General features: G+C 50.8%; 1 protein-coding gene across 4 annotated transcripts; it reads right to left on the reverse strand.

Moving 5' to 3' along the window:
• Positions 1-6,831: 6,831 nt before the first annotated feature.
• On the reverse strand, positions 6,832-56,280 carry STEAP3 (STEAP3 metalloreductase). 4 transcript variants are annotated; one of them, XM_087435061.1, is made up of 5 exons: positions 56,174-56,255; positions 26,453-26,952; positions 24,139-24,666; positions 17,281-17,445; positions 6,832-9,618 (listed from the first exon to the last, which is right to left on the reverse strand). In XM_087435061.1, exons 1-5 carry the CDS (start codon positions 56,202-56,204, stop codon positions 9,337-9,339), a joined length of 1,506 nt encoding a protein of 501 aa, XP_087291187.1. In that variant the 5' UTR covers positions 56,205-56,255; the 3' UTR covers positions 6,832-9,336. The 4 variants fall into 4 exon arrangements, with proteins under 4 accessions (XP_087291187.1, XP_087291186.1, XP_087291184.1 ...); XM_087435060.1 differs by lacking the exon at positions 56,174-56,255 and adding an exon at positions 51,055-51,203; XM_087435058.1 differs by lacking the exon at positions 56,174-56,255 and adding an exon at positions 27,660-27,730.
• Positions 56,281-70,944: the final 14,664 nt, after the last annotated feature.

Below are 70,944 nucleotides of genomic sequence, written 5' to 3' on the forward strand. Positions count from 1 at the left end.
TGGAGGATGGTGGCAGCAGCCTGAAGTCCCTTTGGCTTGCCTCTTCTGGCATGGAACCACCACCTCATGGGCTGGGGCAGGGGTGATTGGGGCCCCAGTATTCTTAGCATGCTGTACCCAAGGTAGAGCCTCTATTCTACCAGAGGGGGCTGAGCAGAAGGGAGTCCCCCTTCTCAACAACACTTGCTTGGGATTAGCCTCAGCAATAGGCAGCTGGAGGCAAGATGAGAAATGCTGCAATTCTGCTTCTCCGGGAAGAAAGCCCTGCAGCTGGTACCGTGGGGAGAGGGAGCCCTGTGTTCTTGGCAGCAGCAGTGGAGTCTTCACCTCACTGAGCTGGGAAGGGGAGGGAGGGAGTGGTCTTGGTTCAAATACCACACACTCTTGCTTCTCGTACCAATTTTGGGGGTAGATTTTCTTAAATATATGTTTCTTCATTTGCTATTTGCCTTTAGGACCATTTCCAGAGGCTTGAAATGTTTGTTTTAGAAATAATTCTCACCAGTTTCACTGGGGAGTAGGTCAGTGGACCTCCTCACACTGTCATGCCAGAAACTGATCTCCCTCTCCTTCATGTTTCAAGGATAGTTTTGTTGGATATAGAATTCTTGGTTAACTGCCTTTATCTTTTAGCCCTTTAAATATATCATCTTTCTGCTTTCTAGCCTGCATGGTTGTCTTAATCAGCTCAGGCTTCCATAACAAATACCATAGACTGGGTGGCAGAAACAACAGAAATTTATTTTTGTATAATTCTAGAGGCTGGACCTTTGGCTTTGTCCATCCTCTCTACTGATCTCTGTTTTCTTTTATTTCTTTCTTTTTTTTCTTTTCCTGAGGAAGATTCGCCCTGAGCTCACATCTACTGCCAATCTTCCTCTTTCTGTATGTGAGCCGCCACCACAGTGTGGCTACCAACAGATGGATGGTGTAGGTCCGCACCTGGGAACTGAACCTGGGCCACCGAAGCGGAGCACACCAAACTTAAGCACTAGGCCACTGGGGCTGGCCCCTGATCTTTGTTTTCTATTTCACCAGTTTCTGCTCTTACATTTAGTATATCTTTCTTCTTACTTTTTCTGGGTTAGATTCTTAATGAATTAATTCATTTTTTTTTTTTTAACGAGAGAAAAGAATACAAATTTTATTATCATGTGCAGTGTGTACACATGGGAGAACTCAGTGATAAGTAATTCTTAGTGAATTAATTCCTATTGAGACTACTGACTTCCTTCTAAGTAATATTTTTGCTGCATCCTCAAATTTTTAGATATGGAGATATTTACCATTCAGTTCTAAATTTCTGAAAAATTTCCATTATAATATCCTCTTTGATTAATGATTTATTTAGAAATATATATTTTAAATTTCAAAATGTATGAGCATTTAAAATATAGCCTTTTGTTCTTGATTTCTCACTTTTTTTTTAATTTTTTTTTAAATTTTATTTACTTTTTAAAATTTTATTTATTTATTTTTTCCCCCAAAGCCCCAGCAGATAGTTGTAGGTCATAGCTGCACATCCTTCTAGTTGCTGTATGTGGGACACGGCCTCAGCATGGCCGGAGAAGCAGTGTGTCGGTGCGCGCCCGGGATCAAACCCCAGGCCACCAGTGGCGGAGCGCACACACTTAACCGCTAAGCTACAGGGCTGGCCCTTGATTTCTAACTTTTTTGCACCAAGTTTAGAGAATGTAGTCTATGTGATATTCATTCTTTGAAATTTGTTGAGATTTGCTCAGGTCTAGTATGTTTTCAATTTGTTTTCTCGAGAAGAATATAATTTCCCTATTTGTTATGATATCAAGCTTGTTGTGTTATCACACACACACACATGTAATTTTTTGTTTGTTGCACTCTCCCAGTACAATGATGATGTCCACATTTCTTTTTTTCTTGCTTTATGTATTTTGAAGCTATATTGTTAAATGCATACAATTTTAGAATATTTAAATCTTCCTTTTATCATTATATAGTGACTCTCTGTATCCCTAATAATGTCCTTTGTGATAAACTATACTTTATAGATAATAATTTAGCCACCTCAACTTTCATTTGGTTAGTTTTTGCCTAACACATCTTTTACTATACCTTTATTTTTCATCTTCAGGTATGCCACTTATAAATAGCATATGACTATATTGAAAAATCCAGTCTGGCAATCTCTATCTTTTAACTCAAGAGTTTAATCCATTTGTATTTATTGTAATTACTGATAAATGTGGATTTGTTTCTGACATCTGCTGTTTTTTTTTCAATGTGTCCTACATTTTCAATGCTATTTTTCTCTTTCCTTGCTTTTCAAGAATTGAAATTTTTGGTTGTTTTCTTATTTCCTTTTTCCCCTCCTAAGGATTTGGATGTTATATATTTGGCTTTTAAGTGGTTACTCTTGACATTTTCCAGGCTTACTTAACAAAATCTAATTTAGTCCATAATTTGTCCCTACCCCCAAATATAAGGGTCTCAGAACAATTTAACTCAATCTCTTACCCAATCAAGTTACATGCCATTTTTGTCTGGTCTTTTAGTGTGTCATTTTTTTTTTAAAAACCCACATAAATAGGTATTATTATTATTATTTTATATAGACAAGGTTTGTTTAGATTTACCGACATGGTCATCATTTCTTTGCTCACTATTCCTTCTTGTTTTTTGGATCCCCCTCTGGGATAATTTTCCTTTCATCTGAAGTGTCCTTTATAGAAGTTCTTTGGATAAGAACTATTGGTAAACTCTCCAAATTTTTGTATATTTGCAATATCCTTATTTTACTTTCTTTATTGCAAATTGGTTTTGCCGGATTTACAGTTCTAAGTTAACAATTATTTCTGCTGTGCACTTTCAAGATATTAAATCACTGTTTTCTGATTTCCATTGATATTGTTAAGTCTGTTATAATTTCACAAATGTAGGTGATATGTCATTTTTCTCCGGCTGCTTTTAGGAGCTTCTTAGTGTGTCTAAGTGTGGTTTTATTTTTAAAATTTGGTTTCCCGCTTTATGATATGCCTCGCACTTTCTGCTTTTTTGCATTTGTCTTTCATTACTTTTGGAAAATCCTCAGCCTTTATCTCTTTAAAATTTGCCTCTCTACCATTTTTCCTTTTTGGAACTTCAGTTATTTGTATGTAGAATTTTTCATTTTAATCTTTATCTCTTTTAACCTCTCTTTTATATTTTCTATCCAATTTTCTCTTTTTTTGCATTCTGGGTAATTTCTTCAGCTCCATTTTAGAATTCACTAATTTTCTCCAATCTGCTGTTAAATTCATCAAATTAGATTTGTTTCCAACAATTTTTCGTTTCTGAAGGCTTTATTTTTTATCTTGCCTGATCTTTTCATAGTGTCTTATTGCTTACTTATTTTTGTGACTCTATTCTGTAATTCTTTAGATGTAGTATATCATTCTATATTTGATAATTCTATTCTTTGAAGTCCTCAGGAGTTGTGTTTCTGCTGATTCTCACCTATGGTTTGTTGATCTTAGATACTGGGCTCCTATTTGGTTGATCTGAACTGAGGTTGCTTTTCTCCAGAAAGAACTTGAATTTGCTTCTGCTAGGAACCAAGGAGAGCATTGTTTTGCTTGTTTGTTTTTGTGTGCATATGTGCTCCCACTTATTTTCTGCCCTGGTGATTTCCCTTATCTCTTGAGAGTTCAGCAGTGCATTAAAAAGTATGTCTTTCGTCCAGGAGCTAGTTGCTTTGTAGCACGAAGACTCTTCAGGAAGTGAAACTCCTAATGAATTACCTAGTTAGGGAAAAGTTTTAACTGCTAGGTAAAATTAGATTTTCAAGAGTAGGCTTTGCATATGATGTAAATTATAGAAATAAGCTAGGTTTCTGTTCCAATAAATGAAATCTACACTCAATAAACAAGGGGTTGATTATTCACTTTATGGGAGGATTGGCAGTGGACGCTTTTTGGTTGCTAAGTGCATCAAAGGTTCAATTTGTGACTGTTCATTTCTGAACAGAGAAAACAAAAATGAAGCCAAAGCATTCTGAGTAACTATTAGAGTTCAAACTGAACTAAGATAAACTATCTGGAATTATCACAGAAATTGGTGGGGGAAAACAGAATTTAACTGAACAAAAACTCCACTTTGTACATGTCCCAGGAAACACAATTAGTATATTTCACCCTGGACAAAAAATGTTATAAACAAGTTTTTGTTGTTGTTGTTAACCCCACCATGTTTCTCTGGTCAGTTCCCTTTTGACTTTCTCCAACAATTATTTTTAACCTTTTCCTCCCTTTTCCACCCTCAGAGCCAAACTTTCTCCCTTCTCTGTCACTCTCAGCAGATGGCATTGACTTTTTTTTTTTTTTTTGAGGAAGATTGGCCCTGAGCTCACATCTGTTGCCCATCCTCCTCTTTTTGTTTGTGGAAGATTGTGCCTGAACTAACATCTGTGCCAATCTTCCTCCACTTTACACGCGGGGCGCCATCACAGCATGGCTTGATGAGCAATGTGTAGGTCCGCACTCGGGATCTCAACCCACAAACCCTGGGCCGCCAAAGCAGAGTGTGCGAACCTAACCACTATGCCACCAGGCCAGCCCTGACGTTGACTATTTTTTTTACAAAGGATGTAGACATCATCAGAAGAGAACTTCCACACCTCACATCACCAAAGCTAAACCCTCCCTTCATTGGCGTCTATCCTTTGCTCCTAATTTTAAAAGACAAGCTGCCCCTCCTCCTCACTAAAGCCACCTGTGCTGTGGACCTCATCCCTTCCCACATCCTCTAGGGCTTTAATTCCCATTCTCTTTATCTCTCTCTCTCTCTCCCCCTCTCCCTCTCTCTCTCTGTCTCTTTCATCTTCAACCACTCCTGTTCATCTTGTTCTTTTCCAGAAACATCTAATGCATGTTTAGGGCAGAACCATGGAAAAAAATAACCAATCCTCCTCCTATCCCCTTATAGCTCTCTAATTACCAACCCTCTCTCTCCCCCACTTCACAGCCAGATCTCAAGAGTTGTCCAGAATTAGTCTCCATTTCCTTACTTCTCACTCATTCCCAATCTTGATTTTACTCCCAACACTCCATTGAAATTCTCACCATAAAGTTTCCAATATTTCCAAATCCAGTGGACATTTATCAGTCTCCACCCTACTTGACTTCTCCACAGTATTCACCGTTTCAAACACTCACGGTGTGCAGATGTGGGCACTCACACGTGTGTGTGCACAGACACACACACTTCTTTAGCCCTTATTTTAAAATATAAGTTATAGAGGGTCAATGTCTAGTTGAATATCATTGCATTTCTCTTAAAACCAACTCATTTATTGTAAGATTATTATTTTTAATAATCACTATTCATTTTTAGTATTATACATATGCTTTAGTGTAAATATCTTTCTTTCTACTTTATATTTCAATTAAGACCTTAAATTGATTTAAAAAACTATGTGCATAGGTAGGTTATATTATTTCTGAATTTCATTTCAGGTTAGTAAAAAGGGATTTTTGACATATTTGTTAGAAAAAGTTGGTGCTGGTCTGGTGGGACTGAGAGTGTCTGCTCTAATGGTGCCAACTTTCTTTGTAAGGAGACCAGGAAGTGACCCAGTGCAAGGAGCCTCTGCCCTTCCAAGGGCCCACTTCATTGCTTTCAGAAGAGAGTCAGCTTGCAAATAGCTGAATGATAATTCTTCTCTTTAACTAATATGATTTTGGTTGCTCCTCAGTTCTTATGTGAGCTGCCTGAATAGTGGGTATTTTTCATCTGTTTTACCATTTCTTTTTAAACTTAACTCTCCCAGTGTTGTGTGTGGGAGGACACAGTAGAAAAGCAAACCTCCAAGCACAAGACTTGTTTCTGTTGAGAATTATTTGTAGTGAAGTTGTTTTCTGGCCATGGTTCTTTCTTTGGAAAATCCTTACCACAGATTCAAAATGGCAAGGCCATCTTTTGGTTATTGTTCCCAAGAAATGGTTTCTAGCCACTAGCCTGCTTTCTGCACATGGGTTTCTTTTTTTCTTCCCTATACAGTTAGACAATTCTGGTTGCTTCAGTGGAAGAGCTTGACTGCATGACAGGTGGGTGTTCTCTGAATAGAGTTCCTGTTTCCTGATGGACTCAGGTCCTGATGTATGGGACCACCCAGGGGGCATCCTGTACGGAGCACACAGAGTGCAAGGCTGTGGCTCTGGTGGAGTGTTTCCTCCCTCTGCCTTTAAGAGAACAAGGGGGATGCAGCAGCATTGGCAGTATGCAGGGGCATACCTCCCCAGGGCAGCCAGGGACCAGGGGCCTGGGGAAGGTTAATGGGGCAGAGAGATCTGTGTGTGTTGGTTTGGGGGCTGTAGACTACAGCATAGCAGAGACAAAGGATGCCATCTAAGGATGTCTGAGGATCAGCAACTTCCATGTCACCTGGGACCTTAGTAGAAATGCACAGTCTCTGGCCTCACGTGGACCCGTGAATCGGAACCTGTGTTTGAACAAGATCTCTACGTGACTCCCTTGCACATTACAGTTTGAGAAGCCCTGCCGCTCTAGCTACACTCAGGGCCGCAGCCTTCAGACCACAGCGCCGACACCGCTCCCTTCACGAAGCCTTCTCCACCCCTCTGTGGGTCTTGGGTGCTCCTTTCACATCCCCCTGCACTTTGTCACCTGGATCTCGCCTGTGTCCTTACTGGCCTGTCGCTGGAGGTCTGCATGTCTGCCCTTCCTTAGAGGTGTGCTCTACCCCAGATCATTCTATTGCCTGACTCAGAGCAAGCTCCAATCAGAAGGCTCATGGAGGCAATGAACGAAAAAGTGGGCAGGTGATCGACAGGACACAAATAAAAGCCTAAAACTCACTGAAGGTTAGGTGTTTATTTTCGCTGCTTCTTAGACAAGCTCTACAAGGTAAAAACAAAATACACAGACTCTTTCAATAGCATAGACTTTAAACGTCAACCTCAGACCGTGGCATTTAGGATTTCCAGAGCATGTTGGTTCAGGCACTTTTGTACCCAGAGGCACAGAGAATTTACCAGGCTCTGAGGGAATTTACTTGCTCTCTGGGGGATTCTGTTGCCGGCTGCCTGGTGAGGTAGGGAAGGGCAGCAGCAGACATAAGATCAAGGTCAGGCACACAGCCCACCCTGACTTTCATGAGCTGATTGTCCAGTTGGTGGGTGGCCAGGTCCTCTACTGCACCTGTTCCGTCCTGTCACCCACCTTGGAATCCCTTCCCTCTTGAGGAGCACCCGCAGCAGGAGGTGGGTGGGAAGCGGAGGGAGCATACTGGACTTTGCTCTGTGTCGGCATCTTTGGTGTGAGGAACCATCTCCAGGCCCAGGGGGGGCCAGAGAAGGAAGGCAGCCAATACCATCTAGGGTTGGCGATCCTTGGGGGGGTACCAGTTGCCCATGTTCTCCCTGCTTCCTATCAGCAGGAAATCGATGGGCCCCCCTTTTGCCTAGCAAATGCTGAAACCTGCTTCACCTGCCTCCTTTTCAGCGAGCCTCTCTGAGGGCCAGGCTGCTGCTCCATCAGGGCCAATTTAGGAGACAAGCCTCTGCTGCTCAGCCTTGGAGCAGCAGATGGAAAACATCTGCAGGAAGCAGACAGCTTTGCCTGCGCTGCCTCCCCTCCATCCGTCACTGGCTTAATGAGATATTCTTGCACTTGGTTTTTTTTTTCCTTTTCACTAAAGGACCCTAATGCGCTCCACAGACATGAGCTCACGAAGCCTCCCTTGGGGAGCAGGGGCATCCTCTCCTTGTAGCACTATCTGGTCAGCCTTTGCTGGCTGACTCTTTGTTCCACCCTAAGATGCCCTCTGGCCCAGGAGAACTAAGAAATATAAGCATGACCAGCAGCCCCCATTCACAGTAGAGTCAGTGTGCGTCTGACTGATGTCTTCCATCAGGACCTCCACTGCTTTGTGGTCAAAGGGGCTTTTTTGGTGGAGATGGCAGATCACCCTGGTTCTGCCAGGGGTTGGGGGCTCAGCCGAGAACAGCTGTTTCTCCGCAGGGGAAGTAAAAACAGTTTCAGGATGAATCAGTGAAGGATGGCATATGATTCAAGGACACACGTCCTGTGGCCCTGGCTGTCGTCCAGCCTCTTGTGCTTTGGGGCAGCAGCGTTTTGAGTCTGTAGCTTTGGCGGAAAAGACTCTCCTGACTATTTTGAAACGTAGCCCTCCGTTAGGAGGAACTTGGAGCCAGTGTGGTTTTCTGGGTGCTTGGGAGGCAGGTTCTCTGCCCAGAGAGGTAGCAGAGGACATTTGAAGAGGTCTCCAGTGTTTTTCCACAGGACCAATTTAATGAAGGCAATCAGTCCTTCAGCCCCCCCGGGGATGGTCCTGATAAAGGCTCAGCTGTGACACTGAGCATGCTCTGCATTCCCCTCCCCCTTGAACTGACTTTTAGAGGGTCTGCTCTAGGCCTTCCTGGAAGACAGTCAAACTAATGATCTAAAAGGTGAGAAGGCACAGTGGTCGAAAGAACGGTCATCACCAACTTAAAGGAGGGAAAGAAATTACACTTGTTCTCAAGACGGGGTTCATTAGCGGCTCTGGCAAGGAGGTAACTTCACACTCCTGCAGGAGGATCAATTTGCAGCTGCCGTGGTGACTTCTGACTTTCAGGAAAAAATCTCCCCAGCTCAGGGAGGATTAGGGGGAGCAGCTTCAACCCCAACCCCTCCCACTCCCCGCCTGGCAAAGAACAGACCTTCAGTTGGCTCTCAGGGCACAGATACCAGGCTCAGCCCCTAGTGCCCTCGCTCCCTGGCCTGGCATCCTGCTGCCACTGAAGATGGACGAGGGAGGAGCCACAGCCCCTGCTCACTGGTGACTCTTCAGCCCTGTACACCCAAATCGGGCCCCAGAGCTCCTGTCTGCCCTGGCACCTGAGAGCCCCAGCCCTGCAAAAGCCTTGGGAAAGTAGCAAAGAGGGATTGGGGGGCACAAATGGATCGACTCCACCAAGGAACAAGCCTCTCACTGCCTCTTCTGTGCAAAAAGCGTGTGAATATCTCTGCAAACGTCACAACAGCGTGAGCTGCTGTTCTCCAAACATCTGGCACTTGCTTTTAAATCTACAAGTTGAAATCTCAGGGACTCAACTTTTTAGCTAAGTAAATATAATTGCAAATCCTGTTATACATATGAAATATATATGAACATATATATCACACACACGTGTGTGTCACTCTGAATATTACTACATACATTTGCGTTCCAGGAATTCAGACCTCAAACCACCAATTTGTGCACAATCTCATCATACTGCACGGTCAAGAAAAGAAGCCCTGACAGGCTCAGGGCACCATCCTGCCTGTGTCTGGTTTCTGGAGCCGGGTGCAGACGCCTCACACGTGGCTCGTCTTCTGGGCCAGGGCGTGGTCCATTGGCAGCGTGAACTTGACGGCACCGTCCTTCTCCCAGCCCCTCCGGATCTTGGAGAGTCTGTGGCTCAAGCAGGGCAGGAGGAACAGGCCTTTGGCCAGGATGATGACGCAGGGTACCAGCAGCGTGAGTGTGAAGGTGGGAGGCAGGTAGAACTTGTAGCGGCTCTCCTCGAAGGCGCGGGTCCAGCCGTAGGTGAGTGTGTGCAGCGTGCTCAGCACCAGGGCCACAAAGCCCAGAGTGGACTGCAGAAGAAAAGAAGGCTGGAATGAGGGCCAGGGTGACGAGAGACACAGTGATTCCACAATGGCTCCTCCGCTTGCCTGGCAGAGGGGAAGGAAGGAGGGCGGCTTCAGTAGTCAGGGCTCTGGGTTCAAACCCCAGCCCTGTGCCTCACTCTCTGTGTGATCTTACTACCTAAACTCTCTGAGCCTCAGTTGCTCCAACAGAAAATGGGACTAATGCTTCTACCCTGAAGGTGTATAAGGATTGATTGATTCATGAGGATTCAATAAAATAACAATGCTTTTCCCCAAACTGTGTTATTCATGCCTCTGGTGGCTGTCAGAGGACTTTAGATGGAATTGAGTTCAAAGAAGTTTAAAAACATTTTAATAGTTTTGTGTATATTTTAATGTAGATTAGAGTAACAAGTATCTGCCAGCATACCAAAATCATAATTTCCCAGATAATATTTAGTCTAAGATAAGGCCAGATAAAAAAGTGAATTGATTTTAAGTTGATGTAAAGATAAACACAAAGTAAAAAATTTACTTGGCACACGGATTTGGCACCAACAGTGAAGGTGGCTCATGGGGTCTGCTGGCTGGGTGACCTGACACTGAATATAAAGCCCACAGCACCACATAGATGCTGTCTGTGGGTGCTGGTCCATCCCTCCTGCCCACCTATGAAAACCCCAGGTGGAAACCATGCCAGGATTACTCTCCTGCCTCGAAGGAGATTAGTGACTGTGGGGAGATCAAGCCCATCACAAATGCAAAGGAAATGGTCCAGGCCATCTTACAGTGGAGCATCCCACGCCTTGAGCCACGCATGGGCTTTTGTGGGTCACTTCTAGCCAAGGGCAGCTCCTCATCACCCCACGTGCTATACCCCACGTGATGTGAGAATAGCTGGAAGTGCTGATCTGAACCTCCAGCCTCCGGGAATCCTTTGCATGTAAGGTTTCTGGTGGACTACAAATGAGGTATTCCAGATTCGACTGTGGGTGCTAGGCTCGACTGACACTGTGACCCTGGGCAAGTCAATCAGTCTCAATAAGAAGGAAGTGATTCCAGGAGCTAAAGTCAGGTGCGGGGGACGTGCTGTGTGGTGCAGCATTCTCCAGCCCAAGACGAGGCAGCCACGGTGGGGAGCAGAGGGCACCAAGGGTTAGGGCTTTATAGGGGTGGGGAGGAGAGGCATGGGGTGGTTCTGATTGAATTCCCTAAGCACCAAGGAGCCACTGAGAGATGAGGGGAGACCTGTGTTTAGTGCATAAGGAATGAAAATTTCTTTCATTCAAGCAATGAATTTCTCCAAGGAGACAATGCAAGGGTTTAATTGAAATGTGGCAGCACGATGGTACCTCAGGGTGCTCTTTATAGGTTGGTTTTGACTTTCCACAGAGAAGCTGCAACTCGGCCTCCTGGATTTCCTTCCAGCCCAGCCCGTCAGCATTGATCCAGGAGCTCAGCTGAGAGATGCCATCCTGTCTGTACTCCCCTCAGACACGGTTATAAGTGGGTCTGATTCCACCACTGGGCCTCATTCTCACGCCCCACCTAGTGTGGGGACGCTCTGCTTGTACCCACTCCAGGACAAACACCACGATGGTGAACCTCAGGCAGGGGAAGACATGGTTCAGAAGTAATGCTTTTACTCAAAATAATAACAAACATTTTCTAATGTCTATACACTATAAGTTCATAGACAGGTTCCCAAGTACAACATTTTTGACCCCAATGAAATACTAGCTGCCAAAAGATCCTCAGTCTCTATCCTCTCTAGATCCTCTCCATCTAGCCATCTCTGGTTCTTCTTGGCTTTGGGAGCGCTTCCAGGATCTTTTTATCTCATCCTTAACAACTTCCTGGCTCAACACAGCCCATTGGGAAAGGTCATGGTTGGCTCTGTGCTACCACCCACAGTTACTTCATACGCCATATTAAAATGGCCAGCCCCCAAATGGAAGCCTCCTTGACTGTGAGTCATATGTAACCAAATCCTTGTCACTTCCAGATGTGTCTGTCAAGAATTCCAGTTCTCCTAGCAACGTTTGAACTACATCAACCTTTTCCAAGTTCTGATCTATTGATATTGAAGACGGGTTAAAAGGGTCCCCAGCACTGAGAAAATACTTGGGATTAACATTCAGAATATATAGAGAACTCCTAAACTCTAACAACAAAAAACCAAACAACCTAATTTAAAGATAGGCAAAAGACTTTTAAATAGAAATTTCTCCAAAGAAGATATATGATTGGCGAATAAGCACATGAAGAGATGCTCAACATCACTAACCATTAGGGAAATGCAAATCAAAACCACAATGAGATACCACTTCACACCCGTTAGGATGGCTACTATCAAAAAAAACCAGAAAGCAAGTGTTGGTGAGGATGTGGAGAAACTGGAACCCTTGTGCACTGTTGGTGGGAATGTAAAAGGGTGCAGCTGCTGTGGAAAACAGTATGGCAGTTCCTCAGTAAATTAAAAATACCATTACCATGTGCTCCAGCAATTCCACTTCTGGTATATACCCAAAAGAACTGAAAGCAGGATCTTGAAGAGATATTTGCACACCCATGTTCAAAGAAGCATTATTCACAATAGCCAAATGTGGAAGCAATCCAAGTGTTCATTGACAGATGAATGGATAAGCAAAATGTGGTATTTCTATACAATGGAATATTATTCAGCCTTAAAAAGGAAGGAAATCCTAACATATGCTATGACATGGACCAACTTTGAGGACGTCATGCTGAGTGAAATAAGCCAGTCACACAAAGACAAATACTGTATGATTCCACTTACATGAGGCGCCTGTATGAGGTAGTAAAAATCATAGATACAGAAAGTAGAATGGTTGTTGCCAGGGGCTGGAGGGAGTGTAGAATGGGGAGTTGTTGTTTACTGGGTACAGAGTTTCAGTTTTCAAGATGAAAAGAGCTCTGGAGATGGATGGTGGTGATGGCTGCACAACAATGTGAATGTACTTAATACCACTGAAGTGTACACTTAAAAATGGTTAAGATGCGGGGCCGGCCTGGTGGCGCAAGCGGTTAAGTGCGTGTGCTCCACGGTGGTGGCCCGGGGTTCACCTGTTCGGATCCTGGATGTGCACTGACACACTGCTTGTCAAACCATGCTGTGGCGGCGTCCCATATAAAGCAGAGGAAGATGGGCACGGATGTTAGCCCAGGGCCAATCTTCCTCGGCAAAAGGAGGAGGATTGGCATCAGATGTTAGCTCAGTGCTGATCTTTCTCACCAAAAAAAATAAATAAATAAGGTTAAGACGGTCAATTTTGTGTTATGTATATTTTACCACAATAAAAAAAATTGAAGTGGGAGGAAAGGTGCCCAGCACTGACCATCAGGAATAAACCTTGAACAAGCCTGACAACCACCGTGACATTCCCCAACCAAGTGCCCAGCCCCGAAGTGTTGCTCCTCTTGCTCGTGTGGATTTACTGCGCTTTGCTGAGATGGCTGGGAAGAGCCTTTCATCCCTGAAAGTTTATCCATCTGAAACTGTGCTTTTCAAATCTGGTTACATGGTAAAATCACCTGGAGAGCTTGGGAAAAATATCAACACCCAAGCCCCAGTCCCACAAATGCAGATTAAATTGGTCTGGGTTGGGGCTCAGGCATCAGTAGCTTTTAGAAGTTCAGCAATGATGCTGATGTGCAGCCAGGACTAAGAACCACTCATTTAGGGGACTCTCATCACCTAAGCCCTTCTAGCTTCAGGCTGAGAAGTCCTCACAGGCTCCTCTGCCCAGGCCATTTGACTGGGGTGGACCTGGTCCTATCTGTTCCTTCAACAAGGACCCACTGAGACCTTGATGGGCCTACACTCTGCATTGTGGGGCTTTCCCAGATGTTGCAGCAATGAGAATCCACCCATGCCTAGGAACCTAGCCCTGGCGACCCCAGTGGGGCCTTAGCCTCTCCCTTGGTGACATGCCCTGGAGCTCCAGTGTTGGACCCATGTGGGCCACCGTCCCCAGCCCCTAATTTGGAGGGTGATGGATTGTGCTGGATATGTGGGACATGCACTGGGAGAGTATGGAGATGCTGCTCCCTTTGATACATTCTCATTCTTTTGCCATCCGAAATCCCATGGTGACAGATGGCAGGAATCCCCAGCATCAGTCTAATGGTTCAGAGAGGGCTGACAGCCAAAGACCAGCCAATAACAAGGGCCCTTTGAGTTTCCAATCCCTAGAATCATCTAGCAAGGTCCCTAAAATTCTCTCCTTGAAAGAACAATTTAAAAATCCCAGAACAGCCAAAGGAAGCCAAAAGAAAAGGAGGCATCGTTGTGGGGCAATTAATAACCGCCCCCCCCAACCCAAGCTAAGGCCATTTTTATTACATGTAAGCTTGTTAGCAAAAAAGAAACAGCCAGGCTGTCGGTGGCTCCTGCTGGTGCTCAATTACTGTGGCATGAAGGGGCTTTGGACGATTTCTCAGGAGGCTGGGGTGAGAGCTGGTCTGTCATTATTTCAGGCAGGCGGCTGGAGTGGGCAAGGTCACAGGAAGTTCTTCTTCTTTTGGGGCAGAACTGAGGTGCTAAGAGCTGAACCAAATTTCTCCGTCCAGGCGAGCTGCACCAACCTGGGTATTCTGCAATCTAACAATGTTTAACTGGCTTAATTAGGAGCAGTTAGCACAGCCCAAACCAAACCAATAACAACAAAAACACCCAGACAAACAAAAATCAAAGTTAAAAACTTTGAAAACAGCCTCAGGAACAAAAGGAGAAACGTAAGCACAAATGACCTTTGTGGAATCACACTGTTTTGACGGCTTTTAGCTAATAATTCATTGTGACCCAGGGATCAAGCCAGGCCCACTGAGAACCACATCTCTGCAGCAGGTTTCTACGCCCTGGTGACCTGCTGCGGGCGTGCCTGGCAGGGGGAGGAGATGGGGTCTGGGAAGCTCCTCACTGGCAGTGCTAACCTTACAGGAGAAGGTTGCAGCTTACCTCAAAAATCACACAGCCACTCCTGGATGCATGTATTGTGCATTGTACATGTCCTCAAATCAAATCCTCCCGATGACCGCAGGAGGTGGACACAGATGTAAGTGAGGACACAGATGCTCTGAGAGGCTAGGAAACTGTCTAATGGTGCAGGGCTGGTAAGTGGTGGTCTTGAGACTGAGACCCAGGTCTGCTGGCTCCACAACCTTGTGTCCCCCACTCCAGAGGTTGCCACACACTGCACCATGTGTGCCTAAGTCAGCCAAGGATCTTGCAAAAACAGACTTCCAGAGCCATCTGTGGGCATCTGAGTCCATAGGTCAGGGGTGGGCCTGTGTATCTGTATTTCTCCAAGAGAGCTCTGTGACTTCAAACTTTTTGATGGTGGCTCACCCTAAGAATCAGATTTTTCATTACTGCCCAGTACACAACCAGGTATACCACATATGTATATATAACTGCTTGAATCAATACAACTCAAAAAATATCTATGCTTAGAACATGTAGAGCACTCTGACTTTTTTTTGACATTCTATTCTATTTCATTTTTTAAAAGCTGGTGGGGACCCACTAAATTGATGTCATGACCCACCAATGAGTGTCAACTGCAGTTTGCAGACATTGCCCTGGACCATTCTGCTGCTCAGGGCTGGAGTCTCTTGGTGTCTCTCTCTCTGCCTCCCAATGAACTCAGAAGAGGGTGGTTGGTAGCTTTGTCAGAGACAATGGAGATATGGCCACATACCCTAAGAATCATAGCAATATGCTTTTTATTTTTCTTTCACACATAATCATCTCTCACAGTGGCTCACACACCTCTGTGGGGCATTAACTCCATGTTACAGGAGTGTAAAGTGAAGCTCGGGGAGTGGATATGATCTTCCCGTGATTACAGAGCTGGGACGGGGGCAGGGAGAGCTGGAACCCAGGCTCCGGGCGCTGACAGTCCCTTCTCCTTTGTATCAGCACTGTCAGGAGACAGCATTTGTTTTTGTGGACAGAATGTGGGCATTTGAGTTTCACAAGTAAAACCCTGCCTTTCCACCGCCCTCTCAGCCTTCCACCCCCCTGCTCCGCAGCGGCAGAAGACTTTCATATTTGTTTTTTGACTCTTCAGTATGTAAAGCAGAGCGCGGTTGCTGAGGTCCCAGTCAGCCTTTGCTCACAGAATCAAATCCTCCGGCTTTCCCCGCCGCCAGAGCCGGGGCTGGTAATCTACAGCTGCTTAAGGGAGCTACTTTGTGGTGAGGGGGGCAACCTGCAGTCTGTTTTAATTGTGGATAAACCAGGCATCCTGGGATACACCAGGCAGGGACAGGAAAATCCTAGATTTGGGTGTGCAACACATGAAGATTAGTGGCAAATAAATAAAATTCTTTTCTCCCCCTCTTGTGCCAGCGTGTGTCAGCTATGAACACTCCTCCAGAGACCTTTCGAGATGAGCAGAGCCAGTGAGATTCAGCAAGAGACACACTTTAAAAAAAAACCCGCCACAGCTCTGTTTTGTTCTAGGGTACGTAGGTATCCCCAGTCAGCAACAATTAATTTGGATTACATAAGAGCACTGCACTGTCGGTGTCTCTCTTTGAATCCTGTGCTGTGCCCTCGCTGCACAGAGAAGATGTGTGACAGATTTTGTTAACAATGGGGGTGGATATGATAGCTGTTCTCTGCCCTGATACAATATGGATGGCGGAATCCAGGATTAGTCAGCACCCATCCCCGGGAGGGGACGAGTTAATCCGCCAACACTTGGGAGCTGACCACGTACTCTGCATGGGGAACAGTGGGAGATGCTGAAGAAATGTAACAAATGTCCCTGTCTCAGTTGTCCTTATAATCAAAATGTGGCTGTGCCTGTCTTGTTCCCTATCACATCCCAGGCCTAGCACGATGCCTGGCATGCAGTAGGTGCTCAATAAACATTTATTGAATGAATAAATGCACAAAGAAACTTTGCCACCAATAGCATTTCCCAAAGTGTGTTCTGTGGAGTGTAGAGAGCTGTTACCTGAGAAACAAAGTAGAGGGAGGGCGCTAATGCTCAATAAGTCTGGGTAACAAGGTTTGTTTGTTGTAGACATTATTAGAATCTTTGATGTGCCAAAGTGCACTGTGAGTCTCTTTCTCAAGTTCATTTGACTACAGGCCTCCTTTTCTCTGGATTTTTCATAGAAATGGTGTCCTTTGGGAAATGCTGTGTTTTATCCCCCATAAACTGGTGATCCTAATGCTCACCTCCCATCCACCCTGCACGAATCAAGGGGTTAAAGGGAAGGATAGGGCCGGGCTGAGATGAGGGTGCTGGGGGGTTGGCTAGGCTCCCTCACTGGCTCCCTGACTCCCAGCTAGATCAATGAGATGCCCATGACTGCACGTCACGGAATTTTGTTTGTGAAGCTCAAGAATTGTAGAAACTGAGACTGTTTAGCCCAGGGTTCAGCGTTCTATTGTCTAAGTTTTTCACATTCCTATGTCTGGCTTCCCCAGATGTCATGAGAACGAGCTTGTCCCAGGCGGCCCCTTTATCTGGATCAGCCCTCAAGGCTCGGGAAGGCCCCAGTGTCTGACTGCGCAGCCCCGTTGTGCCCATTAGGAAAGCCGAGGTGGTTTGCAGAGGGGAAGCTGCGTGCACACGAGGCAGGGCCAGGGCCGAGCGGAGGCTCGCTGGCAGGGGCAGACCGAGTTACCTGCACGAAGCTGAACTCCCTCCAGTTGAGCGAGTTTGCAATGGACGGCAGTGAGGTGACGGCTAGCAAGGACAGCGTGCCGAGGGCCAGCACTCCCAGGGAGACGTATATCTCCATCCGCCAGACCTCCTCCTCGACCCAGAGGTGACTCTTGTTGGCCAAGACCTGGTGTGGATGGAAGGAGAACCATGACCACTGTGGCAAAGGTCGGTGCCCTGGAATGGGGGTGGGTGAGGACCTTAGGACGGGAGAGACACAGTGACCACTGACACCTCCACCACATGGAACCTGTGCCAGGCTCTGTTCTAAGCCTGCTTGCCAGGTATCAGCTTGTCTAATTCTCACAACAACCCCATGAGGCAGAGATCACTATTATCCCCATTTAACAGACGAGGGAAATGAGGCACAAGGATCAAGTCACTTTCCCATGGTCACAGATGCTAGCCAATGGCAGAGCTGGGATTAGGACCCGGGCAGTCTGGCTCCCAAGACATGGGCTCCCTCCCCGTGGCTTTCACAAATCCCCCCGGGGCCAGTCAACCAGAACAGTCACATGAGCCGAGAGTAAGGAGTCAGAGAAGTCAACAACAGTAGAGACTCTTCAAACATGACCACCTCACATGGTTTACTGGTCCCCGAATCCCAGAAAGGAGGGAGGAGCTCTCCTAGCTTGGAATCTCTTCAGCAGATGGGCTCAGGCCTCTGCGGCCTGCCTCCCCTTCCAGCCTGTCTCATCCTGGACCCTTTGCCTTCCTGGTCCCCCAAGCTGCCCCTGTCACTGGCTCACATTCAGAACACACAGACATGAAACCCCTCAACATTTCCTGACTCAGAGCCCCCAGCTCCCATATTCCCTCCAAGCTCCTGACGTCTATTTGAGGCATGCAGCTTTGGATCAACCCTTGTCGGCAACAGAGACTGACATCCATTCCCCAAGCGGACCAGTGAGCATTTATGAAGCACCTACTGTGTGCTGGGCCTTGGGCTGCAGAGAGCAAGGATACCTGCCCTCACAGAGCTCTGGGGTCCCCCATCAAGCCCCACGGATGCACGAATCGGGGAGCCCCTGCAGGGCCAGAGATTTCTACCCCTCCCTCCCCACCTGGAGTGCCCTTGCAGCTGAGCCCCGCCTCACCCGGCCAACACTCACTTGTCCAGCACATACTGAGGAAGACTTTTATCAAGGTCCTTCCATTAGAACCACCGTTTCCCAACTAGACCAGGTAGCAGAGTTCCTGGAAGTCAAGGCGTTGTCTGAGAAACACCACGAAATGCTGGTACTTTAATTCTACCAGCAAAACAAGGAGCAGGATTTCCATTAGAAAATGCCACTATGCTTTAGTAGGCAGGTCTCTGCTTTGCAAAACAGAATGACTCATACAGGTTTTTGATAAACTATTTCAGCAGGAAAAAAATAACCCAAGCCCAGTTACCAGATACAATATTAAAAATGAATCTAGTGGGCTGAGCAAAAATGGCTGAAAAGCTTAAGAAAGTTTAAAGAAACTGAGGAAATGCCATCCATTGGGTACTTTTCCTGCAATTTGAGAAAGATGATTGCCTCTGTTCTATTTTAGGATGGGCTGGCTCACTTGGGTGTCTTCAAGCTACAAAAGGACCAGGAGTCTGGGGTCCCAGGGCTCATCCTGACCACTAGTTGTGGGTGGCTCTGGGCAACTTTGGCTCTGGGCCTCCATTTCTCCACTGAGAGGTGGATGAAGTCATGTCTCAAATCCTACGATTTTGCTTGTGTACCCTGCAAGTCAGGATTAGCTAGAAAGGTGCGGCAGATATTACGCTGCAGAGGGCAGAGAGGTCTCCTGTGTAACTGAGCCCAGCAAAGTCTTAGTCACACCTTCGCAGTGTTAACAACTGCCACTACATAAGTCATCTCCTTGTGGCAAGTTGTTTGTTTTTCAAATATACTTCATTAGTCATTCCTTTCTACGTTTGGTAAGATCAGGCAGTTAATGTCACAAGTCAGAGTTTGGATGATTACACACGCATACCACATTTGCTTGCAAAATCTCTTGTTTTTTTCCTCTAATATTTCCTCTCTACAGTGACGCTGGGAAGGGGTGGGGTGAGGTGGGCAAGGGAGCCATGGATGGCGAGGAACCTGCGTGAGGATCTGGATCCTGGCCACCTTCAACAGCCAACCCACCGAACCACAGTGCTATACGTAGGGCTCCGCAGTGACCAGTGTCACGCACGGCTACCTGGAACGTAGACTTAACAATCTCCGTTCCCCTAGCAACCCTCCCCTGTCCACAGCTAATCAAGTTGGCCACCTTGAGCACCACAAGGGAAGTGTTTGTTAACAGGGGATGGAGCAGTGGCGTTCACATGTGGGCTCTCCTTTCCTCTAGGTTGCAGGTTAGACGCTGAAGGACCCAGAGGCAGGAGGACCAGCGAGGCTGCAGCATTGGCCCCCCTCTAGGCCCCAAGGGTGGGCGGGGGGTGGGAAGAGGGTGGTGCTGACCACCAGCCAAACCCAGAGAAGGAGGAGGCAGGATGTGGAAGGGGCCGCCTGTTGGGGTGGGGAGAATGGCCTCACAGTCCCCAGGCCTGGATTCTGATGCCGACACTGCCACGGTGGGGCAGTTAACGAGACCCTGGGCAGCCCCTTCCCTGGCTAATGGCACCACTGTCTCTTGTGTTATTGCAAGGACTAAAAAGATGAGGTTTGTGAAATGAGTAGCAGGTGACTGGCACACAGTAGGTGATTAATAAATGGCTGGTGCTGTTGTTCTTAAGGGCAGCTGGGCAGTTAGACTAGTTATTGCCCCAAGTTCTAGGTGTACTCCTCTTATGAGACGCCTAGTACTGGCTCTGTGGTGGCCAATTTAACAGTCACTCAATGAACGTGCATTGGGAATCTGTGTTAGTAACCATGGACCTCAAGGGCTGTAAGACCCAGTCATTGGGGGGCTCTGAGTCAGCCAGAAGGCAGACATGCAAATGAGTGATTACAAGTGGGCAGGAGAAAAGTCACACAAGTGTGGACAAAATACACCCGATTACAGAGGGGGTAGGGGAAAGGGGGAGATAGGCTGGGGGAGCTTAACAGAGGGAGGGTTTTGAAGGAGGAATAGGAGTTTGTCAGATTGTCAAGGTGTCCCAGGGTGGGGGAGTATCTGAGAGGAACGAGCTCTGCCCATTCAGAGGACAGTATGGGACCCGAGTGTGACATGTCATAGGAGCAGTGGGGAGATGAGGCGGGGGAGAGAGTACAGCAGGGTCTATCAACCCGAGGACAGTGGGGCGTCCCTGAGTGCTTTTCAGCAGTGACACGGTCAGATGCAAGTTTAGACGGTTCTCTCTGACAGCCTACACTAGATTTGGGGCGAGGGGGAGAAGAAAACAGTATGTGAGTTAAACATTGTCTTTGATCTTGATCTTTGATTTTGATCTTGAAATGCATTTCTAGGGGACCACACAAGTAAATTAGAAAGCACTATACAAATATTAGTTATTGTCGGTAATAATACTGTCACTAAACGTGGTCTCAGGGGTCTTCTCTACAGCTGGGGTACAGCTCTGCCTCCAAATCTACAGACCCAGGGGCGTGGAGGGAACCGTGGAGAGTGTCCTGTGCCCAGGCTAACATGGTCCTTTCCTCAAAACCTCCGTAGGGCAGCCAGGGTGGTGAGCGCCTGCCACCTGAAGCCCTGAGGTGAGGGGCCCAAGGGCAGGCTGGGAAAGGCACACATCAGGCATGAGGGGCCCCCAGGCCCTGCTGTTAGGGGCTGAACGCAGACCAGCCTCAGATGCCCAGTGGCAGACCCAAGGGCGTGGCTGACCCGCAGACTATCCAGCATCTGCTCCAACACCTCCAGGTTCTGGCAACTCACCTCTTCGTGGCTGCTCTACTCTGTGTTAACCCCTGCCTCCCTCTAACCATCCCCCTCCCTGACGTACCCACGTCAGCCCTGGCTCTGCCCGCCAGAACTCTGCAGAACAAGTTAAGCCCCTTTGCTTGAGGCCTTGGCTGTCTCCCAGTGATCCCGTCCTGCGGGAGTGATGGTTGCCTGGCAGCCTCCACGGGGGCCTGCAGCCCTGAAGGGCCTTGGAACTCCGGGAAAATTACCTTGCTGCACCCCTCCATGCCCTGGTATTTGCATCATGGCAAAACTGGGTTAACATAATATCAAGGAGAGCCTCGGCAGGGCAGGATTTAGCGAATGGCAGCTGGAGCACTTGAGGGACGAGGGGCTGCTACCTTCTTCCCCACCTGAAACACCTGCCACCCGGATCTGCCACCCCCTGGGCAGCAGACATTGCGCCAATCCCCGAGGAGCCACGCAGAGGCTCCTGCCGAGTAGGCTGGCTCTTTTTAGAAGTAAGAAAATATCATCAAAGAGCATCAAAAACATTAGCACCAGGAGAGAGCTTGATCTACACATCAGGGCCCTGAAGACAAAAGAGGGGCTGTGACTTGCTCAAGGTCATGGGCTTTGCTCCACTCAGTGTCGCTGGAGGATGAGAGTCAAAGGCTTTGGCGAGGCCTTCTGGGCTCCAAGCCACCCCACACCAGCTAAGGCAAGGGACAAGACTGTCTGCATCTTCCATTCTGTGGCCCCAGGGACTGGCAGAGTAGGGGCTCAGTGAATGAATGAGTGAATGACCTGAGTTCTGGGACCATTTACTCAACTGTTCATTTGCACTTGCTTTCCCTGTAGAAAGCAGTATGGATATGAGCATGTATGTGGAGTAGAATGGCTGGATCTGAATCCCAGCTCTGCCACTTACTGGCTGTGTGACTTTGGTCAAGTTACTTAACCTCTCTGTGCCTCAGTTTTCTCATCTGTAAAATAAGGATAGTATAGCACCTGCCTTATGGGATGAGGTAAGGGTTAAATGAATTCACACTGAGTATGCAAAGCCCTTAGAATGGTACTTGGAACACAGCAAGCTCTTTTTAAGGGTTTGTGACTATTATTTGTTCCCTTCCTCTCATTTCCAGCAAGCATCTTGCTTATTTGCCTGAAGTCTGGGGTTCTTCCTTTCTCTCACGAAAGCCTAAACCCACAGATGCAATAATGCCAGGTGTCTGTGGGTGGGGAAGGACGAGGGCATTTGAGAAGCTGCCAGCAGGGAAGCAGGGACCGCAAGAGTGAGCAGGGGCTGAGGTTTGTGGTTCCTAGGAAGCGGCCTCGCCTCCCGGTCCTGCCCTGGGAGGTGGCCTGGCCTCCAAGGGGATGGCTGTGCAGTGGGTGTGCTGGGGAGGGCCCATCTTCACCAGGATCCCTGCATCTCAGGCAGGAACAGAAACTGTGGGGGCCACCTGGGCTGGAGGGCAGGGTGGATGAGCAGTGTCTCACTGGTGCCTGGGCCAAACTCTGCTGGGTGTCTAGTGTCCTGCAGAGAGCAGGACCCTTGCACTAGTCCAGGATGGGGACTGGAGGTGAAATTAAGCAGGTTGGAGAAAATAAGGAAAGGCAGTGTTGCTTGCAGACCTGAGCTTGGGACTCGATCAGGCCCTATGATCTTGTAAACCAGTGGGTAGCATCAGGGGCCTGTTTCCGTGGGTACAAGTGCCAGCTGATGCTGCCTGTGTTGCTACCTGGCTTGGGTGAAGGCCCTCCATTGCCCAGAAATCCTGCTGGCAAAAGAGGATGATGTGGGTTTCCTAAATGAATGAATAATTACTCCTCTCCCACCCCCGGAATTTGCTCCTGTTCCCTTCCCCACCCCATCTGATGTCAACTCCATCCCTCCAGGTGCTCAGGCCAAAAACCCAGTCATCCTTGACCACCTGCATACCCCATGTCCATCAGCAATTCTACTACAGAATTCTGCCTTCCATACCTCTCCGCCCTCCACTGCTCCCGCCCCCTCCGCGGCCCCGCCCCTCCACTGACCCCACGCCCTCTGCTGCCCCGCCCCGTCCGTTGCCCCCGCCCCCTGCTACCTCCACCCTTCCCCTGCCCTGCCCCTCCACTGCCCGCCCCTCCGCTGCCCTGCCCCCACTGCCCCGCCCTCCGCTGCCCCGCCCCCACTGCCCCGCCCCTCCGCTGCCCCCGCCCCCACTGCCCCGCCCCTCCGCTGCCCTGCCCCCCACTGCCCCGCCCCTCCGCTGCCCCCGCCCCCACTGCCCCGCCCCCTCCGCTGCCCCGCCCCCACTGCCCCGCCCCCTCCGCTGCCCCCGCCCCTCCGCTGCTCCCTCCCCAGTCCCAGCCTCCACCGCCTCTCGTCTGAGTTCCTGCCAACTGGTCTCCGGCTCTGCCTTTGACCTCCTACTGTCTGTTCTCCAGCCGGCAGCCAGAGTGAGCCAGTTAAAACGTCAGGAGGGTCATCAGTCCTCTACTGAAAACCCTTCACTGGCTCCCTATTTCACTCAGTCTAGGGCCAAAACCCTTGGCCTTGAAGGCCTCCCCGGTATGGCTTCAACCTCACAGGCCTCGCCCCCCGCCCCCCCCACCTCGCTGGGCTCCAGCCACAGGGCCTCCCCGCTGCTCCTCAGACGCGCCCGGCACGCCCACCCGAGGGCCTCCTCTCTGGCCGCTCCCTCGGCTGCCACTGGCTCTCTCACCCCCTTCCCGCCTTGGCTCGCACATCGCCCTCTCAGTAAGGCCTCCCTGACCACCCTTTAAACTGGCCCCCACGGCTCTCCCCTGCTTGATTTTTCTCCTTAACACTCACGACCTTCGAAATACCCTCTGGAACTTACGGCTTTATTTTGTCTAAGTCTCCTCCAGCTGGGCTGGGGATTTTCATGTTTTGTTCACGGATACTCAAAATCTTGGACAGCAGAACACGGGCACTGCCCAGTCCGAGCAGAATCCGCAGAGGACAAGTGGCGGATGCACCCAGGGCAGGCCGTGAGGCAGGGTGAGCAGCGGGTGCGGGCCGTACCTGCTTGACGGCGAGGTTGACCAGGTCGTAGCGGTGGGAGCGGCGCAGCGGCAGGCAGAAGCTGTAGACGGCGTGCAGGGCGGCGCAGAAGAAGCTGAGCAGGCCGATCTGCTTGCGGTGCTGCAGCCAGTGGTCCAGCCAGTCGGGGAAGCGGCGGTACTTGGTGCCGCGCCGCAGCTGCAGGGCGGCCGCCAGCACGCCGGGCAGGTAGACCAGTGACAGCAGCACGTAGGCCACGCACGGCAGCGTCGTGTTGACCACGGAGACGGGGAGCTTGTAGAACTTGTTCTTGCCCTCCTGCAGGTAGGGGTGCAGCACGTCCCGGATGAAGTTGTAGGCATAGAAGAAGACGAGGAGCCCCAGGGCCAGGAGGGCGGGCACCTTCCAGCCCGGGAGGAGGCGCAGGGGCATGGCCTCCACCTCCCGGGCTGAGACCAGGGACCCCATGTCCACAGGTGTGAAGCCCATGGCATGCACCATCTCCGAGACAGTGCGCTTAGCTTCCGGCTGGTCACTGCAGATGGGCACCTGTGGGGACAGAGGGCAGGGGGTAGGAGGAATCAGATGGGGTCACAGGCCACAGGGGTGGGCAGGCCTCAGAGAGCATCTGGGCCAAACTCCTCACTGAGCAGCTGAGGAAACTGAGGCCCAGCGAGCTGCCAGTTAACGTTACAGCTGGGAGCAGAAGGTGGCTCTGACTTCCAGGCCAGAGGTCTTCCCTCGGCCCCCTGTGGCTGCCAAACCTCTGGCCCAGCATGCCCAGCAATGCCCATTACTCAAGAAGAGCACACGGGGCTCACCTACCAGTGAGCGTTTCACCCACTCCATTACCATCACTCTCCACAAACAAAACACCCATCTAAGTAGCCCCCATGGGCCCTTGGAATAGCTGCTTCGAGGACTGTGGCCTGCCCTGGGGGTCGCTCAGCAACTGGGTTTTGCGTATGGCCAGAATGTGCAGCTGTGTCTACGGCTCCATCCCTCAGTCCAGAAGTGTCTCCTTCAACGATGTCCCTTGGCCCCTATGACCTTAGCCAACACACAAGGCCTTCTGCACGCCAGCCCCAGCCTCGTAGCCCACTGCTCCCCACATGAGCTCCCAGGCAGGCACCCTGGTGTCCTCAGATCCCCAAACACTCCACGGGACTTGCTGAGTCTACTGTGGTCAGTCCGGTCTACCGACACTGACTCAGCGCCTACTATGTGCTGGGCTTTACATCTTCCATCCCTCAGCCTCACCACAGCCTCCAGGTAGGCTTTCTCAGGTGAGGAAACAGGTCTGGGAGCATCATTTCTCCCCTCTCTGCCTTTGCAGGGTGTCCCCTCAGCCTGGAATGCCCTGGTGCTCTCTGTGCCTGACAACATGAGGTGGGGCCAGGCCAAGGCTAACCTCAAGTCTTCCCTAGCCAGCTGCTAGCTAGCTCTGTTCCCTCCAGGCCCCGCCACACAACACCTGTCCATTGTTGCCGGCCTGTCCACACACAGGAGTCTCATGATGCAGGCTGAACATAAGGCCCTGCAGACAGGGGTGGCCAGGCACCTGGGGGCTCTCCCACAGCCTGGCATGGAGCTGGGCAGAGGAGGCATCTGGGCTGGACTCATTGGTGGAAGTTCTCACACACATGAGGACCTGGCTCCTTCCTCCAGGAAAATGCTTGGCCTCTTGGCATTAAAAATCACCTTGGCAATAATGTACACCTGAAATTTACACAATGTTATATGCCAAAATGACTTCAATAAAATAATTTTTAAAAAATCACCTTGGTAAGACCTCCTCCTGCCAAGAACTGGATGCAGCCCTGGCTGCTCTCTGGAGCCATTTTCCACCCCCAGAAAAACCTGCTGTTGACTATTCTGAGAAATCCACTCAGTTCTCTGAAGCCCTTGGAATAAATGAGATAAAGTTTGGGACATGCATGCTTCCTCAGGGCCTAGTACATATGTGTTACTTTCTCCTTTCTGAGTCCAATTCCAAAAGCAAAGTCTCTTCCCTTCTTGACTCCAAATAGTAGAAAGAAAGCCATCACCCTTTTCCTCCTTGCCCCCTCTAATCAAGTTACCATAGAAGAAAGAATATGGATTTCAGATTCTTATGAACTGTGTTCAAATCCCAGCTTACCAGCTGTGGGACTTGGCATAAGTAAGTTCATTAACATCTCTGAGCCTCAGTTTCCTCCTCCATAAAATGGAACTTTGCGGTGATGTGAGATGAGCTGAGACAATGAACAGAAAAAGCGTGGCACCCCGAGGCCCTCCATGAAAGTTAGCCATTTATATTTATTTTTATCATGGTTGTTACTTCCCAGGCACCTACCTGCCTGTTCCCATCCCTGGGGCCAGCCTGCAGGGTCCAGGCGGAGATGACATTGAAGGCCTTGACCACCGAGCAGGTGGGGAAGAGAGAGGCCAGGTACTCAGCATTGGACTCACGGTGCTGAAGGTGTTCCTGCTCTGTGGGGTTGCTCACATCTACCAGGATCTTGCCGGCTAGCTGGTCGCTGAGACTACACAGTGAGGAGTAGTGCTCCCGGAACATGGCCACAAAGATGACCTCAGGAGAGCCCAGTGCCTCCTCCTGGAAAGTCACTTGTGCTGCTGAGGGAAATAGCCCAGCCGTGCGTTTGGGGTTGCGGCTCCCCACCACCACGCTGAAGCCGGAGCCCACCAGGCGTGTGGCCAGGGAGCGGGCAAAGTCCCCACTGCCCATGATGCCCACTTTGGGGGCCTCACTGGGTACCTCAGCCAGGCTGCCATCACTGTCCACCGGACGGTGGCTGATCAGCGGCTTGTCCATCTCTTCTGACATTTTGGTGTCTGGAAGAGAAAACAGGAACCCGGTCAGTGGAGGGCTCCCAGGCTGCCCCTCCTATCACCTTCTTCTCTTGTCCAGTGTAACTACATGGCCGTCAAACGTTCACCCCACAGGCCTTCATGAGTGCTAACGTGCCAGCACCTGGGGACAAGCTGAGCAAGACCCGGCCCTTCCCGGGGAGGGCACAGATGCAGGAAGAGGTGGGGGAAGGACCTCTGCCTCCACCCTTTGTCCTTCCTGCTGAGTTATTTCCTTGGGACAAATCTGCAAGAGTGACAGTGCTGGGAAAGATAGGTGTGGAATTTTCATGATCAATGCCATGCAGTGCCACACTTATTTCCCGAAGGCTTATGCGATGGACAGTGTTACTATCCAGTAATGACGGTTTAACTCCAAGCTCATCATCACTGGGTGTTATCTTTGATTACCAGGAAGGGTGGACATGTTCCTCTGCTTGTTTACGTTTTGCAATTTCACATTGTTTACATTTTGCGATTTCTGATGCTCTTCCTTACACAGATGTTGAGCAGCTTGAAGGCAGGGACCTCATCTTATTTGACTTTGGATCTTGCCATTTGTCACGGGGCCTAGCAAAGAGCTGGTACTCAGTGTTTGCTGAATGAATGAATGAACACTGAAACCCTACTCTCTGAGGGTAGGACTGGGGTGGGACATGACATTGAATGGGACCCTGAGATTGGGTGGGTACCTGGGATCTCCTTCATTGAGCCTGAGGTAGGAGTGGATGTGGAGGAAACTGTGGACTGGGGCCAGGAGGTTACGGTAAACCTGGATGGTAGAAATTATATTTTTAATTGTCACCAAGTTCTAATGGAAATGTGCTCTTTCCTTCATGTATGAAATGTGAGCAACAGACCACAGTTGTATTAGCAGTGCCTGTGAGTTTGTCACCAATACTGACCAATGTCACATCACAAGTTTACATTAAGAAACAAGATCTCAAACAACCTAACTTTACACCTCAAGGAACTAGAAAAAGAACAACAAACTAAGTATAAAGCTAACAGAAGAAAGGAAATAACAAAGCTCAGAGTGGAAATAAATGAAATAGAGGCTAGAAAAACAACAGAAAAAAAATCAACAAAACTAAGACTTGGTTTCTTGAAAAGATTAACAAAATTGACAAACCTTTAGTTAGGCTAAGAAAAAAAAAGAGAAAAGACTCAAAATAAAAAATGAAAGAGGAGAAATTACAACTGATATCACAGAAATACAAAAAATCATAAGACACTATCATGAACAATTATCTGCCAACATATTGGATAATGCAGAAGAAATGGATAAGTTCCTAAAAACATACAGCCTACCAAGACTAGATCATGAAGAAATAGAAAATCTGAACAGGCCAATAATAAGTAAGGAGATTGAATCAGTAATTAAAAAATCTCCCAACAAAGAAAAAGCCTACGATCAGATGGCTTCACTGGTGAATTCTACCAAACATTTAAAGAAGAATTAATGCCCATCCTTCTCCAACTCTTCCAAAAAATTGAAGAGGAGGGAATACTCCAAGCTCATTTTATGAGGTGAGCATTACCTTGATACCAAAGCCAAAAAAGGACACTACAAAAAAAGAAAATTACAGGGCAATACCCCTGATGAACATAGATCCCAAAATCCTCAACAAAATACTAGCAACTGAATTCAACATTCCCGTTAAAAGGATCATACACTATGATCAAGTGGGATTTATTCCAGGGATGCAAAGATGGTTCATTATATGGAAACCAATAAATGTGATACGCCACATTAACAAAATGAGGGATAAAAATCATATTACTATCTCAATAGATGCAGAAAAAGCATTTGACAAAATTGAACATCCTTTCATGATAAACTAGGTATAGAAGGAATGTACCTCAACATAATAAAGACCATATATGACAAGCCCACAGTTAACATCATACTCAATGGTGAAGAAAAAAGCTTTCCTCTAAGCTTTTCCTCTAAGATCAGGAATAAGACAAGGAGGCCCACTCTCACCACTTCTATTCAACATAATACTAGAAGTCCTAGCCAGAGCAATCAGTCAAGAAAAAGAAATAAAAGGCATCCAAATTGGAAAGGAAGAAGTAAAACTGTCTCTGTTTGCAGAAGACGTGATCTTATATATATAGAAAACCCTAAAGACTCCACCACAAACTGTTAAAACTAAGAAACTGGGCCAGCCCCAGTGGCCTAGTGGTTAAATTTGGCGCACTCTGCTTCGGGGTCTGGGTTTGGTTCCCAGGCGCAGACCTACACTGCTGGTCGGTGGCCATGCTGTGGTGGCAGCCCACATACAAAATAGAGGAAGATTTGCCACAGATGTTAGCTCAGGGCAAATTTTCCTCAAGCAAAAAAGGAAGATTGGAGACAGATGTTAGCTCAGGGAGAGTCTTCCTCAGTAAAAAAAACAAAAAAACCAAACAACAAAAAAAACTAAGAAACTAATTCAGTAGGGCTGCAGGATACAAAGTCAACATAAAAATCAGTTGTGTTTCTATATACTAACAATGAACTATCTGAAAAAATCAAAAAAACAATCCCATTTATAATACCATCAAAAAGAATAAAATACTTAGGAATAAATTTAACCAAGGAGGTGAAAGATCTGTACACTGAAAACTATGAAGATTTAATATTGTTAAAATATCCATACTACTCAAAGCGATCTACCATTTCAAAGCAATCTCTATCAAAATTCCAATGGCATTTTTCACAGATACAGAAAAAATAATCCTACGATTCATATGAAATCACAAAAGACCCCAAATAGCTAAAGCAATCTTGAGCGAGAAGAACAAAGCTGGAGGCATCACACTTTCTGATTTCAAAATATATTACAAAGCTATGTTAATCAAAACACTATGGTATTAGCATAGAAACAGACACATAGACTAATGGAACAGAATAGAGAGTCCAGAAATAAATCCATGCATATAAGGTCAACTAATCTTCAACAAAGGTGCCAAGAATACACAACGGGGAAAGGACAGTCTCTTCAATAAATGGTGTTGGGAAAATTGGATTTTCTCATACACAAAAATCAACTACAAATGGATTAAAGACTTAAAAGTAAAACCTGAAACTGTATAACTCCTAGAAGAAAACATAGTTGGTAAGCTTCTTGACATTGGACTTGGCAATGATTTTTTGGATGTGACGCCAAAAGCACAGGTAACAAAAGCAAAAATAAATAATTGAGATAACATTGAACTAAAAAGTTTCTGCACAGCAAAGGAAACAATCAACAAAATGAAAAGGCAACCTATGCAATGGGAGAAAATATTAATAAACCATATATCTGATAAGGGGTTAATATCTAAAATACATATGGAATTTATACAACTCCCTAGTAGAAAAAACAAATAATCCAATTAAAAAATGGGCAAAGGACCTGAATAGACATTTTTCCAAATAAGACATACAAATGGCCTACAGGCACATGAAAAGATGTTCAACATCACTAATCATTAGGGAAATGCAAATCAAAACCACCATGACATATCACCTCACACATGTTAGGATAACTATTATCAAAAAGTCAGAAGATTCTAAGTGTTGGTGAAGATGTGGAAAAAAGGGAACCCTCATACACTGTTGGTGGGACTGTAAATTGGTACAGCTATTATGGAAAACAGTAAGGAGGCTTCTCAAAATATTAAAAATAGAACTACCATATGATCCAGCAAGCCCTCTTCTGGGTATGTATCCAAAGGAAATAAAATCACTATCTTGAAGAGATATCTGCACCCCATGTTTATTTCAGCATTATTCACAGTAGACAAGATATGGAAACAACCTAAGTATCCGTTGACAGATGAATGGATAGAGAAACTGTGGTGTATATATATGTGTATACACACACACACACACAATGGAATATTATTTAACCTAAAAAAGAAGGAAATCCTGACATTTGTGTCAACATGGATGAACCTGGAGGACATTATGCTAAAGTGAAATAAGCCAAACACAGACAAATACTGCATGATCTCACTTATATGTAGAATCTAAAAAGTCAGACTTAGAAGCAGAGAGTAGAATGGTTGCCAGGGGGAGGTGGGGAAATAGGGAGATGTTGGTCAAAGGGTACAAGCTTGCACTTATAAGATGAATAAGTTTGGGAGAGCTAATGTACAGCATGGTGACTGTAGTTAATAATACTGTTTTATATACTTGAAATTTGCTAAGAGAGTAATCTCAAGTGTTCTCACCACACATGCAAAAATGGTAACTGTGAGGTGATGGATATGTTAATTAGCTTGATTGTGGTAATCATTTCACAACGTATATGTATATCAAAACATCACCTGTACACCTTAAATATATACAATTTCATTTGTCAATCATATTTCAATAAAGGTGGAGGAAAATTAAAAGATAAAATTATAGTAGATATTAGACTGCCACTTGATCTTGTTACTTAATGGACTAATAAAGAAGCATGCATATTACTATAGCACATCTTGGTTTTTTAAAAAAATATTTTAGAACTGTGTTTCACTATAATTGATTTCCTACATAACCCTATGTTGTTTCATTTTATGCATGAAGAGCATTATTCTGAGCCAGACTATGGGTCCACAGGGGTCCTGGGCATCGAAGGGTTAAGAACCCCCGCCCCACCAGTGGAGCAGCAGGGATGGCTTTTAATACCCTCTTCCCACTTTCCACAGGGGGACCAACTCAACACCAGGTGAGGGGGGGGAGGGTCCAGGGTCTAATGCAAGGGGGAGCAGCGGACCCAGGAGGCGGGGGCCTGGCTCTGCCATGGATCGGCTGTGTGTCCTTGGACAAGCCCCTGTGCCTCTCTGGGCCCCAGCTTCCACCTTTGTAAATGGGGGTCACAATCTCTGCTCTGAGATGACCAACAATGCAATCTTCAAAGGCTCTGAAAACTGTGACCATCTCTATTTATGAGATGCCTACTGTGTGCCAGATACTGCTCTCACGCCTTTCCACGGGTGATGGTCATTTAGTCCTCACAGAACCTCATGAAGTAGGTGCCATTACTATCCTCAACTTAAAGAGGAGGCAACTGGGGCTCAGAGAGGTTGAGGAACTTGCTCCAGGTGGCACAGAGGGTAAGCCTGGGAGGGAAGAACGGGATGCAGGTCTGTTGGCCTCTGCAGTCTGAGCTTCACCAAGAGTCTTATTGCCCAGACAGAGGACGGTGACCTGTGCAGAGACACCCCAGTGAGTGGCAGAGCTGGGACCACACTGGCTGAGAAGAGGGAGTCAGCATGGAAAGGGACACACTGACTGTCCATTCCGAGAATCAGGGACATGCGTCGCTGTCCTGCCTCTGCCAAGTGAAGGCAACTCCCTTAGCCTCTCGCTCCTCTGAAGTGGTTTTGAAGCATCACCCTGTCTCTCTCACAGGATACCAGGGACCAGCTGAGCCAAGCCCCTTCGGGTCATCTTTGTGGGCACCCACAAATGGAGGGGCCATGCCCACACAGACATCAAGCATCAGCCGGACGCCCCACCCTGCTCACGCCAGACCTGACTGTGAGCTCTCAAGGGGACAGCCCTGCCCTGCAAAATGAGAGAGGGTGTTTTCTGGCTGGTTCTGGGGGCAGGGATGTTTTTCCAAGTGGTGATGAGCTGCCCTTTGTAGATGCAAACAGGCCTCCTGTTGATCCCCAGAGCTGGGCTCGGAGTCCTGTGTCCATGGGCGAGGAGGGCCTCCCCAGGCACCCAACTTATGGCTGCCCGGGCAAGAGCCAGGCTCTAGAGCCAGACTGCCTGGGTTCTAATTCTGACCCCGGCTCTTGCTAGCTGTGACCTTGGGCCTGTCAGTGCCTCAGTTTCCCCAAGAGACAATCATAGTACCTTTCTCATGGGGAGGTTGCAGGAATAAATGTCAATGTGTGTAAAGCACTTAGAACAGCGCTCACTCGGCACATCATAGGCACTCGGCAGATGCGGGTCAGTGATTATTGAGCAAATGCTGGTTGCCAGCACTGTACCAGCAGTGTGGACGAGGCGGAGGAAGGATGCAGAAGACTCTGCCAGTCCCTCCTCAGCCCTGGGCAAGAGGGGCGGGTCACGACAGGGCTCTACAGGCGGCCTCAGCTGCCAGGCCAGCATCGGGGACTTGGGCCAAGGTGAAAGTAAATCCTCCCCACCCCCCAGGACCCCCGCGTTCCCTGTGGTCAGTCAAGGCTAGGGGAGATACACTGGGCCTTTCCCAGGCGCCGCCTCAGCCACCTGGAGAAACCAGCCCTGGGGTGGGTTTTGCCCTATGGGGAGGGAGAGTAGCCACACTGAGGCCGCCAGATCTTCTCCACATTTGCTAGCAATTTGGAAGAGCCCCTCCTGGACAGACGCCTCTCCTCTGTCTTTGCTCTCTCTCCTCTCTCCCTCCCATCTCCCGAGTAATTACCATGTGCTGAACACTCTTAAGAGTATAAAGATGAAGATGTGTCCCCACTCTTGGATGGTTTACAATCAGGTGTGTGTATGTATGTGTGTATGTTGGGTGGTGTGTTAGATAAGACGTGTCTACCCACGACTGGACACAGGGTAGCAAGGGAGGGGGTCCAGGAGTGGCCTGGGCATGCCGGGGTTCTTGTGCAGGAGGCAGACATCTCTTCCAAAGCAGGGAACAGGGAGGGCTTCAGGGCACACATGGCATCTGCCGGTCCTTGAAGAACCCCAAATGGTTTACAACTTCACAGCAAAACTGAACCAACCAAAGAGAAAAAATCAGTGAGACCAAGACTTTGAATCCTGTCCAGGTCTATCCCCAGACTTAGCATCAGGAAGTGGAAAGGAATTATCTGGGGCTGGCTCTCGAGGCTAAATGCTCAGAACCCGACTCGGTACTTGCTTCCTTTCGGGGAGCTGAGACAGAGGCAGCTGAGGCAAAGGGAAGGCATGGGCAGGCACTGGCGGACCTAGGGCTGGTCCCAGCTTTGTTCCAAACTGGCCCTGGGACATCAAAGCAACACTGAGCCCCTCTGGATGGCTTCTCTAACATGCCGCTGCACCAGATCATCTCCGAGCCCCTCCCAGCCCCGGCAGTCCAGGGATCTATTAAAAGTCCCAGACTTAGGGTCCTAAGGAGCCCTGCTTTCAGCCGCGGGATGAATGGAAACTAAACATAAAGCACCTCTACAGTACTTCTTGCCACCAAAATTCCCTCCTTGGGACAGGAAAAGGCCAGGTTGTAATGCCTCCTTGTGGGGCCTCCCACCCCCCGGGGCGGCTCCTTCCTGTACAGCTCTGACGCAGGGACAGAACCACCTGGGCCTGGTGCTGGCATCAAGTCACAGGCACTAACTGGGTGTTTGTGCCTTAGTCCCCTCACCTTTAAAATGGGGGAAGCTGACTGTACCTTTCTCCAAGGGTGGTTGTGAGGATGAAATGAGTTAACAGTGCAAGAGCTCAGAGCCATCTTTTCTGACTGGTGCTTGTGAGTATGTGTGCGTGTGTGTGCATGCATGCGTGCACGTGTATATGTGGACTATTCTCTGAAATGCTTCATGGGCCGTGGTGTGTGTGTGTGTGTATGTGTACTAGTCTCTGAAGTGCTTCATGGGTCATGGTCACCTCTCAAAGTTCTTCTGACCTCCCAGTGCCCAGCACAGCCCTGCTGCTGGAGTGAAGGCCGGTGGAGGTAGACCGAGTGGGACACATCCTGGGGGCCCCAGAGGTCCAGCGGAGCCCCTGTTGCCGGCCTATTAGGCCTGAAGGTGAGAAAGTGACTAATCCTGTCTGGGCTCTGACTCCCTGGTTGTTCTATTTACAGATCTGGGGGAGGGAGGAGGGAAGGGATCAAATTGCAGCTAGGTGCAGGGACTGGGGCCTGCAGCCTGCACACAGACCTGCCCAACCACCCCCCACCAGGCCCCTAAGCTGCAGACAAAACAGCATTGAGGCCTGGGTGTGCAGGAACTGGCACAAACCACAGGTCCCAGTCCCCTCTGGGTCTCAGCCCAGGCTCATCCAGCCCCTCCCACTTCCCAGCAGGGCCATGACATGGGCTATGTTTGTGGCTGGGAGCCACGCCTGGCCCACGTGGCTGCCAGCTCCTGCCTGCTCTTGGGCAGGACACTAATGCTGGGCAGTCACATGGACAGCCCTGCAGCCTCTCCTGTGCGGGCAGCAGACTCAAGTGGCTTCAGCCTCAAGTGGCTGGGGCAGGTGTGGCCACGGAGGGGTCACCATGGGGTCAGATGTGGATGCGGGCAGGGGGTGGCTGGCTGTGGCACCCAGCAGCTGGATGGAGGAGAGGTGGCCTGCAGGCCAGCTGGGGTGCCCTCCACCCCCTCCCCACAGAGGCCGACTGAGCTAACGTGTCCAGCCCCGGCTCCCCTCGGGGACTGAGAGAGGAATCTGGCCCAGTCCTCAGGCGGCCCATGGTTATCTTCAAACTATTTTTACATTTTATCTGGGCAGTAAAATTGAATTTGGGGGGACATATTCCTATTACTGCTATACTACTTATAAGTAAAATATATTTAAAACATTGTAATTTGTGCACTGTAATGTTATATACAGAATAAATCATATATAAACAAATATAAAGGGATGAGGCTAAAACTTAAATACAAATGGAAGCTCTTAAGTTTTCTTCCTACCCCCAGGGAATGATCCTTTATAATCCCTGGGGAGGTTCATACCCATCCTGGAGACCTGTGCCCAAAGCGAGTGGCAGGCACAAGATGAAACTAAACGAGGTCTTCTGAGAAGAGGACACTGACTTGAGATGGGGGAGCTGGGCGGCTTCCTGGAGGAGGTGGCCTGAGCTGAGCCTTGAAGGATCTGAGAATGAGCCAGGAAAAGCATTCCAGAAAGAGGGGCCTGAGTGAGCAAAGGCCTGGGGACCAGAAACAGCAGTGTGCAGGGACCTGCCAACAGCCCACGTTCCTGGGGCAAACTGGTGTGTGCCCACAGCAGCACCAGGGTCTTACCAAGCCATAAATGAAAACACAAAAGCTTGTGAAGTGTCGAGACAAAAAGAATACAGATCTGAGAGGCTAAAACTCTGGGTTTTGTCCTGATGATTTCCTCCTGGGAGACACTGGATGAGTCACGTCCTCTCTCTGGCCTCGGTTTGCTCATTGTGAAGTGAGAATACACCAGCCGCTCAGCTTCCCGCAATGCGCAGGGGGGAGGTGAGGACCGTCCACTCCCGGGCATTGCTCTGTGGTTGGGGACTTCCCTGGGAGTCCTTGCCTGGCGGCCCCTGTTCTCATTGCTCATCCCCACCCTCCTGTCAGCTTTAGGGGGCAGAGATGGCCGTGTTTTGCTCCCCGGCTGTAACTAGCACCCAGCACTGAGCCTGGCACATTGGAAAGGTTCAGTGCATCTTTCTGACTGAAGGTGCACGTCACGGGAGCTCACAGCTTCAAAACTTACTCCATGTATCCTTTGGGGGCAGAAATCCTCCCCACATGCAGTGCATATTTCAAGAGAAGGCAGTCAGATCCTCACCCAGAACGCAGGCATCACCCCGAGCTGCAAGAGGCGATGATCTTGGGTCTCATCGTCTGTTTTTATAAAACCGTTTTATAGGTTTAGATCCTCTGTCATTGTCAGGACATTTATCACAACTGTCTGTCTGCCTGTTTGCCCATTAAAGCCCCCCCAGGTCCTGCTAATTTGCTGTGGACAAGAAATACGGACAACACACCATGCAGAAAGTAAAAAGAGAACCCACAGAATGGGAGAAAACTATTGTAAATCATATATCTGATAAGGGACTTGTTTCTAAATATATAAAGAACTCTTACAACTCAATATTAAAAAGACAACCTACGTGAAAATGGGCAAAGGATTTGAGTAGACATTTCTCCAAAGAAGATATACTAATTGTCGATAAGTACACAAAAAGATGCTCAACATCATTAGCCCCCGGGGAAATGTAAATTAAAACCATGAGATACCACTTTACACCCACTAGGATGGCTTCATCGAAAAAGACAGATAACAAGTGTTGGTGAGGATGTAGAGAAATCAGAACGCTCATCCACAGCTAGGGGGGATGTAAAATGGCACAGCTACTCTGGAAAACAGTCTGGCAGTTCCTCAAAAGGTTAAACGTAGAGTTTCCATATGAACCAGCAACTCCACTCCTAGGTATAAACCCAAGAGAAATGAAAACATATGTCCACACAAAAATGTGTACACCGATATTCCTAGTAGCATTATTCATAATACCCAAAAAGTGGTAACAACCCAATGTCCATCAACTGATGAATGGATAAACAAAATGAGTTCTATCCATAAAATGGAACAATATTCACCAATAAAGAGGAGTGAAGTACTGATACATGCTAAAACATGGATGAACCTTGAAATCATTATGTTAAACGCAGGAAAGCCAGTCGCCAAAGGCCACATATTGTATGATTCCATTTATAGGAAGTGCCTAGAATAGGCAAATCCATAGAGACAGAAAGTAGATTAGTGGTGCCAGGGACTGGGTGGGGAGGATTCAGGGAAAATAGGGAGTGACTGCTCATTGGTACAGGGTTTCTTTTGGGAGTGATGAAAATGTTCTAAAAGTGATTGCAGTGATGGTTGTACAACTCTGTGAATATACTAATAACTGTGGGATTGTATACTTTAAATGGGTGAATTATATGGTATGTGAATTACAGCTAAATAAAGTTGTTATAAAAAAAGGAAACTGAGATCCCACAGCCTGTTATTAATGTTTGCAAACTAAGAGTAAACGTGCTTTGGGTGAGAGCTTAAGGTGTCTTCATGAGCTTAATGCATGGATCGTGTGACATCACTATTGGTGGTTCTGTAACTTTCCAAAGTTATTTTCTAGTTGTTTTCCACATACTTGAGGTTTCTAAGGCCCATGACCTGTGGATAAGTGAGGCTTATGTTATCAACACTAACTTGTTGCAGGGGAGATGGTACCGTGGGCTAAACAGTCCTCCTGGCTTCGCCAGGAGCCCTGTAGCTTTCGCTCACATAACTGCTTCTCCGTACTCCAGCCCATGCAAGCCGTCCCCCATTCCAGGGCCACGTGGGCTGGCATGCAGGAGAGGGTGCCAAAGTCTGAAGCCCACCCCACCAGCTCCCGAGGTGGGTCCATGAACAAGGCAGATGTGTTCTGGTGAGAGGGGGCGGGAGGCAGCATCTGCTACTCGCCCAAATGGCTGAGGGTTTATATAAGGACATGTGGCTGGGAGCCAGCACACAGCTGCAAATCTGCTGGCATCCGGTCCGATTCATTCCCCTTTCCCACCAAACTCAGCTCCTCCTTAATTAGGCAGAGGATCAGCCCCTAAGAGCCCACTGGTCACTGGGAGCTTGCCCAGCCAAGCCTGCTTCCCCAGGAAAACATCTGGATGCTCTGGAGTTACTCAGGATCCGTCGCCTCAATAAACTGCAGGGTACCAGCAAGAGTCCAGGCTTGGAGGCAGCTGGGGGCACATTTCAGGCCCAGAACTCATTAGCTGGGTGGCCTCAGCGAGTCACTTTACCTTTCTGAGCCTCAGGTTCCTCATCTGTACAATGGAGTGATATTACTTACTTTAATGAGTGCTAGTTACTTACTTTAATGAGTGCTAGTTACTTACTTTAATGAGATAAGTAAATTGCCACTGTCTGAGCCTGTCAAATTCACCCATTTTTCATTTTGTTTGCCTCCCTCTAGGATTTTTGTAAATCTTCTGTTTGTGTAAAGCAGAAATAGATGCACCTAGATCAATACACCGTGCTCTCTGCTGAATGGAAAAATTTACTCTGAAATTTTCTAAACTGTCCATGTGCTCTGGGATAATGGCCTGGAGGTACGCACACATTCCCCACCAAGACAGCTGGAGGAAAAGACTTGCTGCCCTTTGGGACTCACAGTGGAACAGAAAGGGAGTAGGGATAGGCTGGTGGCGAGGGCTTGGGCACCAGGGTGGTTTGGGACTGGACAGTGGACTCCTGAGCCCTCTAGGGGCTGCTAGCCCCAAGATCCAGCTCCCTGCTAGGGACGGTCCTCGTGCCGTTGGGGTCCCCAGGCCACCCTTCCTCACCAGGATCCCCAGCTCCTGGGTCAAACCCACACCAGCTGCCTCTCTGCCCCCACACCCCTCGAGAGACGCCCCTCTCCCACTGACAGTATTTCTCTTTCCTGTCTGTCTCCTCCCCAGGCTCCAAGTTCCTCAAGGGCAGGAACTGAGTCAAACTCACTCTTGCAACCCCAGCACTGAGCCCAGTGCCGGCACATAGTAGGTCAAACCAGGGCTGCACTGGAGTCACCTGGAGGGCTTGTTAAGACGTATTGCTGGGCTCCAGCCCCAGACTTTCTGATGCTGCTGGGCCCAGGACCACACTTTGAAAACCACTGCAGCAGATGCTCAGTAAAGGTCTGTGCGAAGGGTGAATGAATTAACGAATCACTTGCATGTAAGAAGCACTCCGGATTCGACTTGTTTCCTGGGTCCTTACAGTCGGGCCCAGCTCTTGGCCTGCCTCCTCCATAAAGCTCTCCCTGACCCCGGGACCCCGGGTATCCATTCTCCCTCTCTATGCTGCTCTCTGTCTTGAGGGTCAGGTACACGTGCCCCATCCCTGCATAGCCCTTGGCCTCCCAGAGCCGGCTCTTTCTGGTGAGGAGAAGGCGGTCAAGGCCATGGCGGCATTGTTCACTGAGCCCAGGAGGCAAACTCCACAGTGACCGCTCCCACGGACCCCTCCCCACCCACTCGTAGGTCACCAGGCCCAGTGTGGGCTGATGGAGAAGACAGGAGTAGTACCAGGAGACCACACAGATCCTGGGCGCCCAGAAGCCCCCAACACCCCAACTGGGGAGATCTTACCAGAGGACGTGTCCTGGATGACCAAGAATTCAGACGGCCTGACTCCACGTCCAGAACTCTCTTTCACTACCACAAATGGACAGCCGGGCCTGGAAGAACTGCTCACTGGAACAGTTCATCATTACCCACTGCCTGAAGTGGTCAGTGCTGGGGGGGAGGGGAGAGGAGGAAGGCCCAGTGGTCAGCACCAAGGCCAGGCGTTCGAAGCAGGGAGGATGCTCACGCCCCAGAGTCCCCCCTCTGCACATCCCCAGGGCACCATTTATATTGTGATCCATGCGAACAGTACCCTTTGGAGTTGTACAGGGCACAGCCTGCGCAGTTTTACACAATAGTTGGTCCTGCCAATCCTCATCTGAAAAATCTCCTCATTCGTTATTTCCTGAATACCTACTGTGTACAAAGTAGTTATTCTGGCAGGTGGCTCTTGGGGCTCTTAGGGGAAAGGCTGGCTACACCCTGTGGCAAGGAGAAAAGTGCTTGAATGAGGGCATACCCAGGCGCTGTGGGAGCCAGCGGGGAGTGGCTTATCTCTGCCCAGCGAGGTCAGGGCGCTGGCATGTCTGGCAGCCAGCTCCCTGTGGGCCGGTTAATCCAGCCGGGCTGGAGGCTGTCAGGCGGCGGCAGCTGAATCTGCAGCCTCAGCACCTGGGGGTGGGTGGCTTCTTGCTTTCCAGGGACACTTGGAGCTGCAAACCTGGGGCCAGATGGGTCTTGTGGGCTGTGACTGCCCCCCACCCCCTCCTCCTGCCACGGTGTAGGTCTGCAGAATCAGGGATCAGACCTTCTACTCCCGGGCAGGGGAGGCATGGAGGCAGAGAAACGGGCAGAGGCAGCCAAGACACACAGAGGCAGCTCCAGGGGCTGCTGCCAAGCTCAGCCTGCCTCACGTGGGCCCATTCCTGGGCCTCCTGAGGACGCATGCTTCCCCTGCTTGGCCCAGCTGATGGGCCACCTTTTCCAAGAAGGCTCTGAGGGGACTTCCCCTGACTCTCGGCAGCCTCTTCCTCTGGACTCCCGGGTACACCGGATGTCAGCCTCCACTCTCCAACTGCTCTGTGTGGGGAGGGTGATGCAGTTACTTCCCAACCACCCGCCAGGGGCCAGCTCCATGCAGACCTCTGACTTTTTCAAGAGTCCCCGAGAGCTTAAAAGGCTGGTCCAGGCAGCCCTGGGAGACCTCCTGGCTTCCTCCCAGGCCCTTAAGGACAGAGAGACTCATTCAGCACTTCTGTCACGTTACCATTGACTGCACACAATGGTTCGCATGTCTCTCACTCCACCAGACTAGGGGCCACTTCCTACCCATTTCTGTGTCTCTAGCACCTGGCCTGGGGCCTGGCACCAAGTAGGTGCTCAATTAATGTCTGTGGCTTGAATGACTTAACTGCTAGATTCTGTGCCTGAAGGCAAAGTATGCTTGTGAATTCTGGCTGTTCCCCCCAGTACCTAGCTGGGCCCTCCTGTACCCGGTGGTGATTAAATAACACCCCGAGTTTCTCATCCCTACAGCCTGAACATAGTGTTAGACCTGGCCAGGCATTTCACTATTTCAGAAACTCAATAACACAGAAGACTAATGCACAGATGTGTTTAAACACTGCAAATAAAAACACAAATAGACTCATGCAGCTCTGGCCAAAATGGAAAATCAAACACCACATCTCAGGCCCATCAGGGTGCAGCCTGGCATGTGGGTGCCCATGGAAGGAGGCTTCAGGGATGCTGGGTCAGTGGCTTCAGGGCCCGTGGGAGTGGTCTGCCCTCTCTCCATTAGGCAGGGGTGTCCATCGGCAGGCAACGCCCAGCTGTGGCCACTAGCAGATGGCCTTTTCCTTTCCTTGGCTTTTCTTAGCCGAGGCCTGCCCGGTCTATGGGCTCATGTCTGGTCATCCCACCCGACCTCATGCTTTTTTCTGCTCAGGTCATAGATTTAATCTTTTTGCCTGGAAAGTCCCTTCCCTCCAAATGATGAAATTCAAGGTCCAGCAGAAAGGCCACCTCCTCTGTGAAGCCCTCACCCTACCTCCTCTTTGAGGCAGGATTAATCCTCCCTTCTCCGGTCCCCTTGGCTCTCTGTAGCACAGGTAACGGGGTGGAACCAGCATACAATGGTAGGTCTTTTCCCTTAGAGGTTCAAGGGGTGGGTGGTGGTGGGGTGCCTAGCCCCCCATAATCTCCATCACCCTTCCTCGTGTGCTAATGTTAATATCAATACTAATACTCTTTGATATGAATAATTCACATTTCCCCATCAGGTAAAATGAATAACAGCTTCTGTACAATCTTTCCATTTTATGGATCTGAAATCAACTCAGTAAAAAGCTGGCTACTTGCTATGCAAATAGAAGCAGCTCTCAGGGAAGTTCCCTAGTTCCCCCTTCCCTCCTCTGACTGTCCCTGAAGCCACTTCATGTCGAAATCCTGGGCATCTCCGGGGCTGTGAGGCCCACCCTTTCAGCTAGGAAGTCTCATCCCCACACCCAGCAAGTGTCTGGCACGTGGCACGTCTACAATAATCAGGAGTCAAATGAAGGGAAGGTACTGTGAGGCGAGGCCAGACTCACACTGGGGAGAGACCCTGATCGTGGACTTGTACATTCGGGTTGAACATGTGGAAGGCTATCATTACTTCCATTTTGTAGATGAGAAAACTGAGGCCCAGTCAGGACTTCCTCCAGGCCCCAAAGGTGGCTCCTGCCCTAGTCCCATCCAGTCCCTGCACTCAGGCTGCCTCCAGGGGGGTGAAGGCGGGCAGCTCGTTGCCATGCGCATGAGTAACAGCCACCTGGTCCACATCAGGCTCTGCGGTGGTCTGCTCCCTTCCTCTCGGCTTTCCCTCCGCCCTGCTGAGCCACCAACTCATACTTTCCAGCCTCTCCTCCTCAGGCTGTTTCTGCAAATCCAGGGCTGCCCTCTATCCTCGATTCCAAACCACGGCAGTGCAGGTCCCAGGACCTCCCTCCCTCCCTCTCAGGCTGACGGGTCCAGGCGGCAAGAAGGAAGGTCCACACGAGTCCAGGTCCTCCCTCCCCAGACCCCACAGAGACCACAGGGGAGACAGGATAGAGGATGCTAGTCTCAAAACAGGGTTTAAAAGCTGGGTTAGAGCCACACACATCTTAATTGCTGCATTTCTATTTTCTCTGTGGACATTTTTCCCTTTCTGATGGCCTCTTACAAACATTTTACTGTTACATTTCTTGTAATACTGCCTGGAATCGTTATTTAGACATCATAAAAAAAATCATTATATTTTTAAAAGGAAGGCCGAGAATTCCTACAAAAGAGAATACAAAAGCTCAGGCACACACACACACACACACACAAGCCGATCCACACACAAATACACGTAGGTGCCAGTTTCATCTGACAGAAAAGAGAGGGTTATCACCACACCACTTTGCAAAATAGAAGTGAATGAATAATTTATAGGGCTTTTTACAAACATCTAGATTTTCGAATCATTCTAGAAAAATCCAGTTTGCTTACTTACAGCAACAGTTCTGTGATAAACCAACCCAGAAATGGTTACCCATAAGTAAAATTTACAATTCCCAATGGGCCTGCCTTCCACAGAAATGCATCATAAACACTAACATCTTTTTTTTTTTTAACACACCAGAGCCCATGAAGCCTTGGCTCTCACTAACTGAAGGCACTGTGTGTGATAAATCCTTGAACCCTTTACTTTGAAAGGTGCCTGACTTAACGTGCAGATGATCAAATTTCCTATTTTATTTTGGCAGGAACTTCATTATTGTGCGCTCTTTGCTGCCAGTTCCAAACAGTGGCACCTGAATCGAGGCTGTGCAGCTCCCTCTGACTCCCCGAGATGCCGTGCACCCTTGAGCAGGTCGGGGGGTGGTGGGGCTGGGGGGAAGGACCCGCACACTCCTATGTCACCGTGGATCTGTGCCCTCACCAGACTTACCAACAACAGGCTGGTGGGACATCTGGCCAGCACGAGGGTCTGAAACTCTCGGGTCTCCCTCCGACCAGCGGGCAGCCTGACTTGGGTTTTGAAGTCAGGACTCAAGCTGACCCTCCGAGGGCGAGGACCTGCCGGGGGCTTAGACAGCCCGGCTGCCGCCCCCTCTGCCTGCACTCCAGCTCCTGACCGCACGGACTGGACCGGGAGCGGTGACTGATGCTTGGTTACAGAGTGCACTGTGAGAGCAGTGCTGGCTTAATACTTCCTGTTTGGGGAGGAAACCTCACTGGGGATCATTAGCGGCTCAGACTCAAGTCTCTTTGCCACAGGAACTGAGGTAGGACAGCCAGCAGAACCCAGGATGCATAAGATGAGTAAGTGTCATCCAGTGCAGGGCAGACTGCCTCACCACAGGTGTGTGTGAGAGAGAGAGAGAGACAGAGACAGAGAGGTGTGTTTACTTTTCAGGATACAAAGCCAAACATAACGGCTGCAGAAAGTGGCTATTTATCACTTGCTGTGGGGGTAATTTATTGCAATCACCGTGCCTGTCATGAGCTTGGTGATAATTCTCTCAGCATTTTGTGCCAACAAAGGCTTCGTGGCCGTCTTTACTTGCTAGTCAGTGCCCATGGGAATAAAGACAGACAGACAGAAGGACCCACTGACAGATGACAGCAGTGTCATGAAGGCAAAGCATGGATGAGTGTGTGCCTGCCTGTGCCAACGGCATTTCCAGTTCACCCCGGAGGCCACACTGACAGCCCAGAGGGAGGCCAGAGGTTTGGAGGCTTATGTATCATTGAGGTAAATTATGCTAAGTCCAGTCTTAGGACAAGTATATTCCATTGTTTTCAACTTGTTTGAAAACTAGTGATCTTGGAAAATGGTGGCTCTGAGTAACCCTGGGCATTTGATAACCAGAATACACACCACAGGTTACTCTATTATTTCCAGCAACAGAAAAGGGCCCGCATGGTTCTCTGTCTGCTGTGGCCCCATGCCTTGTCTCGCATACTACAGTGAAACCTCCTGTGGGCGGGGGTATTCTTGAATCTCCCAGAGTTCAGCATAGGCCTGCATGCCTGGACTGACTTTCCCTACTTAGTTCATCATCACTACCCATCCTTCTAGTCCTGATGTCCCCCATGTCTGCCAATGCTGTTACCTCCACCTTACGCCTTGACATCCTCCCGGCCATCCAAATCCCCCTTCCCCCACCTGAGCCCCTGGGCACTTAAGGCACCTCTCAGGCCCTACAGCCCCACAACATCTCTCCCTGCTCTGAATTCAGAGGCAGCTGTGTCATCAGTGAATCTAGTTAAGCAGAGCTGGGTGTGACTTCAGGTTCAGCCCGTACCAGAAGTGTGACCCTGGGCAGGTTACTTTCCTTCTCTGTTCTGATGATTAAGTAAAATAGTGAGCGTGAAACCCCCAAACCCACATCTTAGAACTGCTCTGGTTACACGTTTCCTGTGCTCTGCTGTGGGCCACTCACCACAAGCAGCCTGGACTCTCCTCTCTCTGCTGCCTGGTGGTGTTCTGCATCATCACTGGCTTCCCAACTAGGCCGTAAGCTCACCGAGGGCGGGGACCTGCATGCCCCCTACCCCTGCGCATCCACACGCCCCGCACATCACGCTCTGCTTGCTGTGAGGCTGGTGGGTGCCTGTGGGACCAACGGGGCTCAGGCGGTACTTTCAGACATTAGTGAACACCAAATGATGCGGTGGGGGTGATGGTGGCGTAGGTTGGGCCACAGGTTTCTGGGAAGCCCCAGGCCCAGGGCCCCTGATTCAGTAGATGGGGGGCGCAGTACTCTCTGTTCCTGTCAAAGCTCGTGGGTGGTCTCTGATCCCCCTGGAGAAGTTGCACGGTCAGGAAACCACACTTCCTTATGAAAGGAAAGCAAACCCTCCAAGTACGAGTGCACAGGGCTCCAACGGCTCCCAGAGGGGTCCAGGCCAGCTGCGATTCCCTGTCCCCTGGGGTCCTCACTGAGCCCTCAGCTGTGCCCTGAGCTCCCCCCAATCTTGGGAACCCCTTCTCCCATCACCACACACAGCCATGCCAGGTCAGAATGTTCAAGAATTGTAGCAAAGGTTATGGAGGACAAAAGCAGCTGTGCCAGACTCACAACAGCAGAGCACCACCACATCTCCCACTTCCGGCCTTGTACTCCAGGAACACTGGGAGGGTGGGGCTTTCTGGATGGAAGTCTCCAGCTCCCACCCCAATCCTCGGCTCCTCGGCCCAACACCATCTTGTTTCCCTCCCTTCTAGGTCCAGGCGCCACCTTATTTCTGGCCCGTCTGGAGCCATCTCCACGGACTAGCCACAAAAGGTCTGGTCTCACCTCTCACCACTGCTCAGCCACTCACCCAGGTCGTGGCTGATTCACTGGACAGTGGTGACAGACCCTCCCGCCCCGCTGTGTCCCATGTACTCCTGACCCACATACAGGTCCAGCTGGTCACCCAGAAAGCCTCAGCACAGGCCCCTCACATTTTACAAGGCCCACTCTGGTGACTGCAGGCCCTGCATTTGGTCATCCTGTCTTTGTGCAGACTCCACCTGGAGGGCCCCCATCACAGCCTCCTGCAGCTCCCCGACATCCTCCAGCTGTGTGCCCCGAGTGACTCACCTCCAGAGAGCCCCCACCCCGACTGCAGGGCATGCTGTCACCCTCCCAGGCCCACCAGTGAAATCACAAGCCTACCCTCCCCACAGCCTGTTGGCCACACCACGAGCGTCGGCTGCTACAGGAACGGGAAGGGTCATTCCATCACAGACCCCAGCACACGGGCTCTGGGAACCTGCTGTCCACACGTGAACTGAGATGGCCCACTCTGCCATGGAAAGCTGAGCAGACCCATTCGCTGGTCCCCAAATTCCTTTACATTTACCTGTGATTGATTTTATCATCTTGGGACTGTAACTTTTGCAGTTTAATCTCCCAGTCTGATAGCTCTAGGTTTGAAAATGTGCTGTTTGCTTAGATTTCACCTGGCTCTCATAAGCGGAAGAGGGAGATAGGAATAAATTACTGCCTGATTGCAGGACAATTAGTGCTCACCTGGTGCAGGTTCTGCCAGGTGGCGACGGTGATTTGTGAGCACAGACTGATTGGGAAGAGCTGAGCATCAGGTCATTCTCTAGTGACAGTGTTCTTACATGGCTGAAGCAACTGAACCCTGGTCCACTCAGAGCAGTGTTTACAGAGAGCCAGCCACGCTGGAGGAGGAGAGAGGCGTTCTGCCCGGGTGGAAGGGCAATCCAGGAGTTTAGGATGCACCAGCAGTCGTCCTGACAGCAGGCACTGTGGTCCGTACCTCCAACCCAGGGGGAAACGTCTTTAGCTTTGAATCCTGGCTTCCACTAGCTGTGGGACCTGGGCCTCAAGGATGCTGAATTTCCTCATTTCTTCATTCAGAAATAAATGAAGGAAATAGTATGGAGGTTCCTCAAAAAATTAAAAATACAACTACCATAGGATCCAGCAATTCCACTTCTGGGTATGTATCTGAAGGAAATGAAAACACTAACTCAAAAAGATATCTACACCCCCATGTTCATTGCAGCATTATCTACAACAGCCAAGCCATGGAAGCAACCTAAGTGTTCACTGATGGAAGAATGTATAAAGAAACTGTGAGATATATATATCACATATATTAAGGGGAATATTATTCAGCCATAAAAAAGAAGGAAATCCTGCCATTTGTGACAACATAGATGGAGGGCATTATGCTAAGTGAAATAAATCAGACACAGAAAGACAAATACAGTATGATCTCACTTATATGTGGAATCTAAAAAAAAAAAAACCAAAAAACTGAACTCACAGATACAGAGAACAGATTGGTGGCTACCAGAGACCAGGGGGTGAAATGGGTGAAGGTGATCAAAGTTACAAACTTCCAGTTATAAAATAAATAAGCCCTGGGGATGTAATCTACAGCATGGTGATTACAGAGAATAATACTATATTGTAGATTTGAAAGTTGTTAAGAGAGTAGATCTTAAAAGTTCTCATCACAAGAAAAGAAATTTGTAACTACGTGTGGTGATGGATGTTAACAAGACTTTTCGTGGTGATCATTTCACAATATATACATATATGGAATCATTACGCTGCACAACTGAAACTAATATGCTGTTATGTGTCAATTATATCTCAATAAAAAAAGAAAAAAGAAAGAAGCAGAAGGTGTGGGTTTCTTGGGATGGTAAATGACTACTCATCCTGCCAGAAGTGGGACTCAGCTAGGTCTTGAAAGCCTGGCACAAAGTTAATGCTTGGTAAATGTTTACTGAATGAATAAACAGTGAGGTGGAATTTGGACAAGCATATATATGGTGGTTAGGAGCCTCAAGTTTGGGGTTGAAAGAACAGATTGGAATCTCATGTGTTCCTGGGAAAGTTACATGGTTGAGAGAATAACATTACTGACCTCATAAGAGAGTTGGGAGGTTCAAAGGGGCTCACAGATGGAGCATGCTTGGCCCAGGGGCTGGCACGTGGGAAGCAGAATGTTCAGTGACCATGAGGACTGTCATTTTGGGTGTGAGGGACACGGCGCCCACGTCATGCCAAGGATGTGAAGGGCTGACACGCAGAGGTTGAGAACGGTAGCAGGTCAGGTTGGACAGGGAGGTGGCCCCTGCACCTGGGCCAACAGAAGGAAGTGAGATTTCTGTGCTGAACATTTGAAGACTACCTGCTCCCCGCCCCCCCTGCCTTCCCATCTCCAAGTTCCATCATCATCCCAGCCTCCTGGATTGGGACTGGGTTGGTGAGGGTAGGACAGGGGTGGAAGAAGAGGCAGACAGCCCTCCAAGCCCAGGAGGGAGGAAAAGAACCAGCTTGGCCTTAGGGTTTAATAACTGCTTCAACTGGCAAACTTCCTTGTTTCAAGTCCACAGGCCCATTCCTGGGCCAGATGCTAGAAAGCAATCTCATGGAGTGCTTAACTTACTCAGCTTTGGCTGCCCAGCTCAGGAAGACCTGGCCACTATGCATGCTGGCGAGGGCAGGCAGGGGTGGATCCAGCCTCAGCCAGAGGTCCGGGAGCCTGGACATCACTGCATAGCCTGCTTCTCTCCCCCACTCCTACCTTCCTGAAAATCACTCCAGCCTGCTGAGGTTTTTGTTTGCAGGCTGGACAGGGAATGAGGCAGGAGGCACAGACTTCTCCTCCCAGGCTGGGAGGCATCCACCAGGGCGCTGAGCAGGGAGCCCAGAGGCCTGGGCCTCTGTCACAGAGAAGGGCACTATGGAGGCCACCCTCTGGGCCTTAGTTACCTTCTCTACTGAACTGAGGGGGTTGGGACTAGAAGAGAAATGGGCCTGGAAGGTCCCCAGCTGATTAACACTCAAACCTTGGCAGGGGGGAGGGATCTGATATTACTGCACTCCTAAAACTTGGCACCTCCCACACTGAAGCCCCCAGGCAGGCATCAGTGTCCCTGTTTTATAGGGACAGCAATGCAGAGCCCTTAGCAAGTTTTTACAGATGAAGAGTTTCAGAGAGCTGAGGACTCAGCCAAGGTCACATGGCACAGAGCTGCGACTCAGACTTGGGTCTATCTGACTCCAAAGCCAGGTGCTCTCCCCTGCGGTCAGTCCACTGCCTCCCCCCTCCACTGCTCAGGTGTGCAGCTTTGGACTTCAGTCATTAACTTTCACTTTTTAACTGCCTGAAGCCCTGCCCAATACTCTGGTCTCTGATAAGTTGAAGGAGGGAAGGGCCATGGAGCAAGGACAGGACACCTGAACGAGAGAGGAATCTACCTGCTTGGCATCTCTAGGCTGATGGCATACCTGTGGCCTAGCATGACCAGGCCAGGTCCTGGGGAGCTCAGGCTTGGGTGTGGCTGTCCAACCCTCTAGTGAACAGGTGACCCGGCCGGAGCTCCCTGCCAGGTCTGAGGCCAGCGTCACCCCTTGCCAACCCTAGGCCTTCCTCCCAGGTTGCCTCGCTGAGGCCACCTGTCCACCACTCAAGGTCTCCTTCAGGAAACCTTCTCTACCCCAGCGACGCCCTCTGCCCTACTAAGTCCATTCATCCATTAGACATTGATTAAGCACCTGCTCCATGCCGGCCCCTCTGCAGGCCACTGGGGATAGAGATGGGCATAGAGATGAGTAAGACACAGTCTCGGCCCTCCAGGTGCTGCTGGCTTGGTGCAGCGGGGTCACCCTGTGGTGAGACCCTTTGGTTTTATAGTCATTCTGGCCCCCAGCACTGCATTCTCTGGGCTGCTAGAATCCTCTGAGAACATGGTCTGTCTCCCCCACTAGTAGGCTTCTCTGGGCTCCCAGGTCAGATGAACCTGTGTACAAATCCTACTTCTGCAACTTGCTACCTATGTATCCTTGCAAAATACCCACACTCTCTGGGGCTCAGTTTCTCCAACTGCAAGAAGATGATAATGGTGCCTTCCCGTCCTGAGGATTAACTGGGATACTATGTGCAAGGCAAGCTGCCCTGCACAGATAAATGCACAATGAATGTCTGCTATTAATTATATCATCACTGCACTCTGACAGACAGAAATACTGCCCTCGGGGTTTTTCCAGAACCCCCCACTCCCGGAGCTTGTCTCAGGAGCGGCCCTGGACACCTGGGAGGCCTCTCCATGCCCTCTGCCAGGGCTCCAGCAGGACCTGCCTGCCTTTTCCCCAGGGATCCAGCCTCCTGGCCCCCAAACCACATAGCTCAGAGTACTCTCCCCTTCATCTACCCACAGTGACCAAAGTTCCAGCCACATCTCTTTAGGCAGCTTGCCCCTAAATTTCGGGGAAACGGGCAGGAGTATGTTGGCCAGGCAAGAGCTCCGCGGGAGAGGCGGGCACCGGTCAGCCCAGCCTCTTCCTGACCAAGGTCGGGCGCCCCCGCCCTGCCGCCTGCCCTGCTCGGGTTGCGAAGGGGCTGGGAGGCCTGGCGAGGAAGATCTCGCCCACTGCTCCCGGTCCTGCGCTGAGACCGGCGGGCCACAGCTGCGGGCACGTGGGACCTGTAGACTCGGCGGGGTCCGCCGGGAGCGGCGCGCAAGGCCACAGTCGGGGTCGGAACTCCTGCTCCCTCCAGTCCCGCCGCCCGCGCAGAGCGCCCCCGGCCCTGCCCACCCCGGCCGACGCCCGCGACCTGCGGCCCTTGGGGAGGAAGGCGCGCGGAGTAGGGGACCCAGGACCCGGGTTCCCGGCCGCCTGGCGCACGTGGCTCAGTCCCAGAGGTCCGGGTCGCCTGCAGACATGTGGCGGCGCCTGGCCTCCGCGCGGCGATGGCGCAAGGTGCAACGGGGCAGTCGCCGGGGCTGGGTCCCGGGGCAGGGCGCAGCCCACAGCCCCGCGGCGACCCGGGGGAGGGGTCACTCACCTCTCCAGCCAGCCGCTCGGAGGAGCGGCGGCGGCTGAAGGTCCGTGGCTGAAGGCGGCTCGGCCCCGAGGCTCCTCCTCTCCCTGCGCCCCGCCCGCCCGCGGGGCCGGACCTGCGGGGGAGGTGGCCGCCAGCCAGCCCGCCGCTGCTTATCCGGCTCGGCCACCTCCCCCGGGACCGCAAGGTCCTCGATTCCTGCCTGGCTCTGCAGCCCCGGCGGAGGCGGCAACCTGCGACGTTCTGCCCCGGGTCAGAGGTTGGGAGCCAGCCCCGCAGCTTCCTGATCCGCGCCCCCCCCACCCCCCCAGTTAAAGTGTGCAGAACTCCGGAGGGCCTGGAGACCAGGATGTTCTGCACACTTTAACCTGAGGGACACCTCAAATCCACGTGCCCCCCTTAACCTGAGGGACACCTCAAATCCACGTGCACTTTATAACCGAGGTTAAGTGGAAGGCCAAGGTTGCACAGATGGTGAGAGACCAGGGTGCCAGATTGGATTTGGCTTCCTTCTTTCGTGCAATGGAAGCAGGCAGCAGAGGCCCCTCCTCAGCAAGGCTGCGTCCAGGTCTTTGGGGTCCTGGCACATCTGTCCCCTGTCCACCCTGAGGGCAAACCTTTGAGCCTTCCCAGTAGTCCTCAGGTTTCAAGACCTGGTTGCTGGTGGAGGCCCTGTGGCCTTCAGGAGCTGCTGGAGATGCTGGAGCTTGCCTCCCTGTCTAGATTCCCTGGGCTCCAAATTGCCCCCTGCTCCCCGAGAAGGTGCTCCCAGCACTGCGCGATGCCCCCCACCCCTCATGCCGATGGCGTCCCAGCCCAGCAGTGAGGTGGGTATAGGGCGAGGATATCTTTGGGGTACCTTCCTAGAGGTGTGTGTGCTTTTCTGAAGCCCTTTCTCACCTACGACCTCACATCCTGCTGACACTTATTACCCTCCCTTTGCAGGTGAGGATGTGGGGACTCTGACCATTAAGTAGGGCACCAATGTCACTCATCTTCTGGGAGACTGACAGGGGGTTACCTGACCCTGGGACTCTTTCTAGAATATTCCTAGGGGGCATATTCCACCAGCCCCTGATAAGGAGCTCAGGAAGCCAACCTGTGCTGGGGAGATAAGACCTAGGGAGGGGTTATCCGAACCCTGAGGCAGAGGCAGGGGGGTGGGGCCTCTGGAGTGGCCCCAGGACTGGACCCCAAAGAGCACAGTGAGGGTGAAGAGGCAGATTTACGACCTCCCCATGGTGGGAATGCTGCTGTCAGGGCCCCCCCACCCGCCCCCGCTCCCACCCTGCCAAAACCCACTGTGAATACTGTGTGCTTTCTCCCCTCCATAGATCTCCTCCTGCCTAAAATATCTTTCCTCCCCAGCTCTCTGCTCTGCCAGGACCCAAGGCCCAAATCTTCTCCAGACCCACCCTGCCCTAGGACAATGCCCTCTCTGAACTCCTGTGGCAGTTCTCATAGATCCCTCAACCATTCAACACTCAGGGAGTCCTGCCATGCCATGCAATGGTCCAAGTGCAAGGACACAGGTGCCTGAGGCTTGTTCCCAGCCCTGGAATGGTGAGTTACCTCTGCAGTGTGTTCCAAACCTGCATGGTGCTCTGCAGACAATAGGTGCTCTTTAAATGTCTGCTCTGGCTGATGGGGACCTCTGAGCATCCTTCCTGCAGCCCCAATGGGAGGCACAAGGAGATGGAGCTGGAGAAATGGAAGTGCTGAGAGGTCTGCCAGCATTCTGGGAAGGACCCCTGGATCTGTCTAGCATCCTTCCAAAGAGCCCTGGTGGGCCTCTGGGTGGGGCTCCCCATGAGTTGGAGAGAGAGAGAGAGAGTGAGCTGAAGGCTGGACTGGCAGAGGTCTACAGAGGAATGTCCTCAGAGGAGCGTGAACTGCAGGAGAACATGGAGCGACCTGAAAGGCAGGGGAGGGAGGGAGGCGAACGCCGGCTGAGACCCTAGAACCTTGGAGGACAGAGCACCAGCCACGCAGCTGGCCTTTGGTGCTTTGCTGTCTGTCTCCCCCTGGAACGGGAATGTCTTGAGTGTAGGCTTGTCTCACCTGGCAGAGGGTCTGGTGGGGTAAGAGCTCTATAAATGTTTCCTGAATATGTTTGGGGCCAAACTCCAGGAAGCAGATGAGCCGTCTGCTGATCCAGGAGGGAGGACGATGCACTGACATTGTTCGGGCACCTCCTCTGTGCCAGGCTCGTGGCTGTGGCCAGGCTAAGGGCAGAGCAATCAGAGCTGTCCTTTCCAGACAACCATCAGATCTGGTTACTCCTCTGCCAAAACCCTCCCCTGGCTCCCTGGTCTCTCAGAGTCAAAGCGAAGTCCTTTGTGTGATCTGTCCTGCTCTCCCACCCCGTCTCCGGTTCCCCTCTCTCTGCTCTCACTCAGTCCTGCTGTGCTGGCCTTCTCCCTTCTCCTCAAGTGGATTAGGCAGGGTCCTCAGGCAGGCCACCGCCCTGGCTGTTGCCTCTGCCTGGACCCCAGGCATCCCTATGGCCCTCCTCCTTCAGGTCCTTGCTGAAATATCATCGTCTCCATGAGGCCCACCCACATCATTCCCCATCCCTCATCTATGTACTCTGCCCTGTTTCTTTTTTTTTTTTTTAACATAGCCTTTATTTCCTCTAACACGCTATAAAACATACTTTTCCTGTCTGTTGTTTATTGACTGTCTGCTCCCACGGAAGTGTGAGCTCTCCCAGGACGGGGAGTTCCATCTGTCACCCACTCTGTATCCTCGGTGCCTAGAGCAGTGCCTGGCACACAGTCGGTGCTCAGTAGTGTTGGATGGACGCCCTCCCATTTTCAGCCTTCTTCACCTCCTCAGCATCTCTGGGCAGCCTCCCCATGGCTCCCGCCCTCCTCTGCTCTCCTTCCTTGCCGGCCCCAGAGCTGGTGTGGTGGTGGTGCAGAGGAGTGCTCAGTACACGCACTGAGGGATGTCTGGACCTGGAGTTGCTACATATTCTCTTTACGGAGCCCCTGGGTGTCAGTCTCCTGAGATTGCCCTTTTCCCTGAGGACAAGGCTACCCCTCTGGCTAAGAGGACGAGAGTGTCCAGGGAGGGAATTTAGAGTCATCTTCTCCTTGGGCCAGAGAGGGGAGGGACATTGTTCACATTCAGCCTCTTGGATTGATCCAGCATTTATAGACTGGGACAGAGCACATCCATTTCACAAAATAAGTACTCTAATTGACTATTAAAATGAGGTGGCCACGAGAAGCTGTATGCCCCATATACTCCGATAGCCCTGGCTGGGAGCCAGGCCACCTGGATCTAGTCCTGCTACGGCGGCGGGGACTGCGGACTGGGGAGGGTGCTCCTCACCGATGCTCTCCTCTCCACTCGCCCGGGCGCCGCGAGACTCCTCCAGGCCTCGGCGCAGAAAGCTGCTCCCTTATGTGAGGGAGGGAGTGGGGCTGCAATTCGGGGTAGGGATTCTGAGGGTGATATGGGAAAATGGAGGGATTGTCTCTGCCTCCGTGGTGCCGCAGTGGGTAAGGCCATGTCAGACCACCCAGAGCTGAGGCAGCGGTGGGCGATGGGATTGCTCTGGCAGGGAGAAGCCCTGAATGGGAAGGCGAGCTGGCAAAAGCGTGCTGGGGGCCCGGGATTTAAGCTTACAGACTGTTTTCACGTGGCACCTTATTTCGAGCCAATATTGTATGCCATTATAACCTGTGGTTTACAGGGCATTGGGACTCCCCCCGCCACCATCACCACCAAATCTCCCTGCCCCCCAGAGCTTGGTACTCTACTTTGGCATACGGCTTGCCCTTCTTCCAGGCCTCTGTTGAAACATGAGCTCTCCCAAGTGGAAAAGCTCTCTGAGCTCAGTGGAATGAGAAGCCGTATCCACAGGAGAGTTAACTGTGGCGAGCACACGAGTGTGGAGAAGGTTCAAGGGCAGGTGCTAAAAGGGGAGGGAGGATGAAGGACTGGGAGTGGGGTGGGCAGGAGCAACCATTTTTCTAAGGGAGCTCCCTGGCACACAGTAGGTACTTAATAAACCTTGGTGTAAGATCAAGTGTCTTGGCTTGTGACTAGACCATCAGCGGCCAACAGGAATGTGGGAAGCTGGCCCAGCACCTCCGGGGAGCATTTAGCGAGCCCGGGAGCGGGTTCTGCTCTGTCTCTGGTAGCAGTGCATGTCTTTCCGTTGGGGAGATTGCCAAGGCACACAACTAGAGAAGTTTGGACTTTAGCCCCTTGCTCCAAACTTGCGGCACGTGACGGCCTGGGTAGTTTTAGAATTGCAGTCTCAGGCCCGCTCCAGACCTCCTGAATCTGAACCACATTTTCACAAGACCCGTCAGAGATAGTGTGCACATTAGAGTTGGAGAAACGCTGGTCTACACGACAAACAAGGAACCCAACAACTCCTTCAACACCCGGGCCAAGGCACATGATCAGGAACCTACACTGGACTGCACTCCCCTTCACTGGGCGGCACTGTAATGTCACACCCTTTGCTTGCTCAAAGGTCCTCGTGAGCCAAATAGCCTGATTTAATCTGCTTCTGAATTTCTGTAAATATGGAGTAAATGACTCTGTCCTTCACGACACTCAATGCCTATTACACAAAGCTCCAAGAAAGAAACAGAAGACGAGGAAGCTTACTCTTTTCCAATAACTGATCTTGTTTCTCTTTTTACTGTGGTGGCTAGATACTCAGACCCACATCCACCACTACATTCCCTATTAAACATATTTAAGTTCTATTTTATTTTCCCCTAGTCCATGATTTTCTCTGTCTAGTTTACTATTCGTCTTATTGTTAAGCTTTCCGTCGTAAGCTGTCTTAAGTTGCTTTTGGAAAAAGACAACTGTGTAGGCGAAACAAATAGGAAATATCTATGTGCTGCAGCTGCAAATCCTCTTTCCTCTCGGCAGCCATTACCCTTTGTGGCAAGAGGAGGGTCATGGCATATCCTCTGCTGGATTGTTGAGAAGAGGACGGAGGGGCTGGGAGAAGGGTGAGTCCTTGGACTTCTGCCAGCAGTTACTGAGACAAGAAAACCCAGCCAGCGGGGTCGCTGGGGGGGAGCCACGCCAGCATGCCCACACTGTACCCCCCCTGCTTCCCCTCGCCCAGCAGCGCCCATCTCACCTGATGGGTGGTGCATGATACTGTCCCCCATGTCAGGAGACTCTCTGTAGCCCGGGCCAGGGGCTCTGCTCACCAGGGTCCCCAGCTGCTCTCTCTCCACGTGCTGCTGCTCCTTCTGCCTGGGGCCTGCAGGCAAGGGGGCCGAGCTCACTCAGCCCAGTGCAGGAGGTGGAGAGAGTGTGTGCGGAGGCTGCTCAAGGGCAGGAGGGTCACAGCCAAGCCCAGCACAGGTGGGGTCACTGGCCTCGGGGCCATCCGCAAACACTCTGGTCAGCGGCTAAGATAAGCTCTCTCTCCAGGCTTGCCCAATTCTGTTTCCTAGGTCTTGGCTCCCAAGGGGAGGTGAGGGGAAGGAAGTGACATTTGCCGAGTCCCACCTGGAGGCAAGCCCTGTGCTAGGTTTAGATTGGGCCCTTTAAACAGATCGGGACAGTGACTTGCTCAGCCTCATGCAGTGATGAAATGGCGGAGCTGGGATTTCAACCAGGTTTGCCTGACTCTCTGATCTTTCCATTACCTCCGCCTGACTAGGTGGAGGGCTCCTGGGGCAGTGGCCAGCACCCCTTTGGTGACTGCCTTAGTGTCAAGGACTGGGGCCATCTCCGTGCGAGGGCAGAGCAGGGGCAGCCCATGTAGTGTGACCGAGGGGGGGTGAACTAGGGAGGGCCTTCTCCCACATGCTCCTCACGATGCACCCCTGCCCCGCCTAGGTGAGAGCCCACCAGTCATCCCCAGGGTCTCAGAGGGCTGACGGCGCCACGAGTTTGTCCACCTGAGATTTGCACACCCGGAAGCAGGTCTGTGGAGTGTCAGGTAGGTCTTCAAGAGTCTGGTTCCATCTGGTGAACTGCCTGGTTTCATTGACACGTGCACAAGTGGGCCGTCGTCCTCAGAGCCGTCTTCAGACATTCGCTGGCAGCATGCGAGAGCGCAGGTCCCTGCAGGAAAAGATACGGGAGATAGTGGCCCAAGACCTGCTCTCTGTGCCAAGGGCCACAGGTCACAATCAGCCAGGTACGGTGGCCTCCGTGGAGGGAGGACCAGGCTTGGTCTCTGGAGGCATCTGTAGGGTAGAGGAACACACGGTCCTGCATTCACATGTGGTCTCCCCACTGACTTGGTTTTTCAGCTGCAAGATGAGAGCATATACCTCCTCAGGTGGTTCTGAGAAATAAGTGAGAAATTGACAGGAAACTGCCTGGCAGGTAGTAGGTGTTCATTAAAGAGCAGTCAGCCCCAACCTGAGAGGAAAAGAAACGGTGCTCAGGGAGCGGAAGGCAGACCACTGAAAAGGTCAGTTCCACAAGAAATGCGCCTCCTGGCAGGCCCCTCTCTTCGCTTGGAAAAGTCTGTGTCCTCATCTAAACCTCCTCCTCTGAGAAGCCCTCAGGGAACTCGCTCTCCTCTGACCTCCCCTTGCCCCCGCAGCACAGAACCCCAGGTGGGCAATGAATGCAGCTGCCCCTCCGCCCTCTCCTCCTGTCCGAATATTCAGCCGGCACTGTGGGCACCCTAGTCTGGGGATCAGGAGACCTGGCTGTGCCTCGCCTTGGGGCTGAGCCTCCCTTCTTGCTGGGCCTCGGCTCCTGCCCCCTCAAGGTGTCTGAGATCTTAGGATTTGAAACCTACCCCACTGCTTTGAGAGTCACTGGGAAAAGGCCCTGCCCTGTGCACGTTTGGGGGGCCCTGAAGGATGCTGCAGCAGATGGGGCTGGGGAGGGCGGGGGTAGATGAAGAGAGGCCTGGTTTGCCTTTGGGTGAGAAGCAAGGCTTTATCCTGCTAGCGGTGGGGGCCCAGGAAGGTTTTAAGAGGCACATGTGTGTGTGGTAGTAATAGCTGACATTGTTTCAGGCTTGCAGTGTCCCAGGCACTGTTCTAAGTATTTTAACTATATTAACTCATTTTATCCTCATAGTACATTTTCCCCATTTTCAAATAAGGAAACAGAGGTACGGGGAGGTTAAGTCACCTGTTCAATGTGACATAGCTCAAAAAGTGGTAGAGCCAGGACTGCGACCCCCAGGTCTGTTTGGGTGTCCACCCCAACACCAGATTCCTGTTGCCCGGATACTGTTCATTTCTCAAGAGCCTCTCTCTCTGGCAGCCAAGGGGGATGGATCAAAACAGAAAGATGGGAGGCTGGGATGGGCTGTGTTCTGAAGGCTACTTAGGGTTCACAATGTGTCTTATAAGTCTTGTGTGTCAGGATCCCCTCGCTCAGGCCCAGGGGCTGCATGTTTAATCAGAGTTCAGAGTAACTGCCTGCAGCAGGCCTCTGGCCAGGGCTGAAAAGGCTGCAGAAGGGCCAGTTCGCCAAGGTTGAATCTCTTGTGTGCGAAGTCCAGGAAGGAGCTGACTGCAGGATCCATGGCCCATCTTCTGGCTTTGAGACCTGGAAAGAACAGGGCTTCTGAAATTACATGGACCAAGGTTTGAATCCTGAGCCTGTTTTCTTATCTGTAAAATGGGGAGGATGCCAGCAGGAGTAAACTAAGTGCAGGGGTATAATTTGGCCCGGAATGCATGTTAATTCCCCATCTCCCCTCACTTGGACTCTCTTGGCTCCTTGTCCTTCTCCTCCACAATCAATCCTCCGCCCTGGATTCCAGAAGCCTGGGGGGATGCAAGGAGAGTGCTGGGATCCAGGATGTACTCTGTCCTCAGCACCAGCCCTGGCTGGAGGGCCTGATTTGGGTGGCTGCAAGTCCCAGTCTTCCCTCAGCTCTCCACCTCGCAATCTATCCTGAAGTTCCAGAAACCCTCATCCTCCCAGGGGAATAGGACCCCCTTCTTCCCTTTCTGCTCCAGGCCCATCTGGCTGTTCTGACTCTGGAAGCTGCTCTGTGAGGCCTGGAGCCTCCTGGGCATGTTGTCCAACCCTGCGGGGTCCACAGGTGCACCAGCTCCTCTGGGTTCTGGTTCCAGCTCTGCTGTAGCCACTGTGACCTCGGCTGAGACCCTTGCCCTTCTTGGGCCTCTGTTTCCCCAGATGTAAAATAAAGGGGGTTTCAAATGCTCTGAGGAGGCTGAGGTCCCTGCAGATGCCTTTGTGGGGCCAAGGCCTAGACCAAGGGTCGGACTCCAGGCCTCGCCCACCCCTCTTGTCTGTCTGTAGGTGGGATCAGGTTGATTGCCCCTGAGTTAGACATCTACATCTAAGATTCTAATCTGGTTAAATTAGGGCTGCTGAGGAGGGGGATAGGATTGGAGTTGCCAAGACCCTGCCTTCCCAGGAAACTTCTGGTGGTTGCAGCCAAAGGCAGTGGGCAGTAGCCCCTGGGGGGGTTCAGCAGGGGCAGCAGGTATGGGGGCAAGGGGAGGTGCCTTTTTCGCTGGAGGTGGGGCAGGGGCTTTGGGTGCCCTCTTGACACAAAGCTCAGGGGGCCACATCTCTGCTGGTGCCCTTTCCTGGAATACAGAGATGTCTGAATAAAATAATTGGCTACAAGACACACCAATACAACGCTTATGCAAATTTTATGCAAATAGAATACAAATACAGCTGGCCTGAGGCTAGGTGCCTGGGATCCCCACCCCCACCCCTTTGTACTTCTGACTGTGCCTTAGGTCTCTGGGGGGACTTCACAGGAGGGGCCCACCAACTTCCCTCTGCACAGTCCCTCTTCTCAGCAGGCTTAAGCAGGAGATAAGCAACTATGGAACATTTACCATAGGTAGGTCCCACTGGACAGGAAGGCACTGGGCACTGAGGGGACACCAGAGAGGAAGATTCCAGACACAGACTGTCTGATTGGGACAACGTCCTTATTCCATAGACAAGGACAGTGAGGCCTGGGGGTGGGGAGGGTGCGATGAATTTCCCTGTCACACAGCTAGAGGTGACAGGACTGGAATTCAGTCCAAGGCTGCCTGATTTGATTTCATGCCCTTCACCTTGACCCTTGTCTACAGTGCCACCTGTGCTACTTGATAACTAACACTGTGCTGTGTGTGTACATGTGGGCATGGGGTCACAGAGAGTCTCCAGACACTCACAGCAGGACCCGGGACCACCCAGCGTGGTAGCCCTGGGCCGCCTCTCCATTCCCAGACCCAGTGCCTGGCGCTCATAGTGCTCAGTGAATGTTTCCATGAAAGCACATCTTTAAGGAAGGTACTTAAAGTCTATTTCAGCTACCGGGGGTCTTTGTTGCCCATTTTTTAAGTCAGCCTTGTCCAGGCCAGACCACACCCTGTAGGTAGCTGGGGGTCCGGTTTTCTTGCTGCAAAGAATGGATGTTCTATTATCCAGTCATTGGGGAAAGAAGCTAACCCTGGGGTGGGAAATTAGGGAGCCTTAGAGTTGGGCAAGGAGGTCCCACTGGGCCTGGAGAGCGTTGGCCTGAATGCTCAGGTACAGAGGGGCAACAGTTCCTGCTGGAGAGGTTGAGCTGCAACTTCCTTCCTCTCCTCCCTGCCCCTGCCCCCTTCTACCCTCCAATTCTAGGGATTCGCGTGGGCACAGGCATGACTTGAGTGGAGTTATAAGGTCAGGCTGAGGTCTGTGGGCTCAGTGCTGGACTTGGGTCAACTCCAAGCTTTAAAAGCTATTTTGCTCTGAGTCATAGTTGGGCCTAGTTGTGCTGTGGGCAATCAGGGATCCCACTCCCTCTCCAAAGCAAGTGGGGACATCAGTGGTCGCCAGTGGAGACAGGTGTGCCCACACAGGTGGTCATGTGGCCATCTCATGTGGTCATTGGCAACATGGTGGACAGACCAGAGGCTGGAGGAAGGGCCTCACTTGGGAGCCCTTGGAGGCAGTTTTCTGGGCAATACGCAGAAATAATGGTGGTGGGGCTGGGGCAGTATACTCTGAGAGAGGATAACTTTCTGGGTAGATGGTGGTAGGCTTGTGTTATAATGATTTCAGCCTAAAAAGTAGGGCACTCTCTTTTTGGGGTCACAGGCCAGTGGGCTCAGAGAGCCACATATCCTATCCTGGTCTCTGGCCTGGGGACTGGCCAGGCACAGAGTGGAGGAACAACGGCCACTGAGGCCATTGTGGTGGCGACAGAAGGAATGGCCAGAGCTGGCAGGGACTGGAGAATCCTGGTGCCGCTGGTGGCTGTGCAGGGTCTCCAGGCCAGCAGCCACTCTCCTTCTACCACCAACCTCAGAGCACTGGGATTTCTTCCCAAGGAACATTTCCTTCAGAATTTGACAGGTTCCCCAAGGGAAATAAGACACAGCTTTTCACTTCCCCAGGCCTATCACGCAGGGACCAGGTACAATTACGGGTAAAATAAGATGCAGAACCCACAGGAGAGGCCCAAGTCCTTGGCAGAGGGCAAACGGCAGCTGATGGCAGTGTGGCGAGCCTGGCTGTGGGGGCAGCGCCGGGCTTCTTGCCCAAGCAGGGCAGAGGTGGGGAAGGCCTAAGTACTTAGGCAGAGGTGGAGGCCCAGGCTGTTTCCCAGACCATTAGTGAGGCGAGCGGCTGCTGAAAAATTAACCACAGGCCTCAGTAATGCACTTTGAGAGGAGCGTCCTTCGGTGCTCAGACGTATGATGTGGACCCGAGAGGTGGGCTGGAGGCGGGAGGGCTGTGTGCCTTTTGGAACAAGAGAGAGAGGAGAAAGACAGGGAGCCTGCCCCACTCAGCCTTCCTCAAGAATGTGTTTGAGGCAGTGACCCTGAGGACAGGGGTGTCTCTTGCATGGTCCCCACTTGAGTCTCTCAGGTCTGGCAAGCCATCCTTGACCTGACCCCAAGGCTCTGCCCTTGCGTCTCGAGGGCGTCCCCCCATGGCACATGCTCTGAAGACAGGCCTGCATTCCCAGTCAGCCCCCAAAGGCACTTTCTTGGGGCAGAAGCATGGTCTTCAACACTCCTGGGCAGAGGTCCTACATGAGCAGGGGCAGGAGAGCACACTGGACAAGGGGCCAGAAGACCCAGGTGCACCCTCTGCCTGACACTGGGCCTCCTCACCTCCAATCGGCCGTCGTCCTGCCATGATTCCTCATGGCCTCCTATTTGCTGCAAATACACCTTACTTTGTGAGACAACTTCCACTGGTGGAGAGTCTTATTTAACTCGCCAGGAGGCGAACCCACTTGGTTCGGTAACAGTCTCAGGTCCTTATGTGAGCACTGAGAATGTTGTAGTTGATAATGTCCACAAGCCTTTCCAGCTTGGGAAAGGGATTGCCCCAACTTGAAGCTCCCTGGTGCCGGGCGCTCCACTTTCATTATCTTTATCGTCTTCAGCACCCTTGTTGGAAGGCCCTCTGTCTGCCCATTTCTCAGTTGAGAACACTGATCCTCAGCAGTGAGAATCAAGTGAAGTCGTGTGGTGGACGGTGCCAGCTCAGTGCAGTGTTGAGTGTGAATCCGCCTCCACTCCTGCCTTGCCGTGGGAGATAGCATCTGAGTCGCGGAGTTCCTTCGAGGCTCAAGGTCTCTCCTTCTGGTTGGCAGATATTCATATTTGAAAGCTTTTGGTGGGTGGTTGATTTGTCAAATGGGTATAAGGCAATGGCTTTCAAGCTTTCTCACCGCTTGTTCAACTTGACCCAGTACATATACACTCAAAAATAGGTGATAGATCCATCACTGAAACAAAAGTGTTATGAGACAAAACTTACTCTGAGGATCTGTGATAAGATCTGTTATTTTTAATTTTATTCTATTCCACTTCATTAAAGAGAAAGCTTGTTGACCCAACCCTCTAATAAAGCTGTAAACTGAAACGTGCAAACACTGGCTGGCGGCCATGTGCGTAGGGTCAGGATGTGGTGCCGCCAGCGCGTCGTGGTTGCTGTGGTGCTGAGTTGTGGCCTCTCAGGATCCATAAACTGGGGCCTGTGTAAGTGAGAAACAGATGGAAGACTGTTGCAGCCACACAGCCCCTCAAGCACGTACCCTGCAGCCTGCGGGGACCCAGCGTTCCCTAATGGGCCTGAGTGCCTTTGACGTAGTCACCCTCGCTGGTCCCAGCTCCTTATCTGAGCACTGAGAAGGTTGTAGTTGATAACGTCCATGGGCCTTTCCAGCTTGGAAAGGGATTGCCCCAACTTGAACTTGACTTCCTAGCCTATAAAATCTTGCCCAGCGGCCAGAGCCACGGAGGGAGGAGCCACCAGAGGCCGAATAGGGGTGGCAGCACTGCAGGGGGAGCTGGGCAAAGGAGGAAGAGGGGGAAGGAGGGTGGTGGTGGTAGGGGCACGCAGTCCTGAGGCTTCCTATTGTTGCTCTGGGCTCGGGAAGCTTGGCAGGGGTGGAGCCTGGCTGCTGAGGACAGGTCTCCACCCTGCCTGTCACGCCCCTGTTTGCTGGGCCTTCTCCAGCCATTCAGAATGCGGGACTACAGAGGCCCCACCTCAGCCACAATCACACACCCGTAAACCGCAGCCCGGCTCACCCTGTTCTTCTCAGAGCGCTTCACCACTTAGCGAGTGATTCCATCTCTTGTGTATTGGTCCGTGTGGATGTTTCTTTAATGAGGAGAACAATTCTATTATTTTTTAAAGACAGGCTACAATTTGAGCCACTTGGGCCAGGAGGAAGGCAGAATTCCTCTCAGAGAGGGAAAGAGAGAGAGATCTGTTCCTTTGGGACACCACCTTTAAGGACCCAGTTTGCCATGAAAAGCAAACTCCCCTCTAATCCCTCACCCCAGAGCTGGGGGCAGAGGGACCAGACTCATGGGAGATAAATTGTCCTGAATTGTAAAGAACAGGAATTTTAAATTTCAGCCACCCTGGGAGAGAAGAGTGAGGAGCTGGAGCTCAAAGCCAGATAGAAGGAAGACCTGGAGAGAAAGGGGTCCCTGACACAGGGTGGCATCCAGGAGCTTCTTTCTAGAAACCCTGCTGTGGGACATTCTGCTAGAAGCTGTTCCAGCCCCACGTGTCAATCATGCGCCAGTGTTCCCAGACTTTGGTGAGCGTGTGTCCTCTAGTTAGCATGCTTGGGGGGCTGAGGAAAAGGGAGCAGGCTATGTCCATGCCAGGGGCCTGGGGACATGGAGACTGAGCCATGTAAGCTCCAGCAACAGCTGGGAGCTGGCTGCTGTGTGGACCAGCCGGGAAAACACGAGCCCCTGAACATCCAAGAAGCTGGTCGTCAAGCGTTTGGACGGCCCACCACTGGGTTTCCTGGCTGTCGCTCCAGCCAGACTTGCAGGAAGCTGTGCCTCTTGCTCCTTCCCCACACTAACTTGCCGTTGCTCTTTGTGGAGTGTTTGCTAACTCTGCCTCCATATTTTTCTTTAGGCTGGGAAATCAGTAAGGAAAAACCAAGATCCCCCCAAAGAAATTGCCCACTTGCCTATTTCTCCTTAGGGTCCCTTCTTCTTGAAAGACAGACAGATAATGACAGGTCACATGTACATGGCCCTTACATGTGCCAGGCTCTGTCATGTGTGTCCTAACATAGATTATCTCATCGAGTCCTTATGGCCAACCCGTTAGGTGGGTTCCATTACCATCACCCCCCTTTTATAGATGAGGAACCTGAGGCACTCCCCGATTCCAGAGGCTTAACCGCTCTCTCTAGTGAATAGTTCTGACTGCCCACTGGGCAGTGTTTTTTGAACCATCTCTGATTAACCCAGTGGTTCTCCTCTGGGCCAATTTTGCCCCCCAGGGGATATTTAGCAATGTCTGGAGCCATTTTTGTTTGTCACAACTGGGAGGGTGCTACTGGCACTGGTGGGTAGGGACCAGAGATGCTGCAGTACACAGGACAGCCCCTCCACAACGAAGGATTGTCCTGCCCAAGACGTCAAGAGACTGAGAAACCCCGATTCACCAAAGGCCCCCTAAAGCTGTCTGAGAGAAACCCTCTAGTTTGCTTGTTCCTGACTTGGCATTTCTTCTCCTTGCTCCACGTTAGGCCCCCTCTCTCCTGCCTGAGCTCCTACTCAGCACCCAGGAAGCCCTCTGATGGGGTTCAGGGCAGGCCACCCCAAAATATGCCACTTTGGCATATTGATTATTTTGAATTAAAGTTACTTGAGAAATAGCCGGTGTGAGAAGGACACCCTGACTCTGCTCTCTGTCCCCCTGAAAACAGGAAATCAATCTGTTGATTTCTACCTCCTGCACCAGGAGGTAGAAAAGACACGTCTTGATCCCCAGACTTGGGAATTCAGGGCCAAGAAGGCTGTGTAAACAAACTCTGCTTAGTTTCTCCACTAATTAGTACCCAAGCCTAAGTTTCTTTGTCTTGTCAGTTCTTCATAAATTTATTGTTTCTTTGTCTAAAAGGTATATAAACAGCCTACTTTGGTTACTTCTTAAGTCCCATATCTAGGGGCCTCTGGACGTAAGAAATTAAATTCATTTTTTTCTCCTATTAATCTATCTCGTGTCAATTATTAGATCAGCCAAAAGAACCAATTTTCCCCTCCCCGACACCTCCTTGGCTGCAGCCCGCAGCCTGAGCCCTGCACACTCCTACCTTCTCCTGGTTTTGGCTCAGATCCCTGGGGCATGAGTCTTGGCCTGGAGTCCCACTAAGGGCAGAGCCTCGGGCTGGGAGTGCGGTCATGTGGTTTGTTTGGGAGGAGAGCTCAGAGAGAGCAGAGTGAGGGAGAAATGGAGGAGGAAAAGCCAAATCAAGGGTACATTGTTGACTTGATCTCCATCCTCTTGGAAGCTTCTGGGGAATATATTCTGCCCACCCCCATCCCCCTAATCCCCACCCCACGGCCAAGGGCTGCTCTGAGGGTCCTCAACTGTTCTACACTTCTGAGCTGTGCATGCCTGTGTCACATGACACAGTGTCGGAGAAGCCCTGGGACAGCAGAGGGAGTGAAAGCCTGCAGGGGGCAGGCCGGGCATGGCTGTGGTCAGAGGGGAGGCCGAGGGGGTGTGAGATGGGGCACTAGAGGCATCTGGAACAGCAAGAGACAGACCCAGACACAATCCACAGACACTGGTGAACATGTACCTGATGTGTGTTGGCACAATCCCTGCCCTCCGGCACATCATTCCACAGTTGGGGAAAAAGACAGCAGAATGCCAAAAAGGCCGGAGGACCTTACATAATCCAGCTTCACAACCACTTAACAATGGATGACGATGTCAGAGCTGGGAGGAACTTCAAGGAGCCTCTTGTTAATTCTAGTCCAACCTTCTCGCTTAGAGATGAGAAAATTGACGTTCATTTATTCATTGGAACAACAACTATGCCCATTATATTATAGTAAAAAGGGAGAGATGTTAAGTGACTTCTTAAGGTGGCCCGTGGGTTGCATGATTCACCATTAGGTCCTGGAGGGGTTCAGGGAGGGGTCATAGAGAACTGGACGGGGTGGGGGATGGGCGGATACGGCCAGCTGCCAACACCTCTGCTGACTTACCGTACCACCCTACCACCAGGAGGGTGATTCCCAGCGATTTTGGACACATCTAGGAAGACCTGGGGCCTTTGCTAGAGTCTTTGCTCTTCTCCCCCAGTTGTTAATGGGTATCGATCTGCAAACAAATGCTTAAGTGCAAGAGATGAGGGCTCTGTTTAAAGAACGGGCATCAGTTCTTGTAGAATTCTGAGTCCTGCAGCAATATGAATACTCCTTCCCTTCTCTGCAATTCTGGTTTAATCTTGGGCAGTTTGTCTTTCCTTTCTCTGGGCCTCAGTTTCCCCATGTTTTTAACATAGCTGGAGCCTTTCAGGAAGGCATGCTTGATGACTGATTGGTCAAATGTATGAACCAACCCATAAAACCATCAGTGGAGGCAGCCTTAGAGATAATCTTATCCAATCTCTTGTTTAAAAACAGGGAAACTGAGTTTCAGAGAGAGGAAGTACGAATTGCCCTTCAAACAGCCACAAGCAAGTGAGGGAGGCAGATGTTTAACCAACAAAAGGTGACAAGCGTCAGAGCAGAGGTGTGTGCCAGGAACACAGGCATTCACCAGAGAGGCCTGATGAGATCTGTCCAGGCTGCTTCTGATGGTGGGAACTGGGCTGGGAACAGCCTTAAATCCCCTAGATGCCACAGAAGGGTCTACCAGCATCATATTTCCTTCTTCTTTCCCTCCCTCCCTCTCCTCCTCCTTCCCTCGCCTTCTGTGACCATCACGGTTCTCGTTGCCCACAACAGACTTGGGCTCTGACTGTCTGAGGCACGATATGGGCCCTCACAGAATCTAGGGAGGCTGGAGGGAAACGGGCAGGAACCACAGGCCACCAGAGAGACAGCAGAGGTCATGTGACAAGACACCATGGACATCAGTGTGGACACCAGATGCCACCACTGGCCCCGCTGCTTCTGCCACCTCAGCCAGCAGGATTTCTGACCTGCCCTGCTTCTACGTGTCCCTCCCTCTAGACCCAAATCCCTGGTGGGAGCATCCATTGTCTGAAATTAGGGCTCCTGCTGCCGTCCAGCTGCCCAGGCCAGGGGGAGCAAGTCAGGGCCTTTTAGGCCTTCCTGCAGAAGGCAGGACCTACCCCTCCCCAAGTCTGACCCAATGGCCCATTCCTGAAACATGGAGAGTGGGTCCAGATACTGGGCCCATCCTACTGTGTGTTCTATACACTCCTGGCCTCACCATATCCACCCCGTGTAAGACGTGCTCCAGGCCTCAAAGAGCTCAGCCCATGAAAAGACAGCTTGAGACTGAGTCCCAGGAGACCTCAGCCTGGGCCCAGGGCTGGCCTCCTTCATCCTGGGAATGCTGGAGAGGTGAAGGTGGCCCAGTGCCACCCAGCGTCTCCAGAGAGTGTCTCAGAGGGCATTCTGACCTTTGTGCTCTGAGGCATCCTAAAGAAGCCAGGACCAAAAAGAACTTCCTTGGGAGAGAAGGACGCTGCTGCAAAGTGGCTGGGGCTTACTCTACCCACAAACTCTGCAGTGAGCGACCGAGGACCCCAAGACAGCACGAGGACTGAACAAGAGTGCTGCCCCTCCCTCCCTCTTCCTCCGTAAGTGACAGCAGCTCCCCGCTTTCCTCTGTGCTAGACAAGACCATCACAAAGGACAGCAAATGATACACATGGATCTGCACCTTGCTTCCCCCTGGAGCGATGTATCCCGGAGAGCGCTCCAGATCAGAGCACGTAGAACTCTCATTCTTGGTGATGGCTGCAGAATACACCTTATTTATTCACTCAGTCCCTTTTTGATGGACAGTTCGATGGTTTCCATTCTGTGCTTTTATAAACAGTGTTTATGTTTTATGGGTACACACATGTGACTGTATTTGCAGGATAAATTCCTAGGAGGATAATGCCTGGATCAAGTGGTAAGCACATTTACAATGTTATCAAATATTGCCAAATTGCTCTTGAGTAGAGGTGGTATCACCGTGCACTCCCAGGAGCAATGTCAGAGGATGAGGGCGCTTTTCCGCACATAGGGGCATTTGGGATGTGGGGGAGGCAGGACAGGCAATCTTGCGGGCTCGTTAGACTCCACGATGGCATTGCCCAGTGCTCCAGTGCTCAGCTGGGGAGATATCTTCATAGTTCTCTGGCTGTGTTATAAATGTTAATTTTCTGAATGCAAAGTGTTCTGTCAGGGCTCTTCCTTCCTGATGGCAGAATTACTCTTGAGGGCCTCTGTTAGCCCTCAGGGTGATGGCTGTCAGGGGGAAGGAAAGGCAGCGGGAACTTTCCTCTGGCCACACACTCCCTTGCATTTCAAGCTGATTGGCCCTGTGGCATGCTCATTGCTCAGCCAACAGGAAATGGCAGTGGCCCGAATAGATCACTCTGGAGCACGCATTCCTTCACTTGCTCACTAGCCCCATCTGTCAGTCCATGCATCCATCCATCCAACCATCCATCCATCATCCATCCATCCCTTCTTTCATGCAATATTTATGAGCACCTGCTCTGGGTTAGGCACTGCTCTATCTGCTTGGAGAGCTGCGAGGTGAGGGGAAGAGGGAGGGGACGTAGAAATGCAAATGACTGACAATACTGTGATGTCTTATGTGCTGATGTAGAGGAAGGTTGGTTACAATAGATTCCATTCGTCGCAGACCCACAGTGTGCTGGGCCCTTGCTAGGAACACAGGGTTTAGAAATGGTGAAAAACCATCATGTCTCCCCTAAGGAGATCAGGGTTTCCTAGGGAGGAAGGACAGCCATGGAAAGAAGCAGTATCAGGGAAATGTACTCCACGTTGTAGGAGCACTGAAGGAAGGGATTAGTTCTTGCTGGGCGTGAAAGAATGTCATATTATTCTATTTGCTTTAAATCAAATTAAACTGGCTGCAAGCCCCCATTTGTCAAGATAGATGAGAAATCCCTATCTGTCATGTTTTGGGCGGGGCTCACCCAGGGTGAACCTTCCGAGAAAAGCCCTGTGGGCTTCAGCTCTCATTGGTTACTTGGATTAGTTTCCATCCCAGCAGGTGTGGTCCCGCTGCTTCCATGCTGGGCTGGAGCTTGGGGGTCTTGACTAAAGTTAGGGGCCTCAGGATTTAAGGTCAGCCTCCTCAGGCACCTCCTGTATGAGGTTTGCTATCTGTTTGGGAAGGTGTGCAGATGAACCGACGGGTTCCTGCCGCCTCAGAGACCCCACTCCCGGAATCTCTAACTTTCAATTTCTAAGCCCTGGAAAGGACTAAATCCTTCTCTCCTCCCTGGATTTCAACCTTTCCAAACATCGGTGTCCTTTCCTTCTAAGGAAATCAGCTCTATCAACTTCATCAGCCCAGACTTGGAAAACAAAAGCCGTGGTGGGCCTGTCTCCCTGGGTGCCTCGGCAGCTTCTGATTTTAGCTGGCTGAGCAACACAGAACAGTTAACGACCCAAGGAACGAAAGGCTTGGTACCTTCTCCCTAATGGGGAGGCAAAAATACCTACAGTAGCAGAGGTACTCTGCTCTGATCCCCTCGGGTCCCCTGTACTGTGTCTGCATGCCCATGGCCCGGTTTCTGAGTGCTTGGTGTCTAACGCCTGCACCTGCCGCTCTTCGGCCCCTGCCTTCGGCTGCTGGAGCCACCCTGCCTGCATGCAGGCACCGATGGCCCAGTGCTGCGGTGGCCCTCCCGTGGGGCCGCCCTCAGACAGTGACTGACAAGGCTGGGGTGTGGAAGCCCAGCTAGTTTGGTGTAATTTATATCAAGCTGAGGCTGGGACTGTGCCCGAAGCATAATCTTAGTTTCTTCCCTTTCTCCGTCCTGCTTCCCCATTTCCTTACTGGTTTCTCCTGGGAGCACTTCCTTAATCAGCCTCCTGAAGCCCTCAGCTTAGGGTCTGCTTCTGGGGAACCTAACCTATGACAACCAGTGAGCACAAAACACAAATTGTGGTCTGTTCCTGATGCCCCCCGAGTGAATGCAATGAATGTGTTGTCTCAAAGCAGAGTTTCACATCAGAAGGGACCCCGGAGCCCATCCAGTCTCCTTTGTCTCAGTTGGGCGGACAAAAAGACCAGCACAGGCTGAGGAGAGGCGTCTTTTCAGGGCCCAGGTGAGAATGACATAATAGTTTTTTGCTGACCACAAGCTCAGGGAGTCCCCAGTGAGGCTCAGCTGCCCTAGATTAATGAAAGCCATCATGGGGATGACAGCAGAGCTGGAGTCCAGAAGAACGGAAGTGAAATCCCATTTAAACCAGCAAGGCCACATGTCCCTGAACTTGTAGGCTCAGCTGGAGGCTGCAGTTAAAGAGGGAAATTCACCATCTGGATGGAACCTCCTAGGTGACCTTGTCCTGGGTGGTGAAGGGGCTAGAAACCAAGTGTGTGGCCCAGGGCTGCTTGCTCTCCAGAGATCAGGTGCGGGGACTTGATTCTCCTAAGAGGAATGAAGAAGGCTTGATAGAGCAAGTGGGGTTGGAGCTTTGAAGGGTGAAAGGAGGTCACTAG

The sequence above is a fragment of the Ceratotherium simum genome, chromosome 9 (assembly GCF_057802395.1).
Source record: "Ceratotherium simum simum isolate JZ-2026a chromosome 9, ASM5780239v1, whole genome shotgun sequence".
Lineage (NCBI taxonomy): Eukaryota > Metazoa > Chordata > Mammalia > Perissodactyla > Rhinocerotidae > Ceratotherium > Ceratotherium simum.

Bases quoted from the DNA above. Each gene is read 5' to 3' on its own strand.
- STEAP3 (XM_087435061.1), bottom strand. From the start codon at position 56,204: ATGGGGGACAGTATCATGCACCACCCATCAG. The intron at 24,667-26,452 runs GTAGGTGCCTGG...CTGTCCCCACAG, and splicing joins CCAGGGATGGGAACAGGCAG to GTGCCCATCTGCAGTGACCA. The intron at 17,446-24,138 runs GTACGGCCCGCA...CATCCACACCAG, and splicing joins TCAACCTCGCCGTCAAGCAG to GTCTTGGCCAACAAGAGTCA.